At 26.9% G+C, this 72,089-nt stretch overlaps 6 protein-coding genes and 3 long non-coding RNA genes across 11 annotated transcripts in view; 8 read left to right on the top strand and 1 right to left on the bottom strand.

Moving 5' to 3' along the window:
* Positions 1 to 6,355: 6,355 nt before the first annotated feature.
* On the top strand, positions 6,356 to 26,104 carry LOC135931343 (voltage-dependent calcium channel gamma-7 subunit-like). The gene is made up of 4 exons (XM_065468389.1): positions 6,356 to 7,140; positions 18,556 to 18,633; positions 23,684 to 23,821; positions 24,830 to 26,104. The coding sequence occupies exons 1-4, from the start codon at positions 6,870 to 6,872 to the stop codon at positions 25,078 to 25,080; spliced, it is 738 nt and encodes a 245-aa protein (XP_065324461.1). The 5' UTR covers positions 6,356 to 6,869; the 3' UTR covers positions 25,081 to 26,104.
* A 19,250-nt stretch (positions 26,105 to 45,354) lies between these two features.
* Positions 45,355 to 47,446, top strand: LOC135931859 (uncharacterized). The gene is made up of 8 exons (XM_065469168.1): positions 45,355 to 45,524; positions 45,628 to 45,690; positions 45,738 to 45,800; positions 45,848 to 45,904; positions 46,009 to 46,071; positions 46,658 to 46,720; positions 47,200 to 47,349; positions 47,411 to 47,446. The coding sequence occupies exons 1-8, from the start codon at positions 45,492 to 45,494 to the stop codon at positions 47,444 to 47,446; spliced, it is 528 nt and encodes a 175-aa protein (XP_065325240.1). The 5' UTR covers positions 45,355 to 45,491.
* Positions 47,447 to 47,653: 207 nt separating this feature from the next.
* Positions 47,654 to 47,985, top strand: LOC135931543 (uncharacterized). The gene is made up of 3 exons (XR_010573085.1): positions 47,654 to 47,728; positions 47,776 to 47,836; positions 47,911 to 47,985. It is a non-coding gene; the product is annotated as an uncharacterized LOC135931543 (long non-coding RNA).
* Positions 47,986 to 48,074: 89 nt separating this feature from the next.
* Positions 48,075 to 48,980, top strand: LOC135931503 (uncharacterized). Its single transcript, XR_010573062.1, has 7 exons — positions 48,075 to 48,095; positions 48,143 to 48,290; positions 48,336 to 48,410; positions 48,458 to 48,520; positions 48,567 to 48,716; positions 48,761 to 48,835; positions 48,883 to 48,980. It is a non-coding gene; the product is annotated as an uncharacterized LOC135931503 (long non-coding RNA).
* A 10-nt stretch (positions 48,981 to 48,990) lies between these two features.
* Positions 48,991 to 49,568, top strand: LOC135931465 (uncharacterized). Its single transcript, XR_010573049.1, has 3 exons — positions 48,991 to 49,074; positions 49,155 to 49,313; positions 49,359 to 49,568. It is a non-coding gene; the product is annotated as an uncharacterized LOC135931465 (long non-coding RNA).
* Positions 49,569 to 50,820: 1,252 nt separating this feature from the next.
* Positions 50,821 to 52,713, top strand: LOC135931849 (uncharacterized). Its single transcript, XM_065469158.1, has 3 exons — positions 50,821 to 51,052; positions 51,193 to 52,661; positions 52,705 to 52,713. Exons 1-3 carry the CDS (start codon positions 50,821 to 50,823, stop codon positions 52,711 to 52,713), a joined length of 1,710 nt encoding a protein of 569 aa, XP_065325230.1.
* On the top strand, positions 52,658 to 53,832 carry LOC135931398 (ATP-dependent DNA helicase pif1-like). Its single transcript, XM_065468505.1, has 3 exons — positions 52,658 to 53,608; positions 53,653 to 53,727; positions 53,772 to 53,832. The coding sequence occupies exon 1, from the start codon at positions 52,728 to 52,730 to the stop codon at positions 53,571 to 53,573; it is 846 nt and encodes a 281-aa protein (XP_065324577.1). The 5' UTR covers positions 52,658 to 52,727; the 3' UTR covers positions 53,574 to 53,608; positions 53,653 to 53,727; positions 53,772 to 53,832.
* A 157-nt stretch (positions 53,833 to 53,989) lies between these two features.
* Positions 53,990 to 65,256, top strand: LOC135931245 (ribosome production factor 2 homolog). Of its 3 annotated transcripts, XM_065468328.1 has the most exons (11): positions 53,990 to 54,150; positions 54,679 to 54,818; positions 60,133 to 60,232; positions 60,440 to 60,572; positions 60,623 to 60,700; positions 60,746 to 60,827; positions 61,245 to 61,321; positions 61,371 to 61,470; positions 62,508 to 62,619; positions 62,723 to 62,861; positions 64,686 to 65,256. In XM_065468328.1, the coding sequence occupies exons 3-11, from the start codon at positions 60,213 to 60,215 to the stop codon at positions 64,860 to 64,862; spliced, it is 918 nt and encodes a 305-aa protein (XP_065324400.1). In that variant the 5' UTR covers positions 53,990 to 54,150; positions 54,679 to 54,818; positions 60,133 to 60,212; the 3' UTR covers positions 64,863 to 65,256. The 3 variants fall into 3 exon arrangements, with proteins under 3 accessions (XP_065324400.1, XP_065324326.1, XP_065324470.1); XM_065468254.1 differs by lacking the exons at positions 53,990 to 54,150; positions 54,679 to 54,818 and adding an exon at positions 56,464 to 56,591; XM_065468398.1 differs by lacking the exons at positions 53,990 to 54,150; positions 54,679 to 54,818 and adding an exon at positions 57,899 to 58,187.
* Positions 65,257 to 71,401: 6,145 nt separating this feature from the next.
* Positions 71,402 to 72,089, bottom strand: part of LOC135931854 (uncharacterized) — a 14,976-nt gene continuing 14,288 nt past the window's right edge. Inside the window, exon 6 of the transcript XR_010573184.1 lies at positions 71,402 to 72,089. This exon is cut by the window's right edge and continues 23 nt beyond it. The gene's annotated coding sequence lies outside the window, so the exon portion shown is untranslated.

Below are 72,089 nucleotides of genomic sequence, written 5' to 3'. Positions count from 1 at the left end.
AGTTACATTTATTTAATCAAAGATGCAGAATATATTTGAAAAAGGAATAGCTAGACTAGAAGTTGTGAAATAATAGATAGACGTATGCGAATGTCGAAGACATGTGTTCTTAAGTCAAACAGAGGATTAAAATGGCAGCTAAGTGTCAGGGCTGGAATTAAGAATGTCGAAAGTCTAACCATTCATATTAGTGATATTAATTATATAGGATTACTATTATTTTACTGAAAGGTTGCAAGAGATATTTTAATATTGATAAATTATAATTATAACTGTCATAGATTCATTAAAATAAATGGAATAACTTTTTATGAAACCAATAACCTTTTATGCTATAAACTATTCAAATTAACAATTTTGAATACTTTAACTTAAATATACATGTCGAATTTTTTTTTAAATTTAATTCGAATAAAATTTTATTTTGACGTTCACGATTATCAAAATCCAAATTGTATAGGAAGGACCATGGGTAGTGGGCGTAAATTTTGTCAAAATCATCAGAGGTCCGAAAATAATTGTTGTATTTGAATTTACAAAATACCATAAGATAGCCCAAGCATCTACCTCTACTATACAGTGATAAATTTTTAAATTATTTTATACTTTTTTCTCAAGATTGATTCAAGTAAAAGTGAATTTTTGCGCGAACAAGCCCCAAAGAGGCTTGTAGATTCAATTAAGTCTTCCATAATATTATTGTTCCATCAATTTCATGGACAATGTTTCATTGATATAAATATACCATTTACATAAAAATAATTTATGACATAATTTGAATTATAAAAAATGCGTAAAATTTTTAATAAATTTTTTTTATTTTTTCCTAATCTATTGTATTACCATATAGAATTGATTTAAATGTATAATAGTAGCCAATAAATTCTTATTTTCTATTATTAAATAAATATATTTTAATATATCATATTTGTAGGCATAATTTGATTGATCCGATTAGCCCTGATTCTACTAGCCCCTTGTTACTAATATAATTAATACCTTTTAAAAATATATTTAAACTTGATATATGATTATGATTCTGAAATGCGAAAAGAGAAGTTTAAATATCATATAATACCAATTTTATTATTTTTCTAACTCTTCATATTTTAATGGCACCTAATATTGTGGTGTAAATTCATTTTGATTTTTACCTAAAAACACATTTTATCATAAAAAAAATTAAAATAGCTGAGGGGTATAAAATATTTTTAGCCTCAAATATACATATTATAAAATGCTATTACATAATTATTTGAATTTCAAACATATCTGGTTTTTAGAATCCGCTGAACCGACAAGCCTCTTGCGCCGACTAGCCATGGTCTCCCCTAATTCACTTCCAGTGCCAAAACCAGTGCCTCAAACCGAATCGAACCGCGAAAGCAGAACAAACCGTTATAATTTTCTTAACCATAATCGAACCGTTATAAAGAAAATATAAAAAGACCGAACAAAGGTTCTAAAAATAGTTAATTTTAAATTATTAATCTAAATAGGAAATTTTAATTTTCCTTGGGGGTAATTTAAATTAGGGATTACTTTTCAAATTAAAATTACAACTAAATCGCCATTATCTTCATATCAATCAACTACACGTTTATTGTATTTACTTTATATACTCAATTTAATAGAGATTAGGCAAATTACTAGTTAATTAGATAAGAAATAATCTTCATGGTTAAATTAAATAAGGAATTATAAAAATATAAATTAGAAAGATTTTTATTTTTTTTTAAAATCAAATTTATAAAAACCGGAATGGACAGAAAAACCGTTTAAATTCTAAACCGACCCGAACTGATATGGTTTCTTAAAAAAAACAGAAATGGAACAGAACCTTTAAAAATTTTTTAACTAAAAATTGAAACGAACCGAACCGCTAAACTTAAAGGTTCGAAGCCCTGGCCAAAACGACATGAAATGCAACCCCTCCCCCTGCCAATGATAGAGCTAAAGAGAATATACCATTGTTTTTTACTACTATATCAGATATGCGTATCCAGATTTCCCTAGGGGGAAAGTTAGATGTCTTTAGCGCCCCTTATTTGAGACCTTTGGTTATGCTATATATTTATTAAAATAATTTTGGGTCATTTTTTTATAAAAATGTTTTTTTTTCTAAATATTTTAAATTATAGTCGTTATTTTCAAAAAAATTTATTAACTTTTTTTAATTTTTCTTATAAATGATTATTTATAGTGATACGAACAGGGGGGGGGGGGTAGGAGATAGTTTTTTTATTCGCTTAAAATGATATTTTTGAGAAGAGGTAAATTTCAGATGGGGTAGTAAATTTCTTTCTGCCGATTTTGGTGAATGACCGGGCCCTGCGGAGCCAAACTACTAAAAACAGGTATTTCTTGGTAGTTTCAAGTAAAGCCATGCCATCAGTAAAACACAACTCCCTTACATTTTTCCCAGATATATAAACCATGCTAATTACACTTTTGGTAATTTTTTTAGGTCCGTTTATTCAGTACGAAATTATTACTCGTCATTGATTTTTCTCTCAAATCAGATTTAATCGCGAAATACTAGGTGATTCCATTTCCCGGAAGTCTATAATATTATTTTTTAAAATAGTGAATATAGATGAAATATTAGGTTCTTGCCTTAAAAAATAGATATGAATCCTTTTATTATACAAAAGAATTTGAGATAACATTCTGAAGAGTTGAATTACACTCATTTGCTTCTTTAAAAAACAACTTGATGGCATCTATAAATGACTGCACCTCTACGAGTATTTTATCATTTTTTTAAATATCATTTTAACGAAAATCCGATCAAATTTTTTTAAAGATATTTTTATACAATAGACTAGTGAAGGTCATGATCCGATCTTTGGTCCTAACCGGACAGATGCACTCAGATCGAACCGGACCATTGTCTTTAAAAAAGATTGATCAAAAAAATTTAAAATAATATTTAATAGTAAAGCTAACTTAAAAAGACCGGCCCAGGCTGTGGTACTGAAAAAGATCAGTCTGTCAATCGGTCCGGACTGGATAATGACCTTCAATACAATAGACCGAAAATGAAAGAATGATTTGGGACACAGTAAATCCTTAAAAAAGAGTTTAATAAAATTTGGTCAGTGTTTAGCATTTTTATAGGTGTAAAAGATTGTACCAAAATGTCTTAAAGGCTTTATTAAAAAAATTACTGTACATACAGTATTTTAATTTTAAAAAAATAATGTTTTGACAAATCACTTTTTTAATTTGGTTTCTGAACCAGGTGATTTAAATCGTCTGAAGATTTTCAATAAATTAAAAACAGTTGCTTTATTATTTTATTATAATTTAAAAATGCTTGATATAAAAAAAGATATAGATCTTAATCGAAAAATAAAAATTGATTTAATTTAAATTATATTATTATAAAAAAAATAATCATTTAAATAGGATTGGAAAGACGGTTCTTCAAATGTATGGTTGTTTTTTTTTAAATTCCTTTCTTCTTTTTGGAAAATGATTATATTCCATTATTTTTCCCAATCTATTCATATTTTTTTTTCTTTGAAATAAGAAATTAAATTATCATATTTTACTAATTTAATTATAAAAAATCTTTATTATTATTATTAGCTTTTTATTTTTTTAAAATCAATAAAAAAAATTATTTAATTTTTAAATTCTTTTCTATTTTATTTTTTCAAAAAATATATAAAATAAGCTTGAATAGAAGATACTTCAAAATTTTGTAATTTAAATTAAATTAATTGAGAGATTTTATGAAGAGTGGAAACGGAAGGGGGGGGGGATTAAGGTAAAAAAAATAAAATATGATTTTAAACATGATTAAAAAATTTTTAAGGGGGAAAATCGATTATTTTTTAAATTAATGGGAAAAATGTAATTTAATCAATAAAAATTATTCAAAACTTTTTTTTAAAAAAAAGGGATAGAGGGGGATAACAAAGTAGGGACAATTTTTAGTTAGGGGATGGGAACGTGACAATTTTTACATTATCTAACTCAACGTTAGTGTAAAAGTCCAAATTATCAAAGAAGATTTAGACGTTTTTCTCAAGACGATACTGGTTACACAAAGAGTATAAATTGCATAATTTCTTCAATTATATTTAAAAAATATATATATAAATAATTAATATACCATAATAAGTTTTTCTTTTTAAATAAAAAACCTAATTAAGAACTAAATAAAACTTAATGTTATTGGGATATACCTTGTTGAAATACCGATTTTATATTAGTAAAAAATTTATTACCTTTTGTTATAATCTCTCTTCATTTTTTTTAAAACAACCACTAGAGATCTCTAGAGGTCAAATTTTTAGGCCTGGCCTTTCGTAAGTCGAGTAAAAAAGAATAAACAACGCTCCATTGTAATAAGATTTCTCTAGATATAATTATGAAAATTTTACTTAAATTGAATATTTAAAAATATCAAATATTTTATTTCAATTTTAGAGTATAGCCACTGATGGCGATGCCCTATAATTAATTTTCAACATCTTTTTCTCTTATTTTTATTTCACATAAATTAAACATCAAATATTAAGAATTAAATAAATTACAATTTCTTTTTCAATTTAAGAATAGTATTCAAAATACCTCTTTCTAAGTTAATACAGCTGTTAAAAAGAATTTACATTATGTAAATACAACAGACTGGCACGTATTTTTTGCCCGACAATATAAAAAAAAGAGCAACATGAATAGTAGAATTTTATTTTCAAATTAGACAGGGGGGTTTATTTTTTTTAATTAAAACTTCCAAAATAGCTGATAGGATTCTGTTAACTATACTAATATTTTGTTCCAAATTAAGGAGTTAGCTTAATTATCATGAGTCACAATGAATTTTTTTTCTAGATATATATTTTTTCCCCAATTTTCTTAAAATATCAATTCCGATTTAAGAAATAGAAATATTAAACTGCGTCCTATCTGGTTTTTTTAAAAAAATTCTGAATAGGTGTCTGTATCTTAATAGTTATTTTTAGACTTTAAAAAAATAGGAAGAAGTTATACTTTAAGCAGAATTAAAAATTTTAGAATATACAAGAATCATATTTTAAAGATATTATCATCGTGTGCGAAGCTTAAAAAAATAGTTCGCCGGAATAAAATTCACAATTATGAATAATTATTACGAACTATGTCACCACCATATAATTCTTACATTAGAGATCTTAGCGGTTTGGATCGACTCTAAAGTGAAATTGCATTTTTTTTTAAACTTTAGCATATAAGTGTCAATTTATGATCGCATCTTCATCCAAATTTTTTCTACCGTCCGGGTTGGGCAATGACTTATAATACTTGCCTAAACTGGTGATTCATTAAAATGAATTTTGAAGTGTTGTTGAATAAAATTAGCTGGTGACACGTATTTTAGGTTTCTACAAAAGAAATTTTTATAAATAAAGGAAAACTCTGAATTGTTTTTTAAAAAAAGTTTGCATAAAACTTTAATATAGCTTTATTTACATGGGAAACTAATAGCATGCCAGCAGCTGATTTGTAATTAATACAAATGAAATAATTAAATCTTCAGCATAGAATTAGGTAGTTATTAATGCATTGGTTTGCATATATATTTATATAACTAATCTTAAATTTGGTTTCCCTGAGCTAAGTATACTTTAGCTCCTACTAAATGCGACAATGATTATGATGAAAAGGAAACAAACTTCAGATTATTTTTTCTCTATCCTTAAAAATAATTTTTTTTACGAGTTGTCCACCTCGACGTGTAATAATTTTTTAAAGAAGAGGACATCAATATATGCCCAATTAAGTTAATTTTTTTAAAAAATTAAGGTCCGGTTCGAAAAAATTTTTTGCACAAGTTGTCCGACCTGATTTATACTTCAGTCTCCATCCCAATTCTATTCAAAAAATTATTGCTTAATAAACACGTGTATTTATTATCCCCCCCCCCCCCCAAATCAATAAATTTATTTAAAATTATTGAGTTTTCTTTTTTTAAAATAAATTATTCTAATTTTTAAATTTATTATTGAATATTATTTTTATTATTACTAATTAATATAATTGTAAAAAGAGAAAGAAAAGGGATCTCATAAAGATAGATTGAATGGAGGAGATATTTAGCAGACACGAACCAATCAATATTTAATTTAATTATCTAGCGAACGAAAGAATCCTTAACTCATTCAACATAAGACTTTTAATTATTTATTTTTGTTTATTCATCAAAAATTTATTTATTTTTTTTATTATTAAAATACCAACAAAGATATCATCTATCCATAATAAAACATCGTTTTAAAAAATTAAAATTAAAATGTTACAAATTATATAAAAAAATTTTAATAAAATATTAATAAAATCAGTTGGTTTTTTTAAAATATTTTCTTTCGTTTTAAATTTAATGTTTATTTAAATTTTTTCAACCATGTGATTTAGATTATAATAAAAAAAAAGTCAAAATATATAGAATCTAATATTATTATATTATACAGATAATTATCGAAATTAAAAAAAAATGTTTCATTGACAAATTGCAAAGTTTGCATATTATTTGAATCTATTATTATCCATCAATCCAAAATCGTCTGATTAGGAAAATTTTGCATCCCAAGAATAAAAATCATTCTTAATAACGATGATCAGGAGAATAAGGTGGTAATATTTATTTTTAAAAAAGCACGCTCTGTTCTTAATCATTCCTTCTTACCTCAATCTTCAAGATTTTGAAAAAGAATTATAATCAAATCATCAATTCCATATGTTAATGTATATCACTTATAAAAATAATAGAACATTGAAGCTAAACGTAAAAAATTATCCCAAACTTCACGGTGAACGATAGTTGAAAAATCATTATTCGTTCTGAAAATTACTCATAATAGTTTTACATAATATTACAAATGCCGTATCTTTCGAGAAAAGCGAAAGAAAGAATACGAAAAAGCGAAAAAAAAATACTCACAGGCGTTATTATTTCCACTGTCGTAGGATTTGTTTTGACGTGCATCGCGGTGTCAACGTCATATTGGATCATTTTAAAAATGCGCATTCCCTATTACATGAACGAGACGAACAACTATTTTATATCCAGTCATTCCGGTCTATGGAAATATTGTCTCAAATCTCGAAATATTTCTCGATCTAAGCACTCCCCCAAAAAGCCAATTCAAGGTTTAAAAATTTTTTTTTACTTTTTAAGGCTTTATTCAAAATATCAAAAATTTTGATTCGCTGAAACTAATAAAAATAAATAAATAAGCTATTTTAAATAAAATTTTCAAAAATTAAGCATCCGATGTTATTAAATTTAAACTTCTGAAAGTTTTATAACTATGCAAATCTTTAAAATGGATTAAAGAGTATTTTTACTGTTACTTTACAAAAAGAAACTCAAGTGATATATTACTAAAAAGCAGGAATTCATGAACCGAACCGTGAAACCGGTATTAACCGTTATTATTTATTGTACCTGAACCGTTATAAATTTGTCATCCGAACCTGAACCACTAAAGATACATGTTAACGGGTTTGAACCTTTTGATATTTTAACTCTTTTTAACCCTTTCGCGCCCGACTTTTTTCCCTCGATGAAAAATTTTTTTTTTAAGAGTTATTTATTATAGACACAAATAACACATTTTCATCAAAAATACTTATTTCGAGTATTTCTATCAAACAATGATTCCAATTGTTATCAATGGGCAAAATGCAAGTTCATTTAAAAAATATTTTATTTCATATGAAATAACAAATAACAATTTCGTTTATTATTTAAAAATAAATAAATATTACATTTTTTGCAAATAATTCTTGAATAGGCTTCTACGCAATACTTGCACCTTTGCTTAATACTTACGGGCATTGGGAAATGACCTACTTGGTCATATCTTATATCCGATATGGGGGCAATGTTGATAGCTTTTCATCTTTTAACATCTATGCGAAGGTCTGCCGGTTTTCTTTGTATTATCCTTTCGTGCAAGCATCAACCCTTTTGCTATCTGCGATTTAAATACCAGTAAAGGCATAAATTTTATATTATTTAACGCTTTCATATGGCGTCTATATAGGAGCCAGGCATTTACCACACAAGAATCCAGTAAATGGAAAACCATTCGCATATAAAATCGTTTCCATTTAATATCTGTCCCATATAACTCCACCAGCATATCGTGAAGATCTCCTCCACCCATTCCCTTATAGTTTTTAATTATTGCGGGCATTTCTACATTTATAAAGACTTTATTTCCGGATCAAAAGGAAACGGTTGCAGGACATAGTTTCCGCTATTTGTAGAATAGATGTTTCAACAGACCAATATTGTCGTATAGAAGGCATCTTAACTATACTAGTATATAAATGTATCCCAAATTTTTCAATTTCATCACTATCTGTATTTATAGATTTACCGGAACATTGGAATGAATAATTATTTGTTTCCGATACAAAATTACTGATTATCTGATTGTCAAAAAATTTACGAAAATATGTTAGTGGAGTTGAATCCTCTTCAGGAATTTCTAATATAGGGATATATTCTGTATTCATATTTCCTATGTCTTTCTTAGACCACATGGGGTTATCTTTTATTTTAATTATAGAAGTATCTTCTATTATATGCTCCACATCAAGGCCTAGTTGATTTGTAATATAAGATGAAGTCGGCAAATCATCTGCCAGCAAAGAATAATAATTGTCTTCTTCGTCTGAGCCCTCTATATCAGCCTCAGATATATCACCCTCGGGGAGTGTAGTTATATCTAAATGCATATTGATATAAAAAGCATTTCATATTACATGTTATTTATATAAAATACTTATTAGAACCTCTCCCTATATCCAAGAAAACCCACTAATAGATATTAGATAATCAATATAGGTAACTATTATCAAAATCTAATCTAATTACCCCCCCCCTTCCGTTTCGATAATTTTAAATCTAAATATCCTAAATAATTTGCCCAAAATTTCCATTTATTGATAAAAAATATTTTAGTGCACAAGAAATGACCAATGATGCCAAATGGCATTATGTTCAATTTACAACACATAAAATGATTAAAAAGATGATAAATAATAAAATTATTACTTATATTTTTAGCAAGATTTGATAACCAGAAATATGAATTGAAATTTTGGCGCGAAATTGGTACGAAAAACTATAATATGATATAATAACATATGTAACAAAGCGAGTTATTGATAAAATACGAAACAGCAAATATTAAAAATTAAAAATATATTTCAAAAGTTATCAGTGGTTATTTTTAATGCATAAAAAATACTATTGAAAAATTATGATTCCAAAAGTTATCCATGGGCGCGAAAGGGTTAAGATGATTAATAATCAGTTTTGACTCATAAATTATTTTTAGAGTTGTTGTATATTGCCATTTGACGATGCGAGCTACCTAATTTAGTATATAGTTCTGATTAAATTTTTTCCCTACCCGGCCCGTTTCCAATTTTAAGGTTGCCCAGTCCGGTTTTTTTAAATAAAAGACTAAACCGAAAAATATATAATTGAACACCAAAATAAACAACTATTTATAATATTGGGGATTAGTTAAATTTAAAACATTACACTTTATGGATTATCACTTCTATCAAATATCACATCAATAACAGCCAAATAGTTTTTTTGCCCGGCTTAATTTTTTTACCCGGCCCGGCCCAGATAAAAATTTTTGAGTGCCAAGCATTGGACTACTCCATTACCTCTCGTCATTGTAAAATAAAGATATTTCATAGTCGAAAAGAAGATATGCAAAAAATGCAAAACTTAGGAATGTTTCTTAGACATTCTCTAAAGATCTCACATTTAAAAAATCTCCATTTTTTCTAGTGATTATAAGAATCAATTGGTTTTGATATTAATTTCCCTAACTATCAACATCAATATTATTTTTGGTGAATATGCATGAAATATTTTCCAGTTTTTCGCTTTTACAAATTGCGATTTCGAAAGGGAACACAAAAATTTTTTAAAAGATTGCTAAATTTAATATTAATCATATATACTCTATAGGATATTCTTGAATAGTAAAATTTATTCTTGTATTGCTAGGCTGCGTCTTAACTCGTTTTAATTATTGTTCTTTATTCAAAGAGCAACCAGGACACTCCCCCCCCCCTCCCCCTTCATATTTAAAAAAAAATTATTAGATGTGACATAAGATGGATGATATTATAATGTGCTTTTTTATATTATAGTCTAAAAATTACATGCTATTTAGAGACAGATATATAAAAAGAAAATGAAAATCTAGGTAGAGCACACCCTTATATTTATTTATTTATAAAATTAGCTTTAAAAAAAATTAGCCTTAAAAATAATGCTTTAAATTTGAATTATGTTGATTTATATTACAATATATAAAAAATCTAAATCATGCATAGTGTTGTTAAACGGCTAACTCAATATTTTAGTCAGAAAAATATTGCCTAAGCCTCCAGATTTCGCTAATAGATGTCCTAACCTTTGTTCCTTCTACAAAAAAAATTTTCAGGCTTGCGTAATATTATTCTGGATAAAATGCTCAAAACGAACCTTTTAACAACACTAATCTGGCACATCGCAAATCTTTGATTTTTCGTAAAATTTTCAAGCCCCGACATTAAAGTTTTGATATATATATTTTTTAAATTTCAAGCTATTATTTTGATTTACTATTTGAAAATAAATTACAATATATGTTAATTTCTTTTTATTTTAAGAGCTGTCTAACTGAAATACTAAATCTATAAATAATATAAAAAAAAATATTTAACAAACTTATTTATGATGTTGTCCAATAACAAACACACAATACAGATATATCAAACAGAATGATTTATAAGACTGTAGTTGTAGAAATAGATAGTCATAGAGGAGAGATATAAGAGTAAGAATGACTTTGGGAAAATATCAAATATTTATATTGAAAAATGGTAGGAAAATTCGAATAAAAATGCGTGCCATGTCGGACTTTAAGTAAAATTTTAACTGTCTTAAGTTTCTGGTCGGGCCTGACTTTGCTTAAATTTCCGGCTCTTATAAGCAATTTAACAGGCTGGACGGCAACTTGCAAAAATTCTTAAAGGGTTAGCTTTGCATACCTCTAATTTATATTCCGCGTGGATATAGGGCAATGTCTTTTTTCATAGCGAGAAATAATTCCTAAAAAATATAACACGGAAATAATCATTTATGCAAAAAATTACATTTTTTTTAAAAATGGCGTCAGAACTCTAAGGTTAACATCTCGAAGGTCAATCCTTTTTTTGCTAAAACCAATTTGGTATTAGAGGCATTTTTCAGTAAAATTTAATAAAAATTGACCTGATTACCTCATCTCAACACTTGCTCTAACTTATCAAAACATCACTTTATAATTGTATCCCTATTTCTTTATCAACGCATCGCAATATATGTTTTTCAAATTTTATCATATCGCTATCATCTTAATTTATATCTATTTATTGGCTTAATATTGTAATAACACTGCGTTAAATAACGCAACGCTCAAACTTAGAGCGTTTCTATAAATGGGGCCTTTATTTTAGTGAAAATTTGGGAGTTATAATTTCTTTATAAATGTTGTCCAAAAGCGTCACTATCATTTAGTAAATTCCAATCGAAAACTCTGCTCTATTTTCTCATTGACTAATACAGTCTTACCTTGATAAAGAAAAAATCATAAAATTCTCATGGACGTTTTATAACCTTAAATTTAACATTTTAAAAGCCAAACAATATGGGGAAGGATGGCTCTATAAACTGAAAAAATAAAACCGCTTAATAAATTCTCCATGGACTTGGCAAGGGCGAACCGGTTTTGGACAGGGCAAGTCGGTTAACTTCTATCACAACAAAGATAGGAAATTAACTTCACTAATCACTTTTTTTAAACTTGTCAATATTATTTAAATTTTTTTGATTTTCGATAATTTATATAAAAAATCAATACACCATAGCTTATAAATAAGATATATCATGTTAAAAAATATTAATTATGTTTTTGTTTTAAAATAAGGCTACCAAATTTTTTTAAAAAATAAATATCTTGTTAAAGGTAAATATGCTTAGGTACCCATATAGTTTGAACGAAATGACTCTCACAATTAAGCTAATGATTAAAAAAAAAAAAATCTATAATGTTAATAAGCATGTTAAAGATGAGTGGGAAAACATAATGCATATGATATATATAACACCTCTTCCGCAAAGAATACCACAATACCCCTGCGGAGATCGTTGACTGCGCCCTCGTTTAAATTTGAAATAATTCACTCAACTCCTGGGGACCAGCCCCAGATCCACGTATTCTCCTAGGCTACTTCCTCATCGCGTATGGGACTCGGAAGAAACACTTTTTATTGTTTTTATTCTTAAGTTTTAATTTTTATTTATTATTCTACATCTAAAATCCTTATTAAGAATTTATTTCAAATTTTTTATTTTTACAATAATCTTAATAAAATTTTGAAGTAATCATTCTGCTGATTACGCCACCCACTGTGGATATTCCACATGATCAGATTCTTACCTCAAAGATCTTGGGGCAAATGAAGTTATGGCGGGCCCCTCCCTTAATTTATGCCTATATTATGTTCCTACTATTACAGATTAGCTTTGCGTCACTATCTATGACTAGCCTATACATTAATTTTATTATAATAGATATAAAACATTGTTAAATATAATTTTTTTCATAATTATTATATAATATTTTTTTCTGAATAAAAATGGCTATTTTATTGAATTATAAATGATACCTTTAAAAAAATATTTTTTTAAGGGTTTATATAAAATGTAATTCTCAATAAAATCATTATATTATATTTAGAAAAGATAAGTTAGACATAATAATTTCTAAATTGTTTGGACATGCACATTTTTTATTTAAAATTCCCACTATGTATATTTTGTATGACTAAAGGTTTACATCAGGAGCCTTAGATTAAGGGGTAGTGGGGGGGGGGGGGGTCATAAGAATTTTTGTTTGAGAATCCTTAAATAAATTATTTTATTTAATCATAGCTTAATTGTGAGAGTCATTTCGTTCAAACTATGTGGGTATCTAAACATATGTACCTTTAACTAGATATTTATTTTTAAAAAAAATTGGTAGCCTTATTTTAAGCTAATCCATTAGTTTAAAAAAAAATGTTCATATTTTTTCCTATAGAAAGAGTATTCAGCAAGGTAAGTTTATTTATTTTATAAAATTCATTTAATTTAAATAAACTTTATTAATATACTAAAACGAAAATCGAATTTAGAAAACAAAAGTGAACAAAGAGAAACAAAAACATAATTAATATTTTGTAACATAATATATCTTTATTTATAAGCTTATTTTGTATTGATTTTTTATATATATTACCGAAAATCAAAAAAATTTAAATAATATTTGATAAATTTTTTTAAAAAAAGGTGATTAGTGAAGTTAATTTCCTATTTTTGTTGTGATATTATTAGAGGTCAACCGGCTCGCCCTGCCCAAAACCGGTTCGCCCTTGCCAGGTCTGCTAAGAATTTATTAAGCGGTTTTATTTTTCAGTATATAGAGCCATCCTTCTCCATATGGTTTGGCTTTTAAAAAGTTAAATTTACTGTTATAGAACTTCTATGAGAATTTTATGATTTTCTTTATATAGGTAAAACTGCTTTAGTCAATGAGAAAATAGAGCATAGTTTTCAATTATGTTGAATTTTGGAATTTGCTAAATGATAGTGCACACTCCTTTGGACAACATTTATAAAGAAATTATAACTCCCAAATTTTCACTAAAATAAAGGCCTCATTAATACAAACGCGCAATGTTTAAGCATTGCGTTTATGATAATTTGAAAAACATATATTGCGATGCATTGATAAAGAAATATGCGTTACAATTATAAAGTTATGTCTTGATAAGCTAGCGCAAGTGCTGAGATGAGGTAATCAGGTCAATTTTTATTAAATTTTAAAAATTGGCTCATTCCATCCTATTACAGATTAGCTTTGCCTTATGCTTATCCTATACATTTATTTCATAATAATTAGGCATAAAAATTATTAAATTTAATTTATTTCATAAATTATTATTTTAATTAATGGCTATTTTATTAATTGTAAAAATTATATTTTTTAAAAAAATATACTACTTCTAAAGGTTTATATAATGTTATTCGCAAAAAAATCATTACCATTATATTATAAAATAAAATAATTTTGACATTATAATTTCTAAGTTATTAGGACATACAAAAGTTAATTTAAAATTATATTGACGTCATCGGCATGTTTCATGGAGAATTAATTTTTGACTCTATAAATGGATAATTATTTGAAATCCTCATTACGCATGCCCAGAGTTGATAATTACTGAAATGAAATACTTTTCCAAGTAAAACAAAGTATCTCTAAATATGATCTCAGTTTTCAATAAATTGTAGTTAGTCGAGGGGATTATGTAAATATATAAACTATGTTAGTGATTCATTGATAAAAAGTGTCCATACATAGGAGTCAGCTGTAGTGTCATTTTTGCGCGTTGAGCTTGCTTCTTATTTATCATTATAAAAAATGCAAATTAATTTCATTTAATCGACTGTCGCTACTCCGATTTTTATGTATAGACACTTTTAAATGCATTTAATGAATGAATCGCCAATCTAGTAGTATATATATACATCATTAGTCGCAGGCTAAAAAATTAAACACTCAATTATTATTAAAAATAAAAATATTTTGTAAAATGAATAATTATGTAAATGTACTTAAATACCAGGAAACATTATAATTTTAATATTGAAAATATCAAGCCAATAATCTTGTATAATGTGAATTATAAGCAGGCAGGAAGCATTATAAATTAATATATTATATTCGAACTCTATTACCATTACCATATCCCCCTCCCCGATTTATTGGAATATTTCATAATTTAATAATATATTTATATTCTAAAATAGACAATTTAATTTTTCAGCATATGCTATAACTAAGGAAATTTTCTTATTGAACCAGAGATATTTTCAATTACGATATAACATAATTTTTATTATTATACTTTAGATTTGAGGTCTGAAATAGGCGGTTAGCCCGCCTAAAAGATTTTAAACATTGAGTGGGTGAGTTAAAAAATATTTTAAAAAAATTCCAAATATAAATTCTATTCTTCCTCTTCAAATTATTGAATATATATAAATATATTTTTTAAAAAAAGATTAAATAAAATCAATAAATTTTTTTAAAAAAAAATATTATTTAATTTATAACTGACCTATTTTATCTTCTTTTTTTCACAAAACCATTCCTATTTTATGGTTTATTTTAATTATTATTTTCATACAAATATATGCCCATTTTTTTTATTATAAGATTAGTTATAGAATAATTGTTAAAAACATACACTATTCTGGACTCGCCCACAGGTTTTTTTGGCTGACTTAGGTACGGGCCCAGATGAGGAAACTTGATTTAATAAATAGCTCGGTTTAGTTTAGATTTGGCACATGAAATTTACTAGAATGCTTTACTTGGCTCACCGGAATAAAACCGTTTCGGGTTGGGGAATGGAATTAGTTCAGAATTCAGAACCCTGCTCCATAACCCGCTTATAAAATTTACGTTTATATGCTGTTCACAGAAACTAAATCATGCAAACTCAATTCTTTCGGTCCGAGTTCCATCGGCGCCAGATTTTATCTATAGACCCGAGCCTAGCCCGACTTTATCTTTTTAGGCATAAGCTGGACGTGGCCTTATTATTTATATATTTTTTGGCCTGGACTTCTAGCCGATTTGCAAAGCTCTACTCATGGATATGATCGTTTACAATAATTATCCATTTTGAACCTTTACCCGTTTTTCCTATCTCTTTTAACAAAAATTATAATCGGGTGTATTATATTGCTTCAAAATTTGATCACTGAAAGAAGGAAACAAGTAAAGAATCAAGATCAAAATAATCTGGTTTGTCTATAAAAATTGAAGAAATATAGTCATTTAAAACGAAATGAGGCCACAAATTTTAATGATTTTTTTAAAAAATACTCATTTATACTCTCGTGTTATTTTAAAGCTTTATTCTATTTCGATTGTATACTTATTCTCAGTTTTATAAACACGAATAGGAAACAATTATAAACCTTATCCCCCTATCTCCAAACTTACTCTAAAAAAAATTAATTAAATAAAAATAATTATACCAATTATATTAATATAAATGAAAAATAAATGAAAAATAAATGCCAAAAAAGAAATATTTTGAATAAAAGCAAAATTTAAAGAATTTTATAATTTACAGCATAACATCTTCTTTCAATGGTAATTTTAACAACGTTTGTCCAGTTTAACATAATCATTCTTTAAAAAAATGTTCAGGAGAGACACAAAAGAAAGCGTTTTTAATAAATCGTATTTTTAAATAGAAAAATAATAAATGTAATAAAAAATACATGTTTCTAATAATTATTAAAAAGTAGTGGCGTAATATTTTTCCATAAAATATGTTTTATTATTAAAATATGAGCATTTTTGGAAACAGTCTTATGTTTCACAAGTGATTTAAAAAAAACATGTTTCTAATAATTAGTAGGATTTGAACTTTTAGGTGAAGATAGAGAACCTATAATTATACACCTTTCTGCAAAATAAAAAAACATTTATTGAAAAATATTTACTTACGAGGTCTTGCAGTTGAGGACGACGATATTCGTTTCGTATTTTACGAATAACGAATAATAAAATTATTCTAATCGAATGAAATAATAATATATCGTTCTATTGAATTCAAAAATATTTAAAATTACGTGAAAATATTCAAAAAAATATATATTTTCGAATCGATCGAAGTTTCATTATTCATACGAATAAGGAATTATTCGTTTAATACGAATGCGAATAATAGCAATATTCGATTCGTAAACTCGAATAGCAATTATTGGATATTTTTTTAGACATTTGCTGGTACGGAAATTTGGTTCCAACCAATTTTAATAAAATTGCCGTATCTGAACCGCACTAATGACTTTACAGTAGGGATGGAAAAAGCGTGCTAAAGCCATGTCTAAATTTAATTTGCACAATAATTTAAATTATTCCATAATTTTTAAATTTTTTTTATCTTGACATATGAATTCAGAGCCCTCAAGACTGAACTCTATACCCTCCCCCCTCCCATTTGCATTTGAAAAAACATATATTACAACCTTGTGAAGGTTTGCTCTGTATATATAATTTAAGATTTTCCTTTAAAATTTCTTTTGTCATCTGAATCCAGAGCCCTCTAGGCCCTCACCCCTTAAAACCCAGAATAGTGTTGTAAACCTATTTGTATCGATTTTTAAACTGCTCGATTTAGCCAAATAATATTATATAAACCTCAAGATTTGGTAAATAGCGGCCTAAATTATTCTATCATTTATGAACAAAATCTCTAGATTACATAATATTATTTTGACTTATCCAGAACCCAATGACGTCGAGACTTTCCTAAAAGTAGCCCCCCCCCCACCCGCCTCATTTGAATAAAATAAATACATTTTAGTGATTATGATTTCTTAATAAAAGAAATATTATCTCCAATAGAATAATATCAGATACCAAGCCCAGGTTAAAATTTTAGACCACGCCCGAATTTTTTTTATTTTTGTTTATTTTTATGTTTCGCACCCAGAATTGTTTCGAAAGGAAATTGAAAATATCAGCATATAAATGAATTCTCCCGGCTCCATTTTAAAAAAATAGCTATCCCAATATTTTAGTCAAAAAATAATTACGCAAGCCTGGAGAATTTTCTATATTGATAGTAAGAAAGGTTTGGACATCTATTAACGAAATTTCGAGGCTTGCAATTATTATTTTGTTTAAATTCTTAATTTAAAATCGTAAAATTGAGCCGTTTAACAACACTTATCTCTGAAGGATCTAAATCGTAGCGAATATTGATGCAAGTTCGATTTTTTAAAATAATAATAGGTTCGAGTTGAACCTTTAAAAACCAGTTTAAACCTTTTTGTATACAAGTGTTTATTAGAATTATGTTAAAAATATTTGTAATTTAAGCTATAAAATCCATTTGATCGTGTCCTAGTTCGTCCTGTTGTTTAAAGGCTCAATTTAGCCAATTACAAATTAAGCTATTGGCGGTAGCTGGTACAGTCAAATAGTAATATACAAAAATATCTAAAATAATTTCTGATTTATCCATCAAAACTTATTTTAATCATCTATAAAATAATGGAAAATATCAAAAGGTTCAAACCGCCTGTTCACAGGTATCCTTAAAGTTTAGGTTCTTGGTGTGACAAATTTTAACGGTTCGGTTTAGGTTCAGTAAATAATAATGGTTGATACCGGTTTAACGTTTCGTTCAGTTCGGTTTGCGTCCCTGAATTCTTCATCATATTTTCCAACATTAATTGATTAAATGTCATAATTTTTAAGAAATCGTCCCAACCTAGGTTTTTTAAATTACGGCCTGGATACGAGTCGGGCTTTAGTCCGGGTCTGTAGGTCTTTGAATAATATAATTATATAACCAAAACCCAAAACATATAAAGGCATTGTAACTAAAAATAAAGTTTAAAAATTATACATTCATTTATTCTAGAAGTATGTTATTACCACCCAATGTTTCCCTCTAAGGAAGAAATCGCGGAAAATCCTAGAACCGATGAAACAAGCTTACGTAATATTAATTTATTTATAACGAATATATTTTATTTTACCCCCCCCCCCTGATGGGTCATTCCATGTCAAATCAACCATGATTCGACCGACCACCTCCGATTTTTTTAAAATCTGGTAATGATGTAACTAAAATAGCCAAAATTTTAGCCTACTGATATTTTTGGAGATATTAGTGTTCAAAGTGACAAAAATATTTTTACCATTATTTGCCTTCATTCAATTATGCATAATACTATAATTGTAAATAACAAATTAGTATCAAAATTATGTACAAAGATTACACTTTTAGATAAGAATATTTTTTTTTTATTTTTCCAATTTCCAGCCTCTAATAATATATTATTATAAATCCGCTTATTACCAGATTTATAATGACCGAAGGACACATTAATCTTTATATTATTTTATGTTAATTACCTATCAAGATGTAGTGTTCATTTATATATTATTTTTACCTTAAATAATATAATTTGTAGTTTTATTTTGGAAATCAATTTCTTATCACATAATTTGTAGTCTATTTTGTTACTCAATTTATCAATAGTCAAATATTGAAATATCTTCAATGATCCAATATAAAATATATCTACTAAATGATTAAAATTCAATTTAATCCAAAACCGAAGCCCGGAAAAAAACTTTCAGAAAATAAAATCTCCAGAAAAGACCCTCATGAAAAAAACGTCCGGAATTTTTTCCCATGTTTATCAAATTTAGTTAAGACCTTATAATAAAGGCAATTTTTATTTTTATTCATAATGGATACACTCATTTTAATAAGATATTATGTATATACAAATTCAATATAATAATGATTCAAGTTAACATCGAATATAGAAAAATATCTTTTATAAAATCTGGAAGCACCTCATCACGGTATTCCTCGCAAAGTTTCTTTAACCTAATCTAGTATTATAACTGCGATTTAGTTCTCCGGGAGCCACCTCGCATTTCATTTTTTAAATTAATATTCAGATTGATGGGTGTTTATTATTTTCTACCAGATTAGAAAAACGATGATTCAATACTTCACATTGATTAATTCTGCGTTCTACGTCACACAGAGTGCTCTGATTCACATTCCAGGTTTCCGGAGGAAATCGAGGCTCAATTCATCATGTCTGGACTGGAACTCTTGCGACCTCCCTTGATACTCTATTAATATAATTTTTAAACATGCTGTCGAATTAGCCATTAAATTTAAGGATTCCTCCTTTGCAATACGTTCTTCAACATGTGAGCCATTCAAATAATAAAAATCTTTTAGTTCTGGGAACCACAATTTGCCCACTCACCTATAATATTAAAATTTTTATGAATATAATTATATTAAAATTAATACCTTCAATAACTAGGTCTTCCAAATTCACAAGAGATGAAGGATTGTGCTTTGCCTTATTTCCCATCCCTCTTTGATTTGAAGATCTCGTGGAAGAGATCATATTTTATGTGAGAGGATTTCAAAAACGTTATTTATAAGCGTCAAATTTGATTTTAAAAAAATACTATTTGTTTGAAATTTTTTTGAAAGGAGGGGGGGGGATTCCTATTACTTCCAATACCTCATAATAACAAACCCATGGAATTGATAATGAATGATTACGATATTTAAAAAATATATATTATTTCTTTTACATAGAGTAAATAAAATACATGGTCAACGACAGGTTTATTTATGTATTTATATATTTTTGTTTTAAAACAAAAAAACAAAGTATATTATTATTATGCTTGAAATTATGTATTTTAATTAAGCAAAATAAAGCATGTATAAGAAATACTAATTTCATTTTTATTAAAAATTTAGTAGACATTAACTTATTCAAATTATTACTTTATTTGTAATTTATTATGAAATTACCATATAACATACATTGAATATTAATAAAATATGTCCAACCAAGTTTAGAGTAGGAATCAGAATCTTGTATTTTATGTATGGCGCCCTGCAAACGATATCTCTGCAGGTCTCTGAAAAATATTTTCTATTGAATTCGGATACATTTTACTTCTAAATTGATGTATTGCTGTCGTCGGAATCATAGTGAATTTTCTGTGTTACAAATGTCGGTCCAGTTTTTGAAATCTTTCTCTGAGTAGTATTTCTTCGTCATCATAATTTTTTTGGTTATATATTCAAAATATATGCCATTAATATTATGTTTAACGAATTCGTAAAAATTCACACGGTATTGTTATTTGCTCTGAGTAAGGTCTTTGTAAACCTGCTAAGGCATTGATAAATTTATCTAAGGGCTTGGTGATTGTTTCAAGAGTGGTTCTATCTACGGTTAGCCACTGTTCATTAATTTAAATTTTGGTGGTAGCTACAAACAAATATATTATGTGTACAACTATCTCTCAAGAGTATACAATTTTTTGAGCAAATACTTGCAAATTTCGAATATCCAATTTTAAAATCAGGCCTCATTTCTCTAAAAAATATATAAATTCTTTCAAATTATTTAAAATTAAACTCTTTTGTTCAGTATTCTCTTCTCCGTCTTTGGTCGAAATCGAAACGCAATCTTTCTTGCTTGGCATAATTCGGCTTTAGATATTGAAAGAAATCCATTTTCCGCTATCAGTAATTTAACATGTCCTGTGATTTCTAGGAAACTATAGCTTTATACTTCTGGAGTACATATTATTGGAATAGGGTTCAATCCTTTTTCTTATTTAATATATATATAATCTTTCAATAATTGTTGCTTAAATGCTTATGATGGATTTGGGGGCACTGTTAAAAAATTAGTCGCCAGTAGCGTCACTAGGGGAGAGGGCGCTCGGGGGCTCCAGCCCTTTGAAAAATTTGAAGAACCCCCTCCTCAAAATTTTGAATTTTTTTATACCACTAAAAAAAAGGTATTAGGATAATGTTAGCTCAATTAAAAGATTATTTTGAACTCCCTGAGATTGTAAAGGCTAGTGTTGACCCTGTTAGCCGATAAATTTATAAATACCTTACAGCAAATAACATCATATGAATTATACGAATTCGCTAATGATAATATTAATGGCATATATTTTGAATATATGACAACTCAAAAATTATGATGACGAAGAAGTTCTATTCAGAGAAAGATTTTCAAAAACTAGACCGATACCTGGAACACAAAAAATTCACACCATGATTCTGACTGATCTACATGAATTTAGAAATAAAATTTATTCGAATTGCAACACTCTTTACTTGCCAAAATGTCATATCCTTAACATTAATTTCACAGTTAACTTCTACTGTCCGTATATATTATCATCACAAGAAAGTAAAGGGGTTAATGATGCTTACTACCAAGTGAATGTATGGAAATATTTTAAATACCAATCTAATTTGCTAAATATCGACCAAAATTTATTAAAATGTAATAAGACCCTTATTATTTAATATATTAATACGGAATCACGTGGTCGAGTCCGGCCTTCTATATATCATCCCCCCAAGGATGGAACCACCAAGTTACAATAAGAAAAAAAACATGATCATTCCCGGGATTCGAACCCGGGAGCATAGGATAAGTAAGCCAAGCTCTTGCCTACTAGGCCATAGAGGCTTTCCAAAAATCACGATTTTTCAAATATATATTATAAATATATTTGGTAGTGCCTATCCAAATGAAAAATGAACAAAATTCAAATTTGATAGATGGTACCTTAAAGGTACCAAGCATCATTAACCAAGTAAAGGCGCTTACGAAAAATTACAATCTTTTATTAGTGAATTATATATTCGATTGCGCTTAAGGAAAATAAGAATCTTTTAATAGTGAGTTATATATTCGATTTTAAATTTAATATTATAACAATTATTTTTAATATTTATGGCAGCATATATGAAATACACAAGATTCTCATATATTAACTTTGAATTTGATTTCACATTTATTTTATAAATATTCATTTAATAAATGTTATATGGGCAAATTTATAAGAAATTATAAATGAGGTAATAATTACCAAGTTTTAAAAAAATCAAAGGAGGTCGGCCGAAAATCTCATTTTTTTGCTCATTTGACATCGAAAGACTAATCTATAATTTTACGCCGGTTAAATTGGTAATTTTATTTTTTTTTGACCATCACAAAGATTCATTTATAATCGCTATAAGGCGGATTAGGCTTATTTAAAAATAAATCGAGTAACGTATACGAATAGTAAATTATTATAATAATAAAAATAATTCTTTTTATTCCGAATAATTGGAAATTAGCGGAATAAAAAAAAATTATATAAATTCTGTCAATATATTTTCATATAAATTATTTTATAATTAAATCGAAGAATAGTGCGGCCTAATGCGGAGTTGTTCCTTTTCTCTTCCATTAGTCCTGGCCCGAATCATCGAATATATAATCATTTTAATTAGTGATCTGCGTTGGGCTTAATTTTTAAACCCGACCCGGTCCTATTTTTTAAAAATAAATTGGCCCGAACCCGTGTGGATTTTTTTATTTATCCCGAAGCCCGCCCCAAAATATATTTGTTACCCCGACTCGGCCCGAATCTATTTCAATAATAAGAAGAATTTTTAAATATTAATTTTAGAAAATAATTCTAACAAATAAAAAATATATTATTGCCTTGTTTCTTGCAAAAATTTTAAAATATATTAATTCATTTCTCAAAATTGATAATATTATATTTAAAAATTTAATCCCGGCTCGAATTTAAAAAATAAAATAATAGGCCCAATTCGGCCCGAATTGGTCGAGCCGCTTTTTGCAGTTCTCTAATTCTAAATTCTACCGCATAAAATGACTCGTTTCAAAATTTAACCTTAGCGATATATTCTCTATATTGTGTGCAGATGGATATAATAAATATTTTGTTCAAATCTTTACGATAAACCAAAATCCATATTGACCTTACCTAACCATTTGTTTGATATAGAAAAATTTCAACGTTTTAGTTAAAATATTATAGAACCTTTTGATAATTAGAAAAAAATTAATGAAAATTTGATTTTCATAAACATAAGTACACCCTTTAAAAAAATGAATACTTACACTTTAAAACAATAATATTTATAAAATAATTGATTACATTAGATTATAGCCGAGCTGAAGGAGCTTTCGCAGTGATTACAATATTTATCATGGCCATTTCGCATATTTTTTCGATATATACCTTCAAAGAACCAAGATTTATGTTTAAAAGATTAGCAGGCTTTTTGTATTTTCTAGCAGGTTTTGATGATTATATATTACTTACATTTCAATAAAACAAAACAATTATCCTCTTTTAGAGGTATGTTTAATATCAAGTTGAAATTATATTTTCTCCTAAAAATAAAACATATAAACATTATAAAAGCAATATTGATTATATATTAAGATTGCAATAATTATTTTGAGCAAAGATGAAATTTTAATATATGCGGAATTTGTAATTAAGTCGAATATTTATATAATTTATGAACAAATTTTTTTTTATAGTTATGTTAGATAGAAGGAAAAACATAATTATTATTTTGTCCTTTGAATTTATTCATTTAAGCAATGTGTTTCATTATGAGATGCAGATTGATCAGATAATACTATAAAATCTTTCAAATTTATCATCCTTCTTAGACCTAATAAAATATGATATAATCGATAATCTAAAGGGAAAGATGATCTACTCTTTTCTAGAGGAGGGGAAGGGGGGGGGGGGGTAGGAAGTAATTTTCTCTGCCATAATTTTATTGGTTTACTAATAAAGACTCTATCCAATCTGATTTTTGCTATAATTCCATCTCATACCCTGATTCATGGTTATAAAAATGTTAAAATGCTTTGATCATTCAAATTTACAGCCATTTTTAAACCAGAATCTGGACTGAAACTCTCGGGACCGTGACATATCTGGAAATCGAAAATACTTATTATAAAGTTTTCAGAAACCGGTTCCGGAACCGATTCTTATAAAAGTATATGCAATATTTTTAAAGAATTTTTTTTGATCCCTCAAACGGAATTTTGAGAAACCAAAACCTGGTATTATCGTCGTAACTGCATAAAATTTTGGAGCCAAAATCTAGAACCCACTTTTCAAAATTAAAAAAAACATAAAACTAGCTTTTATAAATATTCCAAACCCGAAACCATAACTCTTTTACTCCCATGTTCTAAACTCTGCTCGTAATGATGTAAAAAAAAAATACTATTATTTTATTTATATTTACACAAAAACTTTCCTCTATTTTTATACGTAAGCTGCCAATTGTTTCGTGACGATAGAAATGGTAATATCGTCCCATTTGTATGAAGAAAAACATTTACCCGTCGCATACCCCAAGCTGGCAATTATGCATTACGGCTACAGTTTTTATTTTACTTGCCTGGCTCTGTCCATTTACATACTGGCCAGCATCACGTTTTTGATTTACTCCCACAAACGCAAAGAAGACAAAGCACTTTCGGATGAAGAGGCCATTGAAAATAGGCCCATGAAAATTCGAAGATAAATCTTATTATCTTATTCCGTATAAAATTCGAAGATAAATCTTATTATCTTATTCCATATATAACAAACAACTCTATGAATATGAAGTGATAATTATGGTTGTATATAATTTTTAAGAATACACAACTAATGTAACTCACCCCCCCCCCCGTTAAATATAAAAATAATCTTTTATTTGTTTATCTGTATATTGATAAAATGTGTGAATATTATCTGTTAAAAAAAATTCACACCTATTTTTTAGTTATATAATTTTTTTTTGAAAAAATTAAAAATTATGCAAAACGATCTTACGATGATATTAAATTAAATTTTAATATAATTACACCATTAAGTGCAATTCATTTTTTTTGTATGTAAATTATAAATTGATCCGTCAAGAATCACAATTAAATTATATTTACATTATTATTTTTAAAAAAGAAATAAAATATATACAAATAATCAATTAAATATAAGTATAGTATATTTATAAGTTACAAAATTTGACCTAAGACATTTAAAATAAATCATATTTTTTTTTACGGATTATATTTTGAATCGAAATCATCGCAACGCGAGACCTAATAATACCATTTAGTTTATAATTCTTCGATATTTTATTTACGTTAATATACTTTTTAAACAAAATTTAACATTTTCCCCTCAGTTTCACTTTATGAACTTTCCACCCAGCACATTAAACGCTTATAAAATATTAAAATCAAATTTCGTTATAATAATCATATATTAATGACCACACGATATTTTACTTATGAAGAAATTCTCCATACTTACAATATTTTTTATAATACAACCATTTTTTTTCATTGTATTATTTTTTATTTTGAATTATAAACAAATAAACATATATACTATTATTACATAATTCAAGTAAATTTTTATAACTAACATTACCCCATAAATAAATCACGCCTAATTATTAACGCGTTAGCTATTCTTGTACGCGTTCTTAGAGCCTTATAAATCGGCTCGGCGAGCTCAAAAGTTTTGTTCGCGGAAGGGCATTACGTGTTCCGATATTTCGAATTTACGGGTATTATATTAAAACTCTAAAAGGAATATCTAATATTTTACCACTTTTATAAGGTGATCAGCTAATAAAATCCTTTAAAAAGTCATTATATGACGGTTTTTATGTAATCCAAATGATAAAAACTTCTTAAAAATATTAAATATACGATGGATAAAAATAAAATTTATATACGCGAGGAATTTCCGAAGAGAATCTTAATCTTTTCATCTTCATAGGTGTTTAGGAGGGCCAAAGCTAGTCGACGCAAAGGGTTTGTCATTCAGAGGATTTTATTTTAAAAAAGGACTTTTAGAAATTCAAATTTAATTATGTAGCATTGTTAAATATGTATATTTGAGGCGAAAATATTTTTCTTTCAGCTATTTAAATTTTTATATAATAAAATATATTTTTTAGGCAAAAATTAAAATGTACCATTATTTGGTGACTGCAATAGAATTAGGTAAAAATTAAAAAATTTTACCCATTTTTAATAATTCAAATAATGTCATTTGTCATTTTTATATGAATTATTTATATGCAAATGGTATATTATATTGAATAAAACACTGTCCATGAAAATCCTTGTAAATTTAATATTATTATGTACCACATCGCTTTCATTATCATAATCAACTAATCCGATTGGAAATTATTTTAGTAGATGTAGCTCGCTATTTTTGAAATCCTCCAATATTAAAAAATAGGTTTATTTATTCCGAAGGAAATGAAAATCTATTAATTCACATATACACAATTTAAAAAAATAAATTTAATTTAAAATAAATTTATCGCAACATATTAAAAATAAAATGAATTATTTGAATACATTTAGATTTATACATACATATTTTTGAAAATAACTAGTTACTTTTGGCAGTTACATTGGTAAAAATATAACTAGTTACAGTTACTAGTTACAATTTTTAAAATATAACGTTACAGTTATTTTTTGCAAAAATGTAACTAGTTACCTTAACAACACTACTAGGGACCTTATAGGCCCAAAGGTAAATAAAGGGATATAAATTGATTATTAGTTAGAAATAAACTATGAGAAGCAAACGAAACTTTATAAATAAATTTTCCGATTATAAAGTGAAATAAAATATAACGTAGGATAACCTATTACGCCATTATATGACTTTTAATAATTACATGATATTTACTAAATATTTTAAATTACTTACAATGCCCAAACAGAAAATTCAACAAATTAAATAATCGCTATTTTGTAACGTTTTTTACTGATTACATAATATTTACTAAATGTTTATAAAATACTTACATTACCTAAACTAAAATTTTTAACGAATTAAATAATAACTATTTTGTATTTGGAAGAAATAGTTTCTTTTTTCCTTTTTCACCTTTTTCTCCTTCATAATCAAAACTATACCTCATTCTAATACTACAAACTGGATAGGGCGTTGTTCTACTCATTTTGATAAATACATCTGAGTTACAAGGTTTGTTGGTATCCTTGAGAAAAAATCGGTAAAATTATATTCGCTCACTTTGGGCATGTCTATGACCAACGTGCTAGATAAGATAAAATTAAAAAAGTTATCGACTTTGTAATAACAGCTCTAGCTCAGAGAAATAGATATGGATGATATTAATTTAGCAAATGGTCGATGGTTGGATTCCCATTGGGACCCATATTAAAGTTGGATAGATGCTAAAAAATTTAAAAAGGTCCTAGATATTTATTAAATTCTTTTAGAAAATGTTTTTTCTATCAAATTTTATTAGGGCTCCTTTATAGTTAGCGCGACATCGCTTCGCTGCTTTGAAAAATACATCTTGTTAGATCATACCGCTATGCTATTGTTAATCATGCTGGTGCGCCAAATCTTATGCTAGCGTCCCCTCTACCTCCCTTACTTTCAATGATCCTAGGACTTGAAACAGAACAGTTGTTCTATGACATAGTATCAATAAGTATATTATGCTTATTATATTAGAGATTTAGAGGCTACGGAAATATTGAAACTTCGCAAATGACAAAAATTACTAAACCACACAAAATGACAAAATCATGCAAAACATCGTTTATAAAAAGAATAAAAACAACGTAAAAGTCGTGAAAAATAACAATCTAATTACGCATAAAAATTTCGAAACTAAGCATCATTATTTAATTTTTGGTTTGTGAATAATGATTTTTTTAAATTTTATACTAATTAAGCCTTTCAGCATGGACAAAAAAAAGAATAATCTAGTTCCTAAAGGTAAATTTTATTTATTTAGATACCATTATGTTAAAGAAGAGCGTCTTAAAAAATTAATTAACATTTTAATTATATCGTATTTAATTTTTTTTATACAAACAGCCTCCATTTACAATAGTTCTATTCCTAGACGAAACCCTAAAAGAGGGCATCCTTAAATGAATCCAGTTAATGTGGGCAATTAAACATTTTAAATTGAATCTAAAAGTTAAAATAAAATTAGTGATTAATATTAGATTAAATCTTTTATTAGATTAGAAAAATTTAATATTTTGAAATATGCATTGGCGTACGCAGAGGGGGGGGGGCAGGGGGAACCCCCCCCCCCCCCAAGCCAAAAAATGCAGATGCCGGATATATTTTTCAAAAATATTATTGTTTATAATTTATATTTGTTAATATTTATTCGTATCTCATATTAAATATATATTTTATTACATTTATTATCACATTCATAAGTTATTTTATCAATTAATTTCGATTTCAAGTTTTTCGGCGTAATATTTACTTATTATTTTCAAATTTTTAGTGGCGTAATATTTATCTACCATTTTCAAATTTCTAGTCAAATAATAATTATTTCTGAAACTTCTGGTCCAACAGGGAAAAAGAAATTGCAACCTTGGTTCGGCCCGGCTTTTTTTAAAATAAAATTTTCAGGCCCAACCTGGATTTTTTAAAAATAAATTATATTTATTTTTGATTTTTATAGCTAATAATAACGATTTTAAATATAGGCTGTTTTAAAAAATACAGCCCGGCCTGGGTGTTTTTTTTAAAATAATTAAAGCCCGGCTTGGGTGTTTTTTATTAAAAATTCAGGTCCGGCCCGGGTGTTTTTTAAAAAATTTCGGGCCCGGCCCGGGTATATTTAAAAAAATTAAAATACTGTCCGGCCCAGGGGCCGGGCCTGCAGGTCTCTGAAAAACATACCAAGAAGTACAACATGTGAAAGTAGATTGAAAGGTTTGGATCTTTTGAATATTCATAGGCATTTGACGACAAGCAAGGATGAGATAATTAAAAAATTAGCTCAATCCCAAAGAAGACTGGATTTTACATTGTAAATATATAACATACAAAATATAATTATTCCTAAGAAACTTTTTGTGTAAAGGTTCAAAAAATTAAATTTCTATTTTGGGTCATTTAAGTGATTCTTTACATATAATTTTTTTATAATTCACATTAATTTAAAATTGTGTATTAGGAATAGTTATTAGTCCTAATAAATTTATGCTTGATATTTTTAAAAAACAATAATATTTCTTAAAAAAATTTATTACCCCCCCCCCCCTTTCCCCCCTCCAGACCAAATTCCTGCGTATGCGCCTGGAAATAGGGTATAAATTCCTGATTTAATGATTATATTTTTTTAAAAAAAATTTTTTTTAGTTTTTAAATGGAATTTATCTTAGTCAACAGCAAATCGGGCAAGAAATATATACACATTTTTAAAATATATATTCTCAGTAATAAATTTCAGAAGAGCCGACATCTCCTTTCCATTTGAAAATCTATTAATTATAACTCATCCTAACTCGACTAATAAATTAGTTACGAATTTAGTGAACTAATTTAGTAAAGCTAAGTCGAAGTATGAGAATATTTTTTTCCTATCGTTTTTTATTTTACCTTTAATTTCTATTATACGATAATATATTAAGGATTCTCGATCATCTGTTAAGTCGCGTATCGCGTTCATGGCCTAATAAAATATATTTTATATTACATTTTTAGAAATTAAAATTAATAATAGATGTAGACTAAATTAAGACTGCACTTTTTTTCTCTTTTTGTTCTAATCGTTAGCAAATCTAATCATATAATTTTATAAAACCTGCCTTTTACTCTCCTATTATTCAAAAACATATATATGGGAGGGATAAGTTACCGATATAAAAGTAAATTTTGGGGTAATAATTAATCACTATACCTAGTTAATTTTTTAAAAATACTAGCAAAATTCCGATATAAACTATAAAGTTACAAGATTTTAGATATAGAGAAAATTAAAGACAGAGCCGTAGCCATAGAGGGGGCCTGGAAGGCCAGTCCCCCCCCCCCCCCAAAAAAATAGACGCTTAATTATAACGTTTAAATTGTACTTATTTCAATGATAATTATTTTATTTATTATGGTTCAATCACAATATTATTATCTTTTGAAGGTCTCTGATATAGATCTGGGTGCAAATCATAAAAAACCGAGATTTTCTGAAGCTAATCAAGTGATTACTCAAGGCCTGATATATATATATATATATATCAAATCTAAGAAAATATATTGATACCGATTTGTAGTATTTATTAAAATAAAAAAGGTTCTTATTAAATTTTTATAAAATTTGGCAATTATTGTGCAGTGTTGCTAAACATCTCGATTTGGGCCGATTTTTAAAAATGGTCCGATTAAGATCTTAAACAAAATAATATTATCTAAGCCCGATATAACCAGTTATTTAAAACAGCGGTGAATATTTTAGCATTATGAAGAAAATAGTGAGATAAAAACAATTTTGATAAGCCAACAAATTAACCGTAATCTTTACGATCTTAAATCAAGATTTCATGATATTTCTTAACATACAGGAGCCCTTTCCGCGAGACTGGTTCAACAAAAATTACGGATGTGCAAATGTAGAAAACATAATTTATTTTTTCTGGACTATTTATAGCAATGTTTTCATACACCACCCAAAAAGATACTGAATTAAATAAAAATTACAAATTAAGAAATTTATATACAAAAATACGCGATATACATCACCCAGATTCAAAACGAAGTAATATCTATTATGGTATATATTATGGTGCTTGATTATATTTCAGACAAATATAATAAAAGTGATATGCCTTTTTTTTTGTCTTAAGGCTAATGTGACAAAAGATGCATCAGGTTGTGAAACCTAAGCATAATTATTTATATTTTTTCTGGAGAAGTTCAAGAAAATTTAATAGGGATTAGTGTCTTTCTGCTGAAAGCATTACTAATTACATTTTGAAGCAACTTAATGAGTTAAATATTAATTCAACGAATATGATAAATCAGGCATATGATGGTGCAAACTTTATGTCTGGAAATGGAATAGTGCAAACCCTACTTCAAAAAAAAATTAATAAAGAAGTTCCTTTTATACATTGCTACAGTCACATGTTGCATCTTGTGGCTCAAAATTGGTATAATAATATTGTTATCATTTCTAATTTTTTTAATTTTTTCAATGCATTGCATAATTTTTTAGGCGGTTTAACGTATCCTGTAAATATGCAGGCCATACTCTTAAGAGACTTTTAGACCAGAGGTAGACTGGCCATTTAGAAACATCTCACATCATTTATGTTAATTTTGAGGCTATTGGTGAAGTATTAGTTTACTTTTCTAATGGATCTCTTAATTCAGAGGTTTCCACTCATGATTCTTACGAAGCCTCTGGTGTATTTTATCTCAATACGTTAATATAAATTACGTTATATTAGCCATATTAATTTATGAGATATTAATAACAATAGATCCACTATATAAGTATCTACAGTCAGTAGGTACTTATTAAGTGGATACTAAAAATTGTATTAATTCCACGATCAATATATTTAAAATATATAAGAAGCAATAATTCTATTGATTTGATTAAAATAAAGGCTGAAAAACTTTTAGCAAAATTCAATCTCACTCCCCCCAAATCATCAAGCGTACGTAAAACGCCTATAAATTTCCAAGATTTTTTAGTCGAAACCAAATTACAATTTGATTGCGAAAAAGACTCCAATTGGAGTTCTTTAAAATGGAATATTATGAAATTATTGATTACTTCGTTAATAATTTCTTAGATTACACAAGATTACAAGTTTTAATGCATTGCCCACCTTTGATAGTGATTATTTTATATCGCACAAAATGGCCCGATTAGAATAATTATTAAACCTAAATATGGAAAATTTACATCATGAAATGAAAATAGCTAAAGGATTATTAGCTGCAGAAGTAAAAAAACACATAATTTTGAAATATCCTAAATATTATGTATAAAAAAAATATCATCATGCATTTAGAGAATTGTATAAATGCTACTCAGCAGCCATCATCATTGGGGTACCCACGGCTTCTTGTGTGGCTTCTTTCTCTATAATAGAGTTCTATCGAGCACTAGAGGGTCGATGAAAGATCAAAGTAATCAAAATTTAGTATTGATGGCTTATGAAAAAAATTAATATAAAATTTATCCTTTAATTCATTTATGTTAAAATTTAAAAATAAATATTGTCGTTTTATATTATAGTATTATTATGTATGTTCATATTATAGTATTATTTTGTATGTTCATATTATAGTATTATTTTGTATTAATATAACATTAATAATTTTTAAATAAAAATAGCAAAAAATTTCTATGAATGCTTAATTATTTGTTTTATTTAAAAAAAATAGTGGCCCCTTTAAGTAAGCAGCTGGCCCACCTAACTGAAAATTTCTGGCTACGGCCCTGATTATAGATGTTGATAATTTAAATTTTTTTCTAATTTAGTTAATTTAATGAATGCGCTTTCATTTTATATTTAAAAAATCTGTTTTGTAAAGTATTTCAGCATAGTTTTTTCAAAAATATTGCTATTCTATGGACTTCCAATAATTGAGAGTGAAATATTTGAACTATTTTAATTTGAAGTGATTTTTCCTGCAATTTTATAAGTGACTTCTGGATAAACAAATATTCAAGTCAAAAGTGTCTAAATCGTAATTATAGGGTAGGAATATATTACAAGCTGCATATTATTTTTAAAATTTAAAAAAATACGCGTTTATAAAAGAAAGTTTAAAAATAAGCTAAATTCTAGAATCAAAACATTATATTAGAATACCATGTAGTTACTTATATAGTGTTGTTAAACCTCTCGATTTGATCCGAATTTTAAAAACGGCTAACTCAATATTTTAGCCAGAAAAAAATTGCCTAAATCAAGAAATTTAGCTAATAAATAACCAAAACTTTGTAGACTATACCTAAAATTTTCAGGCTTACTTAATATTTTTCTGGATAAAATAATGAGTTAACTGTTTTTGAAAATCGGCTCAAATCGAAACTTTCATCATTCTAATATTGTTATTATAAAAATCAGGATCAGCATGATATAAAATTTACAATCATTTTTATAATTGTTTTAACCTCTTTTCTGATTCTATTTTAGGATTTGATTAACAAAAATTAGATTAAAAATAAAGTCAAGTTTAATTAATACAATAGATGCATATACAGAGGAATCCTAATTTGGGGTCTTGTAATTCAGGCAACTTCCCAAATTGACCAAAATTTTGATATTCAATTTAATTCAGCTGAATAAATTGCACAAATGTCTACGTTGAGAAAAAATCTTGGTTCTAATGGTATCAAATTAGTCAGATTTTACCGTTATATAAACATTAATAATTGATTAATTAAATTGGGTCTGTAAAATTTTATTTTTAACCTAAACAAATATAGACATTTCCTACAAGAAGTGAAAGGTTACAAGAACACCAGAATCCTGAGGTGTCTCGAAAAGATCAAATCACCCCAACAAAAATATACCTACCAGAAACGGACAGTGGTCATCGCCATGCCTGTTTTCCAAACCAGGATCTAGTTTTGTCTTAAAAAGTTGCTCTGGAGGCAGTATGAGCTAATGAATACTTCCATTGTTAGTACGGTGCATCTGCAATTTGTGATGCAAACAAATTTCCTCACCCTGTGAGATAAAGGAATGAAGAAGAAGGCTAATTTAATGTCAATTTTGCAAGCGAAATAGCCTTCAATAGATATACAGACATAAGGGGAATTGAATAACGGGTATGGATATTTCAGAATGTTGTTGGAAACTTGTGAGGAATATCTAATGTATCTGGGGGATCCATCTGCTTTGGGAAGGATCTATAGTGAAGAGCAGATGTAACCCAGCTGGCGCTAGATGCCAATAGCTTGTAATAGTTAGGACACTATATGCCGAATTTGTTGATCAGTCTTATGTTGACTAGGTGTCTGAAGTTTCTGCCCTCATTATTTTGTTTCCTAAGAGGGCCTAGACGGGGCCTGTATCCTCTTCCTGCAACGGCCCTTTTAAACCTAGACGAGAGAGGCCCTTTATTTAGGGGGATCATCCAGGTGTGGCACAAAAAAGCGATATCTCCACTATTAGGGCTTGGAAGCGGGGCCCTGAGACAGGTATGATTACAGAGGAAGTATTTTTAGAGTGTGAACGCCTCAGATATCCCATATTAGTTTTGCTATGGGAGCACTCTCTCTATTTCTATCGCAGAGCACTGTTGTCTCTAAACAGGGCGACAAAACCAAGGAGTCACTAGACTAATCGGTGACGTGTTACCCCACCCATCCAAAAAAACTTTTTGTTGTAAGTTATATCTCAAACATGGACAAATATAATAAATATACATACAGATTATTTTAAAAATATATTTAAAATATATAAACTAATTTACATTGGGATTTGAAATTTAAACTACAAATATATTTTATTAAAATGCTTATATGGTTCTAAAATTATTATAAAAATATTTCAAGAAAATTATAACTAGTAAATTTTTTAAAATAAAGTTCTTAAAATAAAAATATTTTTTTAATTTTTTTCATATATAAAGTTTCTGTGTAAATTTTATCCCAAAATTAACCATAAATTAAATGTTAATGTCTGGAGTAAGTTTTGTCGAAGTGTGGTTTGAGCTTTCTTAAATTGGCATTTATTTTTAATTTAAAAATCTAGTTATATTTAAGAACACGAGATGTTACTGCTTTAGACAGAGGATGACTGTAAGATGCTTGACTTGTTTTTTATAAATAATTTGGGCAATTTTAAGTGTCAAGTTCTTACTAGATGGCATATATAGTATAGATGTATTTGATGGATCTAACATATTTAACCAAGTATTTTAATTAATTTTCATAAGATTCAAAAAAACGAGAGCACAACAACACGATAAATGGGTTCCGGGGTGTTTCCTTAATGGGTACGAACATTTATCCATAACCCAACAATATTCCTGGCTTGGCAAAGAACAAAAGATTAAAATGGAATATAAAAAATTTGCGCAAAATCGAAAAAATCATTTAGGCAAACATTTTAATTTCCCATTAAAAATGGCTTACATTATTTTTTTTTGCTAGATTTAAGATATTTTAAAAAAGTTTTTTCTACAAATTTTTATTTAAGATATTTTAAAAAGTTTTTCCTACAAATTTTTGTTTAAGATATTTTAAAAAGTTTTTTCTACAAAATTTAGGGGTAAAATATAGGAATTCTTAATTCCTCAGCGTTGGGGGAGGGAGGGGGGTAGGATAATTTTGCCTACAAATTTAATTTTTTATTTAAGATATTTTAAAATAGTTTTTTATACAAATTTTTATTTGATATTTTAAAAAGTTTTTTCTACAAAATTTTGTATTAGGGATAAAATAGACCCCAAGTTTAAGTGATTTTTTTAACCTTTGTAGTGAAGGGTTAAATAGAAATATAGTATTAAATGACGCAATTAAATATAGTATTAAAATTTATACACGATGCATAGCATTAAATAACGCAATTTTATTCATTAAATTGAAACATATTGAATTTATACAGTCATTAATAAAATGAATAAAAATATCAAAACGATTTAGATATTTTCTAAAATATCTATATTCTACTAAATAATGAATGTTATCCCGATCCCCATGTCTTTTATAGTTTGCTTTTAGATCCCGCCACAACCTTTCGACTTTTTGCGAGTGGATAGATCAATCATTTGGATCAACAAAATTTAGCGAATGATTGACCCGATAGTGGAAATAATTAGTTTGTTCTAGCCTATTATATCTAAGATAAATAGATTTAAATTTATTACCACTTTTGATTTTTAGAAAAAATATATTTACATACCCTAACCACGAGTCAGTCATTATCGGTGAATCTTGTATTATATTATCTTTAACCACACGCAGTGTGGTATCTAATCCCTTGTTGTTGTAGCAGTTAGAAATATTTCATTTGTCTCCCGACATATGCCACCAATAAATTCTCATTTAAACGCTGCGGAATTAAGAATTCCTATATTTTACCCCTAATACAGAATTTTGTAGAAAAAACTACTTTAAAATATCTTAAATAAAAATTTGTAGAAAGAACTTTTTTAAAATATCTTAAATAAAAATTTGTAGAAAAAACATTTTTAAAATATCTTAAATAAAATATCAATATATTAATTTTAAAAAAATAAATAATTAACATTAAAAAAACAATAAAAAAATAAAATAAAAAAAAATAATATACCCCCGAAAGTGGCAATTTTTCTCGGGGAATTAATTTGCAGGGATTTCCTGGGATTTTTTTTCCGGGGAATTATTTTCCTATTCATATGTAAACATCATTGCTTATTATATATTATTGGAATAAATTTCCAATAAGGCTAGATCCAGAATTTTTTTTATTTATTCTTAATGTATTGATAAAAATGTCTAAACTCGATTAGCGTTTTTCAAATTTTTTTACCAACAAATTATAAATTTAAATATAGCTATTGAAATTTTTTTAAACTCATTTTTACATAAATTAAATATCATACCTAATTCTAAAAGAAGAGTCCGGCATAGGACAAGGAAAGCAATTTTATTTATTTTTTGTTAGCCATACAAATTATTAAGATTTATAAATAAAGGGAAGTCCTTGTTTTGAGTAAAATTCCCCATTCCGTATTTGCGCTTTTTGGCCTCAAAGTTTATGCCAAAAGTTTTCAAATTTTGTAGTTGACATACGTCTTCCTCTTTATACAAAATTTAGCATAGTATAGAGAGCAAAATGATATTTCATTTTTTTCCAATAACACAATTATAATTAATTTTTAAAAAAAATTCAACGAGATTGTGCCTTTGTTCTGATTATTTTTGACACTATTTTTTGTTTTATATTGATTTTTTCGTATTTATATCTCGTTTTTTTACAGTTATGTTTTTTATTATATTTTATATAATATTAAGCCAAGTTATTGAAATAATTGGTCGATAATTATAAAATAATTAAGATTGATTAACTTTACAATAATCAAAATCTTTTATAGTTAAATTTTAATATAATATGGATTATGATCAAACCAACGCATCAAGTTTGAAAACATTTTCAAGAATAATGCGATAGTAAATCAGTTAAAGCTGTATGCAGGTTTTGTAAGATGTCCTATATTACCTACCCATGTTGATAGAATGGTCTATTTATTAAGGAATTTTATTCAAATTCCAAAATAACAGCCTCTACATCACACAAATGTAATTTGTAATACTTCTAGCTCTAATGAAGTATTGGGTAAAATTAGGGAGAATGAGTATCAAATTAAAAATATTTTATCCATTATCTCTGATCAATCTTCAAGGCGATTAAATGTAAATCTCAATTTTTTATAAACGGTTTCATAGATAGAATGAATCTAAAAGAAAAAAATGAGCTCGATCAGTTGTTTGCAAAGGCTGTATATGCGAGGAATTTACCTTCCCATATCACTAAAAATCCCTACATCTAAGAATTTTTCAAAAAAAATACGTCCTATTTATACTTTGCCCAGGCAAAGGCGGCTGGATTAATATCTTCTAGGTAAAGCGGCAGGAGAGAGGTGTTGCAGATATACTAGAAAAGACCCTTCACTTATCAATTGTATCAGATGGCTGGAGCAACATCAAAAACGAGAGTATTATTAATTTTATGGTGATGATGCCTGTTCCAGTATTCTACAAATTTTTAAATACTCAGGAAAATCACCATACGGCAGATTATAATGCCCAGGAATTTAAAATTGTAATTCATGAATTGAATCCGGTAAAAGTATATTCTTTAGTTACTGATAACGCCGCTAACATGAAAGCAGCCTGGAGAATTGTAATATCTGAATTTATTTATAATCATATACAATGTTATGGTTGTACAGTGCATACATTGCAGTTATTTTTTCACGATTGAACGACTTCAGTTGCCATATTTCAATAATTAAATAAATTGTTAAATTTTTCAAAAATAAACAAATACTAGCTGCAGTATTTCCTGTAATAAGAATCAACATGGTATACCACCTACATTAAGTACAATTAGCCAAACAATCAGAGTTGGGCAGGTCCTTTGAAAAAAGAATCTAGATACAGATGCAGATTCTTTGTGAAAAAATGAATCTTAGATACAGATTTTTAAAATATCAAAAAGATACAAGATAAAAGATACCTTTTGCCTAATTAGAGTATTAAATACAAGATACTTTAAATTAACGTTATCAGTTATATTAGAATAGTTTATAAAATACAGTTTTTAATATTTATTTGTGAAGAACATAACATAAGATAATTAAACATATAATGATGAGTTAATTATAATAATCAGGCAACCCATTCTTAGCATAGATAGGGAAGGTAGACTAATATTTTTAATGGAAGTTGAAATATTAATTTGCAAAAGAGTATTTAAAATAGATTCATAATTAAGATAATCAAATTTTTCAAATAATTTATTATTAGACCTGAGTCGTTTTGGCCTACCTAACATTGTGCCAAAATTAAATTACCTTTCAATTGGAGCTGATGAAGGTGTTGCAGTATTATATTTATAAAATATTTTCTTAATGAAAAGATAATAATTAAGTATTTATCAATGACATATAATAATACCTAGACTGACGATTCATTCATTAAAAGTGTACATCAATACAAATCAGCTAGAGACGCCATCTTGGTTACTGTAATAAATATTAAAATTTTAAACGAGAGCCTAATTTTATATTATATCTGATGCAAACTTTATTAAAGAATTGCCTGATCATCGAGATAATAAGAAAGTAAGTTATCAATTTAATATTAGTTTTTAACATGAAAATAATTATTATAAAGGTTACCAAAATGGCGGGTCCAGCTGATTTGCTTTTAACGACGCTTAAAAATGCATTTTAATGAATGAATCGTCAGTCTAGGTATTATTATATGTCATTGGTATTTATAATGTATTTCAACTTTCTTTAATATAATTTAAAACCTCCAGTTCAATGTTTTGTGTATCATTGAACTCAGCAACATTTGTTTCACCAAAGAAAAATAATCATCATTTTCTTTATTAGATGTTAAATTTATCGGTGTCATAGGCGTAGCCGGGGGGGGGGGGAGTAAGGGGAAATCTCCCCCTTCAGAAATTTATCACTTTTTGTGAATATTATTTTAAGCTAATAAAAAATATCCGCCTTAGTCCTCTCCCCACTCCCTGACCCCCAAAAATGTATGCATATATCTTAAACAATAATTTTAAAGAAAGAATGTAAAAGTTGATATTTTTTTATAAAACTATTCATCATAATTTATACATTTTTGAAAAAAAGCATTTATATATAAAAAAGTGAACCAAAAATGTTTTTTAAGAAATGAATACAAGCCAAAGATAAGCCTTAAGACAAAAGTGAAATGTATTATAATTATTAATAATAGATCCATAAGATTACTAAATAATATAATATCAAATATAATTTTTTATAAAGTTAGTAATTTTGATTTATTTGTCTTAATAAAAGTAAAATATAATAAAACTATGGATAAAATTAAATCATAAATTAAATAAAAAAATTAAAGCTAATACAAACAGTGGAATATTATATGTCGTAGATTTACAGTATATCTAATTTTATCAATTATCATATGACAATCAAGTAATTTTTACCAATATAGCTAATTATATATTTTACAGAAAACTATAAAATATTGAAAGGACATCAGAAAATATCTTTTAAAGACATTGTGAGATGAATAATAAAAAAATTAATTTTTATTTAAAATAAATAGATGGCGTTAAATAATTGAATGCAAATTGTTGCTATATTTATTATCAAGAGCATTGATTAGTAAAATTTTTAAAATATTAACAGTAATATATTCTCTAACTGTCAAGTATGTCTGTAAAAGTGGAATTTTACTTAGTATTTTATAACTAATTCTATATAATAGAGGAATATCAACTCTATGTCTACTTACTTTTTATAAATAAATTTCTTATACTTGTTTGGAATAAATTATTACCGCTTTTATATTAATGTATATACAATTAATTTATATTATATTTTATATAAATTAATAAAAATATATATCATATTTGTCCGAAGGCACGCCAAAAATTGGGTCTGGGGGCGAAGCCCCCAGTATTTTTTAATCCCCCCCCCTTAAGAAAGTCCTGGCTACGCCTATGATCGGTGTTATAGTTTAAGCTTGATTATTTACTGAGGTACTACATTTAGGGCTTCTTTTATTAATATATTTTAAAATTATTTTTTTTTATCATCTGATTCAATCCATAAGTTCTTAAAATGGATGTGATATTGTTTTCAAAAAAGCCTCAGTATATATGTAAATCACAGGAAAATATTTTCTTAAAATCTATTGTCCATACCACCTTAGACAGCTTTTAATAAAGGTAGTCCTTGAATATTTAAGATAACATATGCCCCTTTTTTTTAACCACACATAAATAATATACTTTAATATGTTTAACAAAATTTGTGTTTAACCATTTATCATTTTTTTTGTTTATACAGGTTTTACATCCATCCTGTACATTTTTTTAACTTTTATTTTTAAAAAATTTCCATATAAAATATTAAGATTTGGTTTTGATTCAAGGGAACTTATTTCCATAATTTAAATTTCACTACCTCCTTCTTCACTATTATTAGTGTTAATCATCCTACAAATTAAAAAAATATTACATAAAATTAGTAATGATATTCTATCGAGTTACATTTAACATTTATATATAAAATATCATTTTACTTATTTCGTTTAGTGTTGTTATTTTTTATCATCTACATTAAAATGAGTTGTAAATTTTCCAGCTAATTTTGATTGTCATTATTGTTAGAAAAGGAAAAGGCACTTTTAAATATTTTATTTCTTGTCTGAATTTTACAACATAAAAATAATAATCAATAAACGCCGATTTTTTACAAAATATAATATATTTCTTTTTAACATTAATTTTTATATATAAATAAATATTTATTATAATACAACATGTACCCCCTTTTCAAGGTAATACATGCCACATTTTACCATATCTATAATTTAAGAATATTTTTTTAAAAATTCTTTTGATTCAAAACTTCGCATCATTAAAATTCTCTTGATATCGACGTTGAACGAATCTTCATATCATTGATAATTTCTTGATATTATTGTATAATTCATTTCTGACGTATACGACGATTTGATATTTGATTAAACGATTGTTTTGGTTGTTATCAAAAATTATCTTGGTTAATGAGTCATAGCTTGATTTATCCATTGCGTCATTGGTCAGTCATGATCCTTCTATTTTAAGCTTGGTATCCTTATCCAGCATTGTTGATTATCATTAAATTTTAATGGTTAATGTATCATAGATCTATTGCATCATTGTAATTTATTGAGTTTATTACACAGTATATTACACAAAGTAAGTAAGTCAAAAAATAAATCTTAATCGCTTTAACAACATATTCACAATACCCCCTTTCTACATAATGAACCATTACACAAAACAACAACCTTATTATTTTCATTTTATTATTTCTTTATTCTCTTACCCTTATATTTCCAATTATTTCTCTATTTCACTACCAGTTGCTTTTTCGCGATTTACGTTTCTTCTCTTCTCAATACTGCTCACATTTTTATAATCTTCTATTTTTACTTCTTAATTCTTTGATAATTAATTACTTTTTATAACCAACAATTTTAACAAACTTATTACATTCCCAACTCAGATAAATACTTTATCTTCCCATCCTTTTTATACCATAAATAATAAAAAAATAAAACACGTTAAACTTCAATACAATGACCTTTCTAATACCATAATTGACCCACATATTTTACTTCATGATTTTATTACTATAACATTTTTTGAAAAAAATAAAACAACTGCACGTGTGCATCTATTTTTTACAATTTTTTCATTAACAACATTAACAATAACACTAATCAAATTTTACAATATTAATATTTAATACATTATTTTCTTCATTCCACAAGAACTATCAAACTTTTAATTCACCTAACATTTTACAATTGGACTAAGCGATCTATAACCATTTTACCCCTCAAAAAAATATATTATATAATTCTACAATTCCCTCAGATAATTAGTGTTTATAATCCTCATATACGAATTCTCAATTTTTCTTCACTACAATTTTATACCCTTCTTGTTCCCAATTACTTCTTATGTTTTTTGAACCTCTTATTATCCTCCACTTTCTTTTAAGCAAATATCTACCTTATAATCTACGAAACAGCCCAATTTTTCATCCAATAAATTTTTATATTTATTCTTTAAATCAATCATATCATTCCTTAATAGAACTAAATTCTATTCTCCTTCTTCTACCACACTTTCATTTTTTAATTTTTTCCTCACCAATTTCACCGGAAAATTTTTCGATACATGTAATTTTTCCCTCTCCAAATTTGAGTCATTATAAATTTCATCACATTTTATATAATTATTCATCATCCTCGATTTCCCTGTAATTATTTCATTGTCTATTTCCAAATTAAAATTTTCATCATCAATTCCCAAAATATTATCAACTTTCAGATCAACCGATATATTATCAATTTCCAAGTCAATATTTTTTTCAATTTTTGGATTTTCCATATAATCAACTGATATCAATTTCCAAGTCAATATTTTTTTTAATTTCCGTATCAGACATTATACTTATACCAATTTTATTATCCAAAATATCAAGCTTCACCGGACCCATTTTATCACTTATAATTTTTCCATTTTTCTGAATTTCCTCAGAATTATTTAATACATTTTTAATTCCATCACCTTTAAGTATTTTATTTTCCAAAAATTCATTTTCTCCTTTATCACATCTTGATTATTATTTGCCATATTCAATAAAATTTTATTTTTCATCATATTTCCTGAGTTTTTAACATCCACTTCTTTTACAGATTTTTTTAATACTTCAATATTTTTATTTTCATTTTTCTCTTGAAATATATTCAACAAAATATTTTCTAATCTAAATTTTTATATCCAATTCCATCCCAAAACTGTATCAATTTTTTCTTCTAATACCCACAAATCCAAATTTATTAATTCGTTATTTATTATTACCGGTAAATTTACTTTCCCTCAATTGTTTTACCCTCATTTTATCTTTAATTATGTGTTCCCATCATAGATACTGTTGCCCCTGTATCCAATAACATCAAAATCTCTTTATTTCCTACATTCACTTTTACTCTTGGACATTGATTAAAATTTTTATTATCTTCCAATTTGAAAATCGGTAAATTACTAATATGTATATTCTTTCGTGTTTCATTTTCCAATATATTTTTATAATCTCATAAATGTTATTTACATTTCCTTCATTGTTTCTTTCTATTTCATTATGATCATTTACCTTATTTTTATATATATTTTCTTCCAATTGATCCAACTGATTTTTTGATGTAATTCCTCCAAATGTTTTTATTTCACTATCATACAGTCATCCTGCTGTACAATCTCTCACATAATGACCAATATTACGATACTTAAAACACATTATATTTTCCACATTTCTTTTTTTCATAAATATTAATCCCTTCATTTTTTATATTCCACCGCTGGAAATGCTTTGGAATTTCCTTGCTGATTTTTATAACACTTATCCTGACTATGCCCAAACTTTCCACAATTTTCACACGCAGCTGTAATTTTTGTTTTTCATTTAATAACTTGTATACCGGAACGTAACAATCCTCAGCATGATGACCTTTATTTCCACATCTTTTGCAAACTACTAATATTTTTTGATTTATCCCTTCATTACATTCTCTGCTTATATTGCCATATTTCCCACAATTATAACATGTTTTATTTTGCCCCGCCCTATTCCATTGATTCCTTCTATATTCCATTCTATCTCTTTCTTCCTATGTATTTTTTTCATAATCTCGCACTATTCTTTTTTTTTATTTTCCTCTTCCAATTCTTTTATCTTTCATTTCTGTCATTTCTACTTTCAATATTTCTTTTTCCTTTTTTTCTAATTCAATTTTATCCAATTTTTATTTATTTTTTCTTTACTTTCTTTATTTTTTCTTTTCAATTCTTCTATATCTTTTCTTTCATTTTCCCAATCTTGTTTTAACAATCTTATTTTATTCACCTCTTTATTATAATTTTTTCTTTTATACCAAATATAAATACTTAATATTAGTCTTAAAACTAATACTAAATAAATACATTGAGACAAATTTCTGATTTCTATATAATTATAAGCTCTTGTAACTTTTTTGTTAAACATTATTTTTTTTAATTTTTACCTTACAATTTATTCAAATTTTTGTGTAATTATAATAAATTTATTAAAAACTTTATTATAATAATAATCTTTATAATTCTAAATGAAAAAAAAATATGCTAAAGCTATTATTGTTAATAAATTGTTATATAATACATTAAATTTCAATAAAGAAAAATTTTACCTTTGATTATGAATTTTTTATTTTCCACCGTGATTGTATATTTTATTAGTACACTGCGTCCACTCTTCCTCAGATATCTTCTCTGTTGGTTGAATAAAAAAAATTCACGGCACCAAACTGTTAGAAAAGGAAAGAAAGAAGGCACTTTTAAATATTTTATTTCTTTTCTAAATTTTACAACATAAAAGTAATAATCAATAAACACCGATTTTTTACAAAATATAATATATTTCTTTTTAACATCATTTTTTTTATCAATTATTTTTTATATAATAAATAAATCTATATTATAATTTTCCGATGTCCTCACTACGTCATCGTGACGTCATGTCATCGCTATGTCATGTCATCGCTACGTCATGTCATCGCTACGTCATGTCATCGCTACGTCATGTCATCGCTACGTCATGTCATCGTTACGTCATGTCATCGGTACGTATTTATTTATTTATTTATTTTTTATTTGTTATATTTTTTTAAACAGATGTTCATACCAAATTCTGAAATCAGAAGAAGTAATTTATTTGTTGATTTTTTATGAGACTATCATTTTCCTTGACTGAAATCGGAGTGCCAGATACCAATTTTTAGAGATTATCATTTTATTTGAATTCCTGAAATCAGAAGAAGTAATTTATTTGTTCATTTTTTATGATCATAAGCTTATGATGGATGATATTCCCACTATTTCTAGAGAGGTTAACCTAATATTGACTTATTTTTTATTTATTCTTTTGTTTTTATTTTAGATCATGTTCTTTGCATTTATATCCTTTATATTATTCTTTGTTTTTATTTTAGATAACAAGCCCTGTCTTACCCATATTTAATGATTGTACAGGTGGTATATTGATTCCTCATCAAGTTTAATGCATTTATTTATTTTATTTATTCTTTTATTTCTATTTTAGATAACAAGCCATGTCTTACCCATATTTAATGATTGTACAGGTGGTATATTGACTCCTCATCAAGTTCAATACATTTAGTTTATTTATTTATTCTTTTGTTTCTATTTTAGATAACAAGCCATGTCCTAACCTCAGTTAATGATTGTATTCCCACTATTTCTAGAGAGGTTAACCTAATATTGACTCTATTTTTTATTTATTCTTTTGTTTTTATTTTATATCATGTTCATTGCATTTATATTCTTTATATTATTCTTTGTTTTTATTTTAGATAACAAGCCCTGTCTTACCCATATTTAATGATTGTACAGGTGGTATATTGATTCCTCATCAAGTTCAATGCATTTATTTTTTATATTTATTCTTTTGTTTCTATTTTAGATAACAAGCCATGTCTTACCCATATTTAATGATTGTACAAGTGGTATATTGACTCCTCATCAAGTTCAATGCATTTATTTATTTTATTTATTCTTTTATTTCTATTTTAGATAACAAGCCATGTCCTAACCTCAGTTAATGATTGTATTCCCACTATTTCTAGAGAGGTTAACCTAATATTGACTCTATTTTTTATTTATTCTTTTGTTTTTATTTTACATGTTCATTGCATTTATATTCTTTATATTATTCTTTGTTTTTATTTTAGATAACAAGCCCTGTCTTACCCATATTTAATGATTGTACAGGTGGTATATTGACTCCTCATCAAGTTCAATGCATTTAGTTTATTTATTTATTCTTTTGTTTCTATTTTAGATAACAAGCCCTGTCCTAACCTCAGTTAATGATTGTATTCCCACTATTTCTAGAGAGGTTAACCTAATATTGATTCTATTTTTTATTTATTCTTTTGTTTTTATATTAGATCATGTTCATTGCATTTATATCCTTTATATTATTCTTTGTTTTTATTTTAGATAACAAGCCCTGTCTTACCCATATTTAATGATTGTACAGGTGGTATATTGATTCCTCATCAAGTTCAATGCATTTATTTATTTTATTTATTCTTTTATTTCTATTTTAGATAACAAGCCATGTCCTAACCTCAGTTAATGATTGTATTCCCACTATTTCTAGAGAGGTTAACCTAATATTGACTCTATTTTTTATTTATTCTTTTGTTTTTATTTTAAATCATGTTCAATGCATTTATATTCTTTATATTATTCTTTATTTTTATTTTAGATAACAAGCCCTGTCTTACCCATATTTAATGATTGTACAGGTGGTATATTGACTCCTCATCAAGTTCAATGCATTTATTTTTTTTATTTATTCTTTTGTTTCTATTTTAGATAACAAGCCATGTCCTAACCTCAGTTAATGATTGTATTCCCACTATTTCTAGAGAGGTTAACCTAATATTGACTCTATTTTTTATTTATTCTTTTGTTTTTATTTTAGATCATGTTCATTGCATTTATATTCTTTATATTATTCTTTGTTTCTATTTTAGATAACAAGCCATGTCCTAACCTCAGTTAATGATTGTACAGGTGGTGATTTATCCTTCATTAATAAAAGAAAAAGATGGCAGATCAATCAAAAAAAGAAACGCACTAGGGATAGCGAGGCCCTACAAAATCTACTAACAACTCAAAATAAAGTTAGCATTATATATATATTTTTTTTATACTCTTTTATATTATAGAATACATCTATTTTAGCTTCTGATAATGGCCCAACTATTTCTAGGGAGTTGAACCTAATATTGACTCCTCTTCAGGTTCATTGCATTTATATTCTTTATATTATTCTTTGTTTTTATTTTAGATAACAAGCCCTGTCTTACCCTCATTTAAGGATTGTACAGGTGGTATATTGACTCCTCATCAAGTTCAATGCATTTATTTTTTTTATTTATTCTTTTGTTTCTATATATATATATTTTTTACTCTTTTATATTATAGAATACATCTATTTTAGCTTCTGATAATGTCCCAATTATTTCTAGGGAGTTGAACCTAATATTGACTCCTCTTCAGGTTCATTGCATTTATATTCTTTATATTATTCTTTGTTTTTATTTTAGATAACAAGCCCTGTCTTACCCTCTTAAGGATTGTACAGGTGGTATATTGACTCCTCATCAAGTTCAATGCATTTATTTTTTTTATTTATTCTTTTGTTTCTATATATATATTTTTTTTACTCTTTTATATTATAGAATACATCTATTTTAGCTTCTGATAATGTCCCAACTATTTCTAGGGAGTTGAACCTAATATTGACTCCTCTTCAGGTTCATTGCATTTATATTCTTTATATTATTCTTTGTTTTTATTTTAGATAACAAGCCCTGTCTTACCCTCATTTAATGATTGTACAGGTGGTATATTGACTCCTCATCAAGTTCAATGCATTTATTTTTTTTATTTATTCTTTTGTTTCTATTTTAGATAACAAGCCATGTCCTAACCCCAGTTAATGATTGTACAGGTGGTCATTTATCCGTCATTAATAAAAGAAAAAGATGGCTGATCAATCAAAAAAAAACGCACTAGGGATAGCGAGGCCCTACAAAATCTACTAACAACTCAAAATAAAGTTAGCCTTATATATATATTTTTTTTATACTCTTTTATATTATAGAATACATCTATTTTAGCTTCTGATAATGTCCCCACTATATCTAGGGAGTTGAACCTATTATTGACTCCTCTTCAGGTTCATTGCATTTATATTCTTTATATTATTCTTTGTTTTTATTTTAGATAACAAGCCCTGTCTTACCCATATTTAATGATTGTACAGGTGGTATATTGACTCCTCATCAAGTTCAATGCATTTATTTTTTTATTTATTCTTTTGTTTCTATTTTAGATAACAAGCCATGCCCTAACCTCAGTTAATGATTGTACAGGTGGTGATTTATCCATCATTAATAAAAGAAAAAGATGGCAGATCAATCAAAAAAAGAAACGTACTAGGGATAGCGAGTCCCTACAAAATCTACTAACAACTCAAAATAAGGTTAGCCTTATATATATATTTTTTTATACTCTTTTATATTATAGAATACATCTATTTTAGCTTCTGATAATGTCCCCACTATTTCTAGGGAGTTGAACCTTATATTGACTCCTTTTCAGGTTCAATGCATTTATATTTTTTAATTATTCTTCTGTTTTTATTTTAGATAACAAACCCTTCTTTATTTCCTCCTTATAATTGTTTAAATAATGATATATCTACCATTAATAATCAACAAATACAAAATAAATGTTCAGAAAAACACGATAGTCTTGACAAATCCCCAACTAGACAAATTTTATTTTTTGATGATAGCCTCCCAACTACTAGAGATTTGCATATATTGACCCCTTTACAGGTTCAGTACAGTATTTTAATGTTCGTTTTATTTCAATAATAATGTTTTATATTTATGCCTGATTTCTTTATTTATTTTAGGTTAACCCAAACTTAATCCCTCACATAGCTACAAAACATGATATTTCTATTAAAGATAAGCAAAGAAAAAAATGGCGACTCAACAAACGCCTTACCCGTTCTAGAATTACAGGTATGCAGGATAATAAGGACCTACGCCTGATATTAACTCCCTTGCAGGTTTTTAATGTTATATATGTATAGGTTTATTTTATAATCACCCAGATACCGTCAACTGATATTTCTATAACCACTACCACATTCCCTATGGCACCTCTACCATGTATATTTCGACATATATTTGATGACCACCACTCACCTATATTAGATATCGGAAATATGACAGAAATATGCGCCTTCTGCAATGCTAAAATGTGGAATGGAGAAAAATTATCAAAAAGCTCATGTAGAAATATTCAGTTTTCTACATGTTGTTTGAATGGGAAGGTATTTTTATCTAAAATTTCCCAATTACCACCAAATTTATTACGTTTATTTACCGGGAATCATTGTTCATCATCCCACTTTTTAACAAACATAAGAGCTTATAATTCCGCACTGTCATTCATTTCACTAGGAGTTAATATAAATAATAATTTATCCAATTCGCGATCAGGTAATTATACCTTTCAAATTAATGGACAGGTTCATCATCGCATTGGTTCACTCCTACCAACATTAGGGGAAACTCCTAAATTTGCCCAATTATATATACATGATAGTATAAATGAGATAGAAAACAGACATAACCAGGTTCCGTTTTTAGATCGTTGTCTTTTAATGGAATTGCAGAATATTGTTCACACCTACAACCCCTTTGCTTCTCAATTTTTGAGAGTATCTTCTATGATCGCTACTGGCGTTCCTAACATATCCTTAAACTTAAAATCTACTCCAAGTTTTGACGTACGTTATCGCAATAAACCTACCTCATCTGAAATAGCAGTATTATTACCTGGTGATGGCAGTGATCATATAGCCCATAGAGATATTATCTTAAAAACTCTATCTGGTCCTTTAAGACGTATTAATGAGCTCCATTCCTCATACGATCCCTTGCAATATGTTCTTCTATTTCCCAGAGGCGATATTGGATACCATCCATCCATTCATTATAGAAACTCAACTAATAAATATGTTACCTGCAGAGAGTACTATGCCTATCGCTTTATGGTCAGGCAGGATGATGAGAATGTTATTTTAAGATCCAAACGTCTTTTTCACCAATTTATTGTCGACAGTTATGCCAAACAGGAAACGCTTCGATTAAATTTTATACGTAATAATCAATCCAAATTACGCGCCGAACTCTATCAAGGCATACATGATGCTATTTTAGAGGGAGATACTAATGCTGACAATCTTGGTAGAAGAATAATTTTGCCTTCTTCTTTTACCGGTGGCCCAAGGCATATGCATCAGCTTTATCAGGACGCAATGGCTACTGTACGCTGCTTTGGTAAACCATCATTATTCATTACTTTCACCTGCAACCCTAAATGGGATGAAATAATGCGTGAATTATTTATCATCAGACCCCAAACGACCGCCCAGATTTAGTTTGTCGCGTTTTTGTCAAAAATTAAAATGTCTAAAAAAGGATTTGCTCTATTATCATGTTCTTGGCAAAGTAATCGCTTATATAGATGTCATAGAATTCCAGAAAAGAGGTTTGCCTCATTGTCATATGTGCCTTATACTAGATAAAACTCATAGGCTACCAACGGCTGATACTTATGATGATGTAGTTTGTTCTGAAATTCCTAACAAAATAACTGAGCCTAAGCTGTTTCAAATTATTAGCAATTTTAATACACATGGGCCATGTGGTATAACATTTCCTAATAGTCCCTGCATGATTGATGGAAAATGCTCAAAAAATATCCTAAATCATTTGTGGATACCTCTTCTATCGATAAGTATGGTTATCCTTTATATAGGCGACGAAATGATGGCGTTACCTTCCAAAAAAAATTAAACGGATTTATATTTAACAACCGTTGGATTATTCCTTATAATAAACATTTATCAAAAAAATATAATGCACATATAAATGTAGAAATTTGTTCATCTGTCCAGTCCATAAAATACCTTTATAAGTATTGTTACAAAGGCCATGACAGAACTACTGCTTCCGTTTCCATTAATAATGTTGATGAAACTTCCCAGTTCATTGATGCTCGATATATATCCGCCATAGAATCGCTATGGCGTACTTTGGATTTTGAAATGCAGGATCATTCTCCTGCAGTCTATCGTTTAGACCTTCATCTACCCAATCAACATATAATCCTTTTTCAATCAAATATTGATATAAATAATATCTTAACTAAAAATCCTGGTACAAAATTAACCGAATGGTTTAAAATTAATCAACTTGACACAGATGCCAGACATTATATTTATGCAGATTTTGTAAGATATTATGTGTGGAAACCTCTATCTAAACAGTGGTTAAAACGAAAAAGGGGTGGTAATAAAGTTATAGGCCGTATACGCACAGTTTCTCCTAAAGAGGGTGAGGTTTTTTATTTAAGACTATTACTTAATTATGTTACTGGGCCTACATGCTTTGAAGATCTACGCTCTTTTAATGGAATTATCAGTAACACTTTTAAAGATGCATGTATTCGACGTGGTCTGCTATCAGATGATGCGGAATGGAACCATTGTTTAGAGGAAGGTCTTTCATTTAAGATGCCATATCAATTGCGCCAGTTATTTTCTGTTATTTTATTACATTGTGAGCCGAGAGATCCTCTAGGTCTTTGGAATTCTTTTAAATTTTATCTTTGTGAAGATTTTTCCAAGAAAATATCACCAGAGCCGGATAACCTTATCACCGAAAATCTCGCGCTATGCCACATCAATCAAATTTTGATTCAAAATGGTAAATCTCTTAAGGATTTTTTGGGAATGCCTATCCCTTTATTATCCACCCAATCTCCATCTGCTACAGCTAATATTAGGTGTCACCTTATTCGGGAGGAAATTTCCTACGATACTGATGATATGTATAAAAAATATTTGGCTAACTACAATTTATTTAATCGGGATCAAAATATTATCTATGCCAAAATTATGTCCTTGCCCTCCACTCCATCCCATAATTTATTTTTTATAGATGGTCCTGGTGGTACTGGAAAATCATTTCTATTAAATACAATATTATTTAACTTGAGAGCTCAAGGTAAAATTGCTATAGCTGTTGCATCTTCTGGCATAGCTTCAACTCTTCTTCATAATGGCCGTACTGCACATTCACGTTTCAACATCCCCTTAAGTATTCATGAAAGTTCCTCATGTAATATTCCTTACCAAAGCCAAATAGCTGAATTGATAAGACAATCGGTAATTATAATATGGGACGAAATATCAATGACTCATAAACATATATTCGAGGCCGTGGATAGGTCATTTCAGGATATAATGAAATTAGACAAACCGTTTGGTGGTAAAATTATTATTTTTGGCGGAGATTTTAGACAGATTTTACCTGTTATTAAATGTGGTGGAAGATGCGACATTGTTAACTCAACCTTAAAACGATCCTATTTATGGTCACATATAGTGCCATTAAGGTTATGTATTAATATGAGACTTCTACAATTTCAGGAAGCAAATGATTATTTTATTAATAATGAATACTCAAAATTTCTTTTAAGAGTTGGTGAAGGCTGTGAAACATTCGATGGCTCCAGGGATAAAATAAAAATTCCTCAAGATTGTTGTATAGCTTCCAATGATATCGAGGATCTTATTGCTTTTGTTTACGATATAGACAAAGACAATTCATCATTTAACCGAACATCATTTGCTCAAAATGCAATCCTGACCCCTAAAAACGTAGATGTCGATTCTATAAATATTAAATTGATTAACAAAATTCCGGGAGATATAATTACATACATAAGTGCTGATGAAACCATAACCGAGGATGAAGCGACGTTTTATCCCACTGAATTTTTAAACTCTTTAAGTATATCAGGATTACCACCTCACAAACTTTTACTCAAAGTCGGGGTACCTATAATATTAATGCGTAACTTAAATTCTACTTCTGGTTTGAATAATGGGACTAAATTGATTATAACTTCTTTGCTACCAAATATAATTGAGGCGGAATTTGTTTCTGGTAGTTTTCTCAGTACTAAAGTTCTCATTCCTAGAATAAGTTTAATTCCTACAGATTCTGGCTTGCCATTTTCCTTTAAGCGCCGCCAATTTCCCGTGAGACCTGCTTTTGTCATGACAATTAATAAAGCTCAGGGACAAACGTTGAACAAAGTTGGCATCTATTTACCTCATCCTGTTTTTTCACATGGACAGCTATATGTGGCTATGTCTCGAGTTTGTTCTCCTCATAAATTAAAGATTATAACCAATGATAAAACAAAGACTACTACCAATGTGGTATATCATGAGGTTATATCCGATTAATCCCGGTTTATACGAATAAGAATGAACATTACTTAGTATGATATTATTTTATAATTTAAACAATTTTATATTATTTAAGCATCCTTTTGTCAGGCCGCTCAATATGCCCTTTTATCTCTGATGAATATTTTGTCTAATTGAAAATTATATCAAAGTACATTTTTAAAATTTAACTAAATGAATATAACAATTTTTAAGGATCCTACTTTTTTAAAAGCTTACCATTTTGTCGGATCCACCATTGCTCTATTATCCCTGCTGATTATTTTGTATAACGCACAAAAAAATATACATAGTACATTATTTTTATTATAAATAATATTATATATTATTTTATATCTATTCCAAAAAATCTTCATTTTATTTCAATAATAATGTTTATTTATATTTTTGCCTGATTTTTTTATTTGTCTAGGCTAACCCAACCTTATTCCCTCACATTGCTACAAAACATGATGATTCTATTATTAAAGATAAGCAAAGAAAATAATGACGAATAAACAAACGCCTTACCCGTTCTAGAGTTACTGGTAGACAAAATAATAAAGAACTACGCTTGAAATGAACTCATCTGGAGGTTTTTTTTTATCTTATGTTTTATATCTATGTTTATTTTATTTTCACCCAGTTCTCCAAATGATATTTCTATCACCACTATGACAATCCCTATGCCACCTCCACCTATTTTTTAACAAAAATAAACATTTTTATTTATCACTAAATTTTATTATCTCATTCTTTTCTTTCTATCTCTATTATCTATTAACCACTATATCTCAAAACCTTATCACCTTTAATTTATATAATATAATATAATAATTTATACCTTCTTTTTCCCCCCTTTTTTAATCTAATTTTTTAATTACCTTACAATTAATTAACCTTTATCTTAATAACATTACATTTATCATGTTATTTTTTAACTTTTATAATATCATAATAGACTTGATAAGTCCCCCAAAAATTTTATTTGATGATAGCCCTCCAACTTATTAGAAATATGCATCTAATATTGACCCTTCTACCGGTTTTACATTATTTTAATGTTTGTTTAATTTCAACAATAGTATATTTATATTTTTGCCTGATTTCTTTATTTGTCTAGGCTAACCCTAATCCCTCACATTACCAAACATGATGAATCTATTATTAAAGATAAGCAAAGGAAAAAATGGCGATTCAACAAACGCCTTACCCGTTGAGTTACTGGTGGCCAAGATAAAGGCACTGTGAACTCCTCTGGAGGTTTATTTTGTTTTTTATCTAATGTTTTATATCTATCTGTTTATTTTATACACCCAGTTGCCTCCAAATGATATTTCTATCACCACTAACACAATCCCTATGCCACCTCTACCTAATTTTTAACAAATATAAGCATTTAATTCCACTATCATTCACCTCATTAGGAGTTATTATAAATAATACTTTATCCGATTCCCTGAGGAACTTTCATGAATATTTAGATCAAACGTGAATGTGTAGTGCAGCCAATTTCATTAACATTATTAATGGGAAAATATGCGATAGTTTTGTCATGGCCTTTATAACAATACTTACGACCGTTTTATGGTTGAGTTGACAATGTCGTTCATGATTCTATTTTAGAGGGGTATACCAAAATTGACACTTTGGCAGAAATATCATTTCGCGTTCTTCTCCTCAGATTATATAAATTGGATATGATTTTTAAATAAAAGGTAACATCTTTCTTAAAAAAACGAATAAAATTCTCATTCTCCGTCATTTTTGACGGGCTATCTACTAGTATTTATTATAATACAACAATTATATTTAAAATATTGTAGAAAAAGAAGGAAATTCATATAATTCTCGAAAAAAATAAGATATATACTGTGATATGTAAAATTTTAAACATGAATATTAAAAAGAATCTGTATCATTTATCAAGAAAATGAAAAGATACAAGATTCTTTTCAGAATAAAGGATCTTAGATACAGATACTAGTATCTTATTAAAAATGTCAAAAAAATACTAAGTACAAGAAACAAAAGGATCTTGTATCTTAGATACAAGTATTCGCGGTAGTGCCCAACTCAGCAAACAATAAAATGTATGTAGCAAATACAAGTATGTAAAAAAGCATCAGTTGTTGAAGAAGCTTTATGTGATATTTGTTCTATAGACATTACCAATAATATATTAAATGATTAAATATACGAAAAATTTAAAATTTTTAGCTATTCTCTAACCTTTAGCTACCTCATTGTTGAAAGTGCAAGGAGATAAATGTACTTTGGCTACGTAAAAAAAGAGAATCTTAATTTGTAAAAACACAGAATACAATCGTGCCATGATTCTCTATTTTCTCCATCTGAACGACAAAAAAATTAAAGATATGTTGAGAGAAAAAATGATCTAAATACATGTGCTCACAAGTCATATATCATATATTATCTTAAAATATCTAAATTTGGATTAAAATTTTTATTTAAATTTTAAAATAATATCATTTTAAATATTTAACTAATAAATTAGTTTTTTAAAGTATCTATATCTTTTTAAATACAAGGTTTAAGATACAAATACTTTTAAATAATTTGTATCTTAGATACAATATACTTTCCAAAATTTTATGTATCTTAGATTCAAATATCCGCGATACTGCCAAACCCAGCATACATACATGCATAAATACATACATACGTACATACATAGACATTTTTATATATTATAGAATTATTATTGTATTAGTTAATATAATGCTTTATAATTAATTAATATTTATAATAATAGGATTTTAGATATTAAATATTTTTTTTATTGATATTTGGTATTTTATTTATCAATTAAAATATTACTAAAATTTAATTTAATTTTTTAAAAAAAAATACAAGGGAGATGGTTACTTTTTTCGCAATTTTATATGATAATTTTTATTTCAAAAATAGACTAACTAGTAATCTTTTATAACAGGAAATATTGCAACAAACCTTAATTTAACGTGAAATATTGCAATAAAAATGAAAAATATTCTATAAATCTAATTACATCAAGTTAATCTTTTAAAAATTAATTTAAAAATAAATACATTTCATATTTTTTTACATCCTAATAATTGGAAACACTGAAATGAAGTTAACGCTAATAACTTATACTCGCCTTACAATTATTTTAAATAAATTTTTTTTATATATATAAAACATTGACATTTTTTTTATTAGGGCTGGGAACCCATTGGATTTATAAAATTTACATAAAATTGATTTATTATTTGATTTGCATTTCAGTTTACATTAAAAAAGCATGAATACATTGCTTAAATATAGTCTCTACTCTTTTAAAAAGAAAACATTACCTTGTTTAAGACCAGCATCCTAAGCTAAATGAATAACCTAAATATTAACATGTAGATTTTAGACTATCAACTCTTAAATGACAAAGGATTGCAACTGAATTTAATAAAATTATTTTATCCTATTTATTTTGTTCCCTTCTTTAATCTTATTTTTAATTTAATAATCTAATCAGCAATAATAAATATTAGTAAAAATATATATATAATTTTGCAAAATGACTGTAAAAATTGTATTTAAAATTTTTATATAAATTATAATAATTCTATCAAGCCTAAATTTAAAAAGGTATTGGGTTCAGCCCTACTTTTAATTCCATAGTTGAATATGGATGTATTGCATGTATTTGAAGATGTTATTAACCAAAGTATGGAGTGTATAGACAGGTGTTATTAATTTAGGGGTCAGTTACTATCATTATTATCTATCCTATATTATTTATAAACAATAAATTTAGATTTAAAAAAAGACTTACATTAAGGCAAAATAGGTCAATGTTGATGGCAAAATTGGCTGATTAAAGTGATATTTGAGAATATTAGTAAAAATTAAAGAATTTTATAATTTTTTATACCTTTAAATTAATCAAATTTATTGTCATCTAAGGATTTTTTTAAAAATTGAATTTGTCAAAGGCCTAAGGAAAGGAAAAGCTTTATAATTAATATTTTTTGGATTACACCTAATAATTTCAAATTTAAATAATTATTGAATATGAAATAGTAATTATTTTACCTAAGAATAGTACAAAAATAGACTTTTTGCCATTTTCCAATGGTAGTTTGAATAATGAATTTATTAATAAATTGATAATACAAAGAAAACATTACAATTATTATTTTTTAATATGTGTCATCTCATTGCCAATAAAAAATTTTAAATATATTTTGAAATGAATATGACTAAGCTCCAATTTTTCAATTTTTTTTATTTATTCATTTATTTTTTCTAATAATTTCAGCAATAATTAGCTGTTGGGCTAGTAATAAAAAAAATATTGTGAATTATGTATAAAAACTTATAGATGGCGATATATGAATATTTTAATCTAGTAAAAGGCTTTCAAAGGAAACATCACTGTGATGAGCCCCCTGAGATGGTAAAGACTAATAATGTGACTGGAATGTTTTGCAGGTTAGCAGAGTTCTCAGCCAAAAGTAAATTCCAGCCTCTACAATAAGGTTGAAAGGAAGCCAATTAAGGAAGAGGACTTTTAAAAGTCTATAGCGTGATGCAATAGATAATTCAGGTGTATATGGAACTCGCCAATAATGGGATCGTGATAAACGCAATAAGGTAAAAGTGTTGGCAGAGAGTGGGTAAGGTGAACACATAAATTCCACCTGTTTTGGTGGATAGGGTAGCCTGCAGCCAATATAATTCCCAAATTTAAGATTTATTATGTGTTCTGCCAAGATTTTTACCTCATGCCCGTGGGTATCAAGGATGGCAGGATATTAAAATGCCAGGATGTACCCATATTTTTTATTAAATCGGGCCGATATTTCATCTTTTTAAAATATTGGTTAACGGTGATGTTATAAAATTATCTGATCCGATAGAATAGCTCCTTAATTTTAAAAAAATTGCACAAATTTTATAATATATTTGTTTGTTACTTATTATGTAAATAGATTAATATTATTATATAAATAAGTGATTTATTAATAAAAATATTTTATATATACTAATATATTTAAATGACTTATCTTATGGCATTTAAATTATAGATGTTACACTATTAAAAAGTATAAGTGAAGTAAAATCGCATTTGAGCCGATTTAAAAAAAATGGCTAACTCAATATTTTAGCCAAAAAATATTGTAAAATTTTGCTAATAGATGTCCAAACCTTTGTGTCAGTTATGAGCAAAATCTTCAGATTTGCGTAATATTTTTCTGGATATAATAGTGAGTTAACCGTTTTTAAAAATCGACTCAAATTGAATGATGTTGCAACACTAGATGTATTCATTAAAAATTAAAACGACTAGTTTTTTTACAGAATATAAAATCAGAGATGATATTCTATTCGGTCGATATCAATTTAATATCGGATTGGCCCCCAAAAGAGTTATCGGTGCATCCTTATTAAAATGTGTTAGTGATTGTAGGGCATAAAGAATCTTTGGGATCACAAAGTAATTAATGGAGGAAAAGGCATATAGGTGCACCTAACCTTTTTTCTTATCGATATAAGGTTATTTTTTAATTTAAGGAGGTTAACTATCATTTTGGGATATGTTAAAATTAGGGCTGTGCCGATATTAAATATCGGATCGGCACCTATATTTAGCGTTTTCCGAAAATATCGGATCGGGCCGATACCTGTAAAAAACCAATCCGATTTTTTTGTTTTTCTTTTTTTTGTTATTTTATGTTATGTATATTTATTTTACATTATTATAATATTTTCTAAATAATTTTTTTAAATTTTATTTCTTTTTTAAAATAGATTTATAGTATTTTAAAAGTTTTTGTTATAAAAATAGAAAGGAACACCCAAAGTTTTATTTATTTTAAATCTTTTTAAATAACGCTAATTTTTTTATTTATACTTTAAATAAAAGATTTTTTTAAATATGGTGTCTGAATTATGGAAATATTTTACAAAAGACAAAGATAATTTTGCAAAATGGGTTATTTGCGGAATCATTTGAGTCTACCTTCATTACGGCAGGAGATATAGATAGTCCATATCGTAGAATCTTATTCCCAGAAAATCTGGAGGCTCTCATATTTATTAAAAAAATCTAATATATTATAATTTTATATATTAAATATTACAATTTTATAATTCATACCAACATAAAATGCATATATTATTAAATATATATTTTTTTATTATAGCCTTAATTGTAGAAATAGAAAAATTAAATTCATAATTCGGTTTTTTTCATAAAAATATTGATTTGTTAATTACATTGGTTTTAAACGGGGGTGTTTAAAAATCAGTATAAATATCGGATCGGGTTTGAAGCAATATCGGATCGGATCGGTGAAAAATATGTTGATCGGCACAGCCCTAGTTAAAATTGACCGATATCTACCAATTATCAATTGAAACTGGCCGATATCGATCAGTTATCTGTTAGAAGTGACCGGATATTGATGTATTGACCGATACTGACCAATAACAAGTTACGATATCGGCGCGTTTACTAGAATAATAAAAATTTTTATAAATAAAAACATTTCTTGTAAATTTTTATTAAACTACGTTTTAAATACATACAAAAAAGGTATCACGATATATTCTCAAGATTCCCTGAAACGATTTATAAGTTCTATAATTTTTGCAATCCTAAATTACGCTATAACTATGACCATAAATGATGAAAGGTTTTTTGTTTATATAATATGGATTAGTTGTATCATTTTATTAAATTTGGGTTTGTATTATATTTGTGGAATAATAATATATTATCAGAAAAGGGATGAAAGTTAGATTAATTGGAAAAAAAGTGATTAGGATCTACCTTATTGAAAACAGATCCCTGGATCTGGTATATTTCTAATATTTATTTTATTAACTACTACTACTACTAGAAAACCAAAAACGAGAGCTGGAAAGTTATACCTTGAGCGCAAAGAACCAAAGTTTGTTGAACACGATAAAAATACGATTTTTGTGCGGGGACAAAATGCCAATTCTGTCATACTTAACTTATTAAAAGATCTAGTAAAATAAATAATCATTTTATATATATTAAAAATTTATTATTATTAAAGTATTCTTTCAAAAAACATAGTAGCAAATTTTTGGGCAAGAAAAACCCCATCAGACCATTCGAAAATCCTGTATCACTGGTTTAAATATTTGTTAACTATATTATAATTCGCTATTTTTTTTAGGAATTCTTTTCGCAAAAAAATGACGCTGCCTTATTTTTCATGGGTACTCATTCCAAAAAAAGGCCGAATAATTTGATTATAGGTAATTTTTTATAAAAAAACATGTTTGCGTTTTCATTTAGTTTTGTTAATTTGTATTGAGTTGATTTAGTTGCAAAAACTCAGCCCGACTTTAAGTTTTATTTACTTGAGTCAAGGGAAATTTAACCAGGGCAGGTTCAAAACCACCATAAATCAGAATTTTCTAAAATAAGTGGTTGGCTCCATTTAGGTGTCCGATTTTGGCATAAATATTGGTTTATAAAACTCAATCTAAATGCAGCTGGTCATTTTTTCGAATCGTTGAGCGGGTTGAACTCTTCCAGTTGATCCTCACAGTTAATTTACACTTGATATAAGTTTATAAGCCCATTTATAGTTTCATTTCTTCCATGGGCTAAAATTTAAAAGTTAAATTCTATGATATTTTTAAAAATATATTAAATATAAATATTTTTAGGACGCATGTTTGACTTTCATGTTTTAGATATTTACGAATTTGGTATGCAAAATTATGTCCCATTGAAAGATTTTCAGGTTAAAAATATTTTGTTTAACCTTATATAATTAAAATATTATATTATAGAAAAGTAAAATTATGGAAGGATCGAAGCCGGCTCTTATTTTTAATGGGCTCAGATTTGACAGTGACCCTACTTTCAAAAGATTAAAGAATTTATTAATTGGTAAATAATATGTTTGATTTGCGTTGTTAAAGTATCTAGATATAGAAATGTGGTATCTATATCTATATACACTTTCATAAAAAGTATCTGTATCTGGATATTATTTTCGAGATCTCTATCTGTTTTCAGGTACATTTTGATATATTTTTATTTAACGTTTTTATATATTAAAAATAAAAATATTTGAATGCAAAATTTATTTTATTACATATGAGCATATATATTAAAACATATATATATAATATTTAAAATTAAATATAAAAAAAAACAATATATAAAAATAAATATTCCTTCTTTAGAATATTTATTTTCACAAATCTAATTCCATCTATTAGTTATATGGTCAGCTTAATTTATTTATCCCCCTTGAAAATAAAGACTTAGTATTTTTTCGAGCTATCGAAATGTTATGTCGTTGTACTTATAATCAGTGCCGTAAACTAACGTTATTACTTCTTGGGGACAAAAAATCACAACATTCGTTATTTTCCTTGGAAAGAAAATTTTTGTTTGAGTAAAACATGTACATAGAAGAGTTTAGATATAATAAGTTTAAATTATTTTATTGTTTACCTTTTTAAATTTTATTAAATATTAACAATACCCTTCCATAATCGACACTAGTTAAAGCTAAACCTTTCTGTTTCCTGGATTAAAATTTGAAAAAAAATTATTGTTTAATAAAATATTTTCGAAAGTGGTTAGAAAATGTATTTTAAATTGTACATTTTATGGATAACCTATTTTTAATTTTATCTAATTTTATTACCATTTTTTAACTTATTTTTAATTTTATCTAATTTTATTACCATTTTTTACGTAATATCTGAAAAATAACATTTTAATGACTGTCATAGTGTTTTATTTTATTTGAAATTCTTTTTTTAGTAAGTAACGATTAAGAAAATGACGTTTCATTGTTAGGAAAGTTTTGAAAAATAACGGTTTTACTTTTTTAAAGTAAGGTTTTCAGCACTGCTTATATTATATGAGTTATATAAAAAATATCTAACTATATCTTATATTTCTTTAAATAGATGTATTTAGGGGTCCGCAGATTGATGCTCTAGCAATAAATGGGATAGAACATGTCATTTCTTTCACTCTATGCGAAGATATTGACTTAATTTCATTCAGGAGTTTTAAACTGTAAACTTAATTTTAGTTATATATTATAATATCTTAATTAATGGAAATTATGTTTTTTATAACTAATATATGAATATTTATTAAATTGAAAATTTCCATAAAGAATAAAAGCGGGAAACAATGAACCAGGCGATCAATGCCTAGACGAAATAGGTCCCCGGATGGACATGATGTACAAAAGATCAAATATAGCATCAGAAGAGTTATTTAAAAAATCGATTAAACTTCCAAAACAATTGAAAGTAAATAGAATATTTTTTGTTAGGCTGTGTCCTAAATGGAAAAATATAAATAAACATATTTATTTATAATAGATATTTAGGATACAACTTTAACCATTATTTATTGAGTAATACCGCTCAGCCTCGTCGAAAAAAACGACAGCCTTCAATTTTTCATGACACATAATTTGTGATATTAAAAGAGTTATAAGGAGCTTTTAAGAAATTATAGTGCATCCTTTATTATAAAGACTTAAAAACATGTATTTTTTTTAGCCATATCGTAATTACAATGATATTAAAAATTGGAGTAAAAAAAAATTATTTAACGTTTGCTTGAGTTATCCAATATCAGAAGTCTGCAAATGTGAAAATTTCAGGCCTGGCCCAGTGGGAATTTATAGAATGCTTGGCCTGGCCAAATTTTTACCTGACCCAGTCCAGTTTAAAAAATTTTTCTAAGGTTGCTTGGCCTGGTTATAAAAAAAGTTTTTAAATACAAAACCCAAACCAAAATATATATTGTTGAACACAACATTACAGATTTCTCATTCGAATGGTTCTAACATAAAAAGAGTTAATTTGACTGAAACTATTTTATGCTACATTCGTTGAATATTTTTCTGCAAATCTACATTCATTTAAGAACGATACCTTCACAGCTCTCTTCATAATTGCCCACATATTATTTGATTAAAATCGAGGGTGAAAGACTATTCTAATACCTTTACTCTATATTTAACAATTATTTTTTGACTAATGGCATGGGATCCTACCCATTTGGAAAACGTATTTTGATAAAATACTAAAAGGATATTTATATCTTTGTATATTAAGGTCCATCAGTAATGCATGACCCCTCACACCATTTCCTAATGCCAGGGATTTTTTTAATCTATCAATTTTCTCTTTCTAAATACGAATAATACTAGTTATTATATTCTCTCTCAAATCTTAATCGCTAAATAACAGCAGCTGATATCAATTCTCGGAAGTATTCTAAATTTTCACATGTCCAATCAAGTTTTTTTCTATTTTCGAAAGTTATTTTTATTTATCCTATAAAAAATGTTGAATATATCGTATGAATAACAAAAAGTATTCGATTATTTATGAATAATTAAATTAATAGAGATAAAAAATTATTTCTACAGATAATTTATTATCCTTATTCGATTCAAATAATTTTTTTTATTCGTATTCCTAAAATATCAATCAAATAACGAATAATTCGTTTTAGGTACACTGTAGACTAAAGTTTTTACCTTATAAAATTATTTTAAGTAGAATCCGAGCATATAATTTTTTTTCATATCCTCAACAATGTGCAACAGTTATTTTATCATAGAATCTTGAACTTTAAATCTATAAATGTTTAATTACTATATATTTTTATTTTCGATTTCCTTTTTTGTACTCATCAATGGCTAAATAATTAAACGCCTTTCAGCGTTTTCCACGACTTTGTCATAATAGCAAATCATTTTTAAAAATAAATTTGCTAGACAATTCGATTTTATGTGGTTATTTTATATTGAAATCACGTTCCACTTTTTAATCTTAAGATAATTTTAAAATGGCGGAAAAAAATAAATACTTCAAAGTTTTATATACATAATAAATTATACTATAATGTCCCTAAACTCTTTTTTAAAAAAATTAAACGATTCCATTTATTTATTAATTTTATAAATAATAATGCACAAAAAAAAGGTAGCCGATTTTAATTTAGACAAGAATAAATAGCAAAGTTTTTTTTAAAGTTCAGGCTTTTTCAGAAATTATAAATGAGAATGTTTATAATGTTTTATAAATTCAAATTATATTTTCAAAATTTTTAATTAGGTCAAAAAGACGAAAAATATATCATACGATGAAGAAGGTACGAAATTCGCGCGCATACATATGAAACCACAGAATTTGGGTGGTTTAAAAAGTAGAAAGATTAAAGGTCTGCAGCCTAACAAAATATTCAAAACAAAAACTCAGAATATTAATAAGATGAATGAAAGAATCGATTGAAATTTTTAAATCCATTGTATATCAAAAATGATTTTTATATCCCCATTACAATGAGTAAATATTTTTTTTATTAAAATTAAATACAATGTATATATTTTTTATAAATAGTTTATGTAAATAATTATTTTCTGATAAGAATGCAAATGATATAATTTTTTAAATTAAATTATGAGGTTTAATGGCCAAATAATTTGTTGGAAATATGCTCACAGAGTTCTTCAATTTCAATTTTTTCAAGGCTCGAGTTTGGCCCAAAATTTCTTATAAATATCTTGGACTTAAATTGTTTGGCCTTTATTATATAATATTAACTATTTTATTTTGATAAAAGATATGAAAATTTTATTTTGATATAAAATGTGAAAACAATATTTTATATTGTGATAAAAGATGTGAATACATGGAAAACATTTGTGTTGTTAAAGTAACCAGTTATATTTTTAAGAATGTACTACAAAAGTAATCAGTTACTTTATAGAATATATTAAATAATGTATGATGATTTTCAAAATATTACTTTTTATTAAATATAATGTCTCACCTACATAAAACGCTCCTGTAGAACGTTTATATAGTATGGGGAACCCTATATTTAGAGTAAGCCTTTCAAAAATTAATCGAATAATAAAGAATACAAATAATAAATTATTCATTTTTCAAATATCCGATTTAAATGAGTAAATATTCGATGAATTATTTAAATAATTAGATTGAATTATTTTAGATAGAATTATTTAATATTTAAAATAATTATCTGTTTTAATAAAATTTAATCATTTGTCATTTCTGTTAACCTATCAATCTGACAGGTGATGTGATCAGAGTCCTGCAGAGGCTATCTGAACCTCAGCCATTGAAAACTTTTATCTAGCTCGGATTACGATGTAAGAGGTAGCCCGACCCTTGGCTTAAAATTAAATATTTGAAATATCCTCAATATCACATGTCATTTTTCATCCACCACATTTCATTTATGAAATTTCCAAAATTAATAATTTCCTGTGATTTGTATTTTTGACTAATAATATTTACATAAAGATCTGCATTTGGATGGGTTTTTGGACCATTAGCCCTCCCACTCAATGTTTTAACAAAAAATATACCCGCCCGCCCATTAGTCTAAATTTTTACCCACCCACCTATTATGTATAAAAAAAATTTAACCCAACCGCTATTATAAAATTTAATTATGGCCATTCTTTCAATTTTATAAGCATCTAATAAAAAAAATTTGTATTACACCTCTTTAAAAAGTTTTATAATTTAGAAAATTACTATAATATTCAAAGATAATTTATTTGATCAAATAAAATATTTATAAAAAAATAAATATAAAATTGATATTATATTTAATTATAATGCAAAAATAATAATGAATCGACATTTTATGTATTTAAAAACCTTATTTTTTCTAAAAACCTTCCAGCAATGCTAAATTCTCGTTCAGAAGAAGCGCTAGTTGCAGGAATTGCCAATTTGATAGTTTTGGCAAATCTCTTGTCGTTTCCACCAAAGAAGTTTTAATATACAAAAAAGTTTTTATGATTTTTTTATAAAAGTTCATAAGAACAATTTTTTATTAATATTCACTTAAATGATTTTAAATTTTTTTAAACCTGCCTGCCCGCTTTTTAAAAAATTTTGGCCCACCCGCCCTCCCACTTAGATGAGCGGGTCGAAACCCACCTCTAATTTACAAAAAACCATATTTAACCTATTAATGGTCAAGATTTTTCTAGTGGATAAAAATGCTCAATTTTTTCAAATTATATTGATTAATGCTCAAATATGATATTTTAAAAAAATCCTAAATAGGAAATCTAGCCTGGTGCATATCTGCACCGTTAACCATTATAATAAAAACGAGAAAATGTTTATATATTATGAAAATCCTTGAAACATTTAGTATGAATTGTGATTTGACATGTTTGGCACTATTTTGAGTGCGTATGGCAATATCTGCATCTACGTCTTTTTCCATCTATAATTTTGGATAAATAATTTCCAGATGAATCAGTAGGGTTTTCGCTCTGTAATGCAAACTGCCTTGGGTGCCCTGTACTTAATTTTTTTTTCAATTTTTATTAGTGTTCAAAGGAAGTAGTAACTTCTCGCCTAAATGCAAGCAATTTCTTCTCATCTCGATTCATAAATTTCCACGAATTTACCAAAGCTACATCGATAAAATTGGTGAATATTGGCCACAGCCCTTTTCCCTCTTTTTATTCTATAGTAGATATGGGATTATCACACAGATCAACTCCACCCAAGTGTTATAAGCAGTGATCATATTTGGTTGAGAAATTTTTATTTTAGAAGATATTTTCTTGGAATACCTCTTCACCGCCGTATTATAATTCCAACGAACTATAAATATCGTTTAATTTTTCGAACCTATAATCATATTCTCTTTCTTTTTTTTCTACAGCATTTATAGATTCAACTGGGCAATGCTTCATTCTATTATTCCCTCACAGTTCCAGTTGTAAAATATCCCATTTGTTTTAAGTATGACAAAAGTTTAATTTACGTATAGAAACTATCAAAATATATTTTATGATTTTGGTTTTGTAAGGCCTAACTTTATAAAAATCTATCATGTATATATTTTTAGTATTGTCGGTCAAATGAATATTATATTTCAAATTTAGTAATTGTAATTGAGTCATTGTATTCCGGATTATTGGAATAGAAATATCACTATTATTAGACAAATACATCTTTTAATGTGCGAACGAATGATATCCAGTAAATAATAGAATTCCAATAAATCTCTTAATATCTGGGATGGTTATACATTATTAGACCTATTCATTTGTTTTGCATAAATATTTTTTTGATCTACAATTAGGGAATCTTCGCCGGAAATTAAAAAATATATCTGATGGATTTTTACCATGTAAATTGTCTTCAAGTTCTATTTTATCTTCATTTTCCCCATTGAAAGGGATTGTAAAATATAACTATCTGTTTTCTCAATTGTAAATGGCGAGAAATTACAGTATAGCTTCTTGTAACAGATGGATCTGGAATGTCGTCAATTGAATTATGAATCTCCAATTCACCAGCAGTATCTGAAGGTAAAACTCCGTCATTTGTTAAGTTATTTTAGAAACGATTAAAAATTAAATATTTATTTTATAGAATCTTGATTTTTTAATTAGTTATATATTATTTTGATAATTTTGATTGAATTGACAAAACAGGTGCATAAGAAAAAAAATGTTCAACAAGGAAGAGGGTACAAAAATTTAAAATTTTTTATGAATAATTTAAATTTTCAAAAATTTATGAACCGTAATTTGCGTATAATTTCATATAATTAAGTCGAGATAAAAATTCATAAAAGAAACATATTATCGATTCTCAGGGGGCTAAAAATAATTTCAAAAGACCTTTTTTGGGTATAAAAATTTTTTCAAAACTTTCAGGAGGGTCGAGGCACCCCCCCCCCCCCTCCTTTTTTAGTAATGGTAATAGTTTTACGTATAATATAAAAAATTATAATTCATTATGTTAAATTTGATTTGTTTGAATTTAAAATAATTTATACTGCTAGATGGTTAACGGTGCATATATTCACCAGTCAATTTTATATGGTTACCAATTAAAATTTTAATTATTTAAAATTTCAAAAATGATTGATAAATATTGATATATCTAAAAAAAATATATACACTAGTTTCCATCGAAATAATTACATTGTAAGCTCGTGAGATCACTTAGAAGACTTTGCATTTTAGACCTCATAAATTCGCCATGTTTGAGGGCCTCTTAGGGACATAAAAAAAATTTCATATTTTTCTTTTCCAGTTTTGAGGTACAATGTCTAAACTATATAAAAACCTTTTTATTATTTTTAAAATAAAAACTACTATGCTTAAAAATGATATATAGGAGGAGGGTTGCCAGGTCAAAATTTTCAAATTGCGGGAGAAATTTGGTATTATGCGGGAGAAATATAAAAATTGGTAAAAAAAAATTTTTGCGGGCGCCTATTATTTTTTATATAGTTTATATAAATACAAAGTCGGTAACTCTTTTTCAAAATAAAATAACATCTTGATTTATTAAAATATATTAATTTATAAAAAAAACCAACGATCTTTTTTAGATATAAAAGAATGTAAACAAGATAAAATTTTATAAAAAAAAACGATTTTAATTTTACAATTAAAAATATATTTTATGCGAATGTCCCGCAAAACGACCGCAATTGGAAATCTACAGTGTGTGTGTATAACATTATAGGGATAGGCGCTTAATTATCACGTATCACGTTTAAATACATAATAAGGTACTCCAAAAATAGGAAATGATGAAACTACAGTAGCGGCAATTGTAATCACTTATCTTGTAGTACAACATTCACAGAGATACTTATCATCACAATGTTGGTAGAATCTTTTTCCCATAATATTTAACGACTCTAATATAAATGAAAACTATACTTGTAGAATAAAAATGAGCAAGGCTATCATCAATGTTTTAGGACCTAAATCCAGGAGGTCAATTCTTGACGATTTGAAAAATGGGCATACATATGCAATTCTGACAGATGCATCTAATTCCTCCGCTATTTCATTAAAATTAAGGTCGTTTCAGTAAAACTATTAAATTTTTTCCCCTCAAATAGCGAAAAATGCAAAGACATAGCTAACCATATAAATGGTAAATATAGCAGATTCGAGATTATCTCAGCTTTCTGATCTGATAATGCCTCAGTGAATTTGGTAAAAACAGAGTGTATTTACAGAATTTAGTCAGCACAATGTTGGTTGCGATATGTTCCTAATACCCGCCATCAGAATTTTAAAATTTTATAAACCTTTAAAAAAATATTTCTTAAATAAAGATTATAAAAGTTGTCCTAATATTTTGAAATTTTTTTTCAATAATGAATGGCAGAGGTATATTTGAATGATTTCACATGTAGGAAATCTACTACATGCTGTTAATGTGTAGTTGCAATCAGAAGAATTTTAACAAAGATTCATATGCTGCAGATGTGTTCATCTTTACAATTAAAAATTGACAATAAATTTTATTGCGTCATTGCTAAAACTTAATTATATTTTATTTGAGATTTAAATAATAGAACTAAATGTTTGCCGTCGTTATTGAGATATTTATAAAATTCCTGGCATGACATTGTTGTAGCCGTTGAAAAAAAGAAGAAATAAATTTAATATAATATACTAAATGTCAGTCATTTTCTGACATGAGGATTAATTGTTCCTAGGGGATAGAAGGGGAAAGGAGTGAACACATGCGGTTTTTTGGCGAAGAACAATAGAGTTTTCTTTGTGTGCCTTTTGGGGTGGAGAAGACATGGAAGCTGGATAGTTTAAGATAATTATTATTATATTTGATAACTGTTTTATATTATTAAATAGTTTTTGATCTTAATTAGATATATTTATGAATAAAATGGACGTTTACAATTTAGAATTTTAAAATTGAAATAGTAAATATGGACTTCTACAGATATATTATATAATTGTTTAATCATTAGCTCGATCTCTAATGTTGTTAAAGCAATCCGATTTCTCTCCTTTTTCCAGGCAGTCCTTGTCAGGCTAAAAATGCGCTCGGATGAGGCATTAGAACATAGGGGTAGCCAGGGGGGGCAAGGGGAAATTCCCCCCCCCCTCTTCAGAAATATGTCACTTTTTGTAAATATCATTTTAAACTATTAAATAATTTCTTCCTTAGTTCTCTCTTCACCATTGTCCCCCAAAAATGTATGCACATATCTTAAACAATAATTTGAAAGAAAGAATGTGAAAGTTATAATAATGTTTTATACTAAAACTGTTAACTATAATTCATATTTTTTAAAAAGAGGTTTATATATAAAAAAAGGTGAAACCAAACAACTTTTTTAAGAAATGAAATATAAGCCAATGATAAGTCTAGACAAAAGTGAAATTTTATATAATTACTATTAATAGATCCATAAAATTCCTTAATAATATATATTAATATCTTAAATATAATTTTTTATAAAATGAATTAATTTAATTTATTCTTCTTAATAAAATAATTTAATTATAAAATTATTAATTAAATTTAATTATAAAATTATTAATTAAATTTAATTATAAAATTATTAATTAAGTTAAATTATAAAATTATTAATAAAATTAAATAAATTAAATTTAAAAAATTAATATTTTACAACTTTTTAACGGATATCATTTCAATATCATCTGTTTTGATTTATATAGATAGAAAGTGTAAAGGTAAACAATTTTTTTAAAATCTATTTAAGTGTTAAGTAAATATATTACAAATTGGCAAATATAAATACATTTACAATTAATGGGTATAAATTTTAACTATATATATGAAATCAAATAGCATTTATATTTGTTATTTTTTAAATGAACAATTTTTTGTGAATTTGAATTGCTTATATGGACATTTCACATTTATATACCTATTCCCCAATATTTATAAATAACAATATCTTATAGACTTTATTTTTTATTTACTTAACCCTTCACTACATAGATGAAAAAAACTCCCGCTATGATCTTTGCATATAAATTTTGAACAAATAAATGAGGATTTCTTGTCCCTAACCCTTGGACAAGAGGACCACCTTCCTTTTTGTTTGGTTGAAATAGGTTTTAATTCCTCTATATTAAGCATATTCCCAATATTATCCCTTAGCAGTATATTAACATGTGGGTTTTCATATCTATTACTCATTAATGGAGTTATTAGCTCCATTGCTAATAATTTTATAAACTTTGATCTATTAATCTCCTTTAAATTATTGGATTTATAAATTATTAAAGAATTTATGCAAGATATATTCAACAAATTATAAAAAATTGTCATAGGCCATCTATTTGTTATTCTGGATATTGAATAATTTGAACATAGCTGATCCACAACATCAACACCAGCTTTGGTGAGATTGTAAAATGTGATAATTTCTGGTTTTTTCAAATCCCCAGTTGATGTATCAATATTGTTATCATAGTGAAGGGTAGAAAGCATAATAACATGCTTATACTTTTTTGGTACGTATGATACTAATGTCATATTATCTTGGAAGGCAAATAAACTTGAATAAATACCTTTCTTTTTTAAATTAAATGATGTTGGAATCTGCTTTTTATTTTTTCTTAAAGTTACTACTATTGTTAATGAATGGGAATTTAATAAAATAATGTTGTGAGATCTGGTTCTTTTTTGGGGAATACATGCCTTACT

Source organism: Gordionus sp. m RMFG-2023, chromosome 1, assembly GCF_954871325.1.
Source record: "Gordionus sp. m RMFG-2023 chromosome 1, tfGorSpeb1-WG-v2, whole genome shotgun sequence".
Lineage (NCBI taxonomy): Eukaryota > Metazoa > Nematomorpha > Gordioida > Chordodea > Parachordodidae > Gordionus > Gordionus sp. m RMFG-2023.
The sequence above is the reverse complement of the archived record's forward strand: the minus strand, read 5'-3'. Positions and strand labels throughout refer to the sequence as shown.

Bases quoted from the DNA above. Each gene is read 5' to 3' on its own strand.
- LOC135931343 (XM_065468389.1), top strand. From the start codon at position 6,870: ATGCCGTATCTTTCGAGAAAAGCGAAAGAAAGAATACGAAAAAGCGAA. The intron at 7,141-18,555 runs GTTTAAAAATTT...CATTTATTCTAG, and splicing joins CCCCAAAAAGCCAATTCAAG to AAGTATGTTATTACCACCCA. The intron at 18,634-23,683 runs GTAATATTAATT...TGATTACATTAG, and splicing joins AACCGATGAAACAAGCTTAC to ATTATAGCCGAGCTGAAGGA.
- LOC135931849 (XM_065469158.1), top strand. From the start codon at position 50,821: ATGTGCCTTATACTAGATAAAACTCATAGGCTACCAACGGCTGATACT. The intron at 51,053-51,192 runs GTATGGTTATCC...ATATAAATGTAG, and splicing joins GATACCTCTTCTATCGATAA to AAATTTGTTCATCTGTCCAG.
- LOC135931245 (XM_065468328.1), top strand. From the start codon at position 60,213: ATGACCATAAATGATGAAAG. The intron at 60,573-60,622 runs GTAAAATAAATA...TTATTATTAAAG, and splicing joins TTAACTTATTAAAAGATCTA to TATTCTTTCAAAAAACATAG. The intron at 60,828-61,244 runs GTAATTTTTTAT...AAATATTTTTAG, and splicing joins GCCGAATAATTTGATTATAG to GACGCATGTTTGACTTTCAT.
- LOC135931398 (XM_065468505.1), top strand. From the start codon at position 52,728: ATGAGACTTCTACAATTTCAGGAAGCAAATGATTATTTTATTAATAAT.
- LOC135931859 (XM_065469168.1), top strand. From the start codon at position 45,492: ATGATGGATGATATTCCCACTATTTCTAGAGAG. The intron at 45,801-45,847 runs GTTCAATACATT...TTTCTATTTTAG, and splicing joins GTATATTGACTCCTCATCAA to ATAACAAGCCATGTCCTAAC. The intron at 47,350-47,410 runs GTTAGCATTATA...CATCTATTTTAG, and splicing joins TACTAACAACTCAAAATAAA to CTTCTGATAATGGCCCAACT.